The sequence below is a fragment of the Nuphar pumila genome, chromosome 1, assembly GCF_984573655.1.
Source record: "Nuphar pumila chromosome 1, dmNupPumi1.hap1.1, whole genome shotgun sequence".
Classification (NCBI taxonomy): domain Eukaryota; kingdom Viridiplantae; phylum Streptophyta; class Magnoliopsida; order Nymphaeales; family Nymphaeaceae; genus Nuphar; species Nuphar pumila.
In genome coordinates this window covers 21135183-21188036 of record NC_143249.1, presented here as the reverse complement: position 1 = coordinate 21188036, position 52854 = coordinate 21135183, and the positions used below count along the sequence as shown (strand labels likewise).

General features: G+C 37.7%; 1 protein-coding gene across 1 annotated transcript; it reads left to right on the top strand.

Moving 5' to 3' along the window:
- Positions 1-31993: 31993 nt before the first annotated feature.
- On the top strand, positions 31994-43067 carry LOC149848294 (aldehyde dehydrogenase family 3 member H1-like). The gene is made up of 10 exons (XM_089989175.1): positions 31994-32478; positions 34884-34952; positions 35049-35145; positions 37064-37270; positions 37959-38074; positions 38889-38993; positions 39100-39272; positions 39367-39457; positions 42381-42530; positions 42627-43067. Exons 1-10 carry the CDS (start codon positions 32236-32238, stop codon positions 42870-42872), a joined length of 1497 nt encoding a protein of 498 aa, XP_089845301.1. The 5' UTR covers positions 31994-32235; the 3' UTR covers positions 42873-43067.
- The last annotated feature ends 9787 nt before the right edge of the window (positions 43068-52854 follow it).

Below are 52854 nucleotides of genomic sequence, written 5' to 3'. Positions count from 1 at the left end.
AGCTCCACTGAAGGCATTGCCGCCAAAGAGGGGGCAGGTGAAGGTAGCCATTTGGAACAAGCTGAAGGGAGCCGTTTCCTGCAAAGAAGTGCCATGTTTTCATGACACCAAGGTGGCTGATGAGAATTCCAATCCATAACTTAAGACGTGTAAGATGACAAACAACGGAGTTGGGGAATGAAGATGAGAGTGATGATTTGTCAGGTAGTCTCCTTTGTTTTCTCATCTTTTTTTTGTCTCTCCTGTCACTTTAAGGTTTACAGTTGTGGCAGTAAATCAATCACAGTATGGAATAACTCCTTTCTCCTGAGTTTGTCATTGAGGTACTTGTATTTTGTATAGTGCAAAAAATTGAGTAGACCAATATAGATAATGGCTCAAGTGCTCAAGCAGCCTATGGCAAGTTTAATTTCTCATTGAAAATCACTACTTTTTTATGGGAAGTTAAAGAAAGTGTCTATTTCTATCTTTGATTTCAAAAGCGGCAAGATGGTGACAAAAAAAACAAAGCAAATCTTTCAAGAATATCCATCTGCTTCATGTAGTGCGAAAGTTGAAGCATGAGCTTATCAGGAGAGCATCAAAAGAATCTGCTGAACATATAACCGTCTCCTTTGCTATTCCCTCCTCTTGTTTAACTGTCGGTGTAAGATAATATTTGCTTGATTTGCTCAAGCGGTGAAATGAGTGAACGTATATGTTGAATAACTCACATCCCAACCCGTCCTTAAGAAATAGCTAATGGAATGACATTTTTTTAATGCAACAATCAGACAAAAAAAAAATCAAAACTCTAATCCTACAAGATTCATAAATTATGCATTTATTCTCACCGATAACAATTCTATTTTTCTAACAAAAAATCAAATTAAACAATATTCATGGATTCATGCCCAATGGTAACTTGAAAAAACACAAAAAAAAACTTAAACTACAACTAAATATTTATGTCATTCTTAAAAACCAAATCAAAATCTTAATTCCTACAAACATCATATATTATGCACTTATGTAAAATTGATAAAAAAGCTCTACTATTTTAATCAAAATCAAGTCAGGTAACATTCGTGGATTCATGCCTAATGGTAATTTTAAAAAATATAAAAAAAAACCTCTAAAACCATAATTAAACATTTATGCTATTATAGAAAGTTCAAATTAAAACCCTAATTCCTGCTGATATCATAATTATACATTTATGATAATTAATAAAAAAACTCTTAATATTCTAATCAAAATAAATTTGTGTACTATTCATGGATTCATGCCTAATGGCAATTAAAAAAACACAAAGAATCCTAAATCCATAAACTAAACATTTATATCATTCTAAAAAAACCAACACAAAACGCTAATTCCTACAAACATCATAAGTTATGCATTTATGCTAATTGATAGGAAACCAAAATCAAATCAAACTAAAATCAAATCAAACAATATTCGTGGTTTGTGCCTAATGGTAATTAAAAAATTATAGGAAAACATTAAAATTATAACCAAATATTATGTCATTAAAAAAATAAATTGAAACTTCAATTCCAACAAACATAAAAGTTATGATTTATGTTAATTAATAAACCTAATATTCTAACAAAAATAGATTCATGCTTAATGATAATTCAAAAACACACAAAAAACACCAAATCAAAACCCTGTCATAACAAACATCATTCATAAATATGCTAAATAAAAAAAAGAAAAACTTCAAATTATATATTTATGTTATTTGAAAAACCAAAATAAAAAATTTAAATTAAAAAAAAAATCAAAGATTTAGGGATTTGATAACCAAAATTAAGTATTCATTAATAGAATCATGTTTAATGCTAATTGAGAAGAAAATAACACAAAAATACCCTAAAACCCTATTCAAGTCATTTGAAAAAACCCTAATCAATACGCAAGGTCCTAAAAAATTATAGATTTAAGATAATTGAAAAAATCCCTAATATTCTAACCAAAATCAAGTGACCATTGCTCGTGCCTAATGCTAATTGAAAAAATAAAATACAACAAACCCGGAGGGAATAGAGAGAGAGAGAGTGGGGGCTTGGCTTGCCGTTGTGTCCTGCATGGGGTCACGGGCAGGGACGGAGCCACTGAGAGGGGGTCATAGCTGGGTCCCATCACGGTGAGGGCGGAGGCCAAGAGGGAAGAGAGAGAGAGAGAGAGGTCAGGCAGGGGCGGAGCCGCGGAGGGGGGGACACAGGCGGGATTGCGTTGTCTGAGAGAAAAAGAGTTAGGGATTTGCTTAGGGTATCGGGTAAAAATGGAGTGTTTGTAGCCACAATTCAACTAAAGAAAGGGAGAATCAATGCAAGTGACCCCAATCTTCAACATTCTTGTTTCTAGAATCAGTACGACAAAACCAGAATCGGCAATCTTCACCGAACAAACGACTGCTACTCTGAAAAATACCAAAAATACATAATAAACAGGGAAAAATAAACGACAGAGAGGGAAGATCATGTTTGCGTCGGGCGTCCCATGTGCTCAGCTAATCGATGAAATCTGGACTCCTACTTTCCAGACTAGAATTCGAGCTATGTTTCTCCATATATGCAGTTAATAGAGAGAGAGAGAGAGAGAGAGAGAGAGAGAGAGAGAGAGAGAGAGAGAGAGAGAGAGAGAGAGAGATTTGCTTAGAGTATCGGGAGGATGGATTTGGGAAAGGGGAGGGTCGGGCCAAGCCATCACCCATGATAATCCTTGTTTTTTCATCCTGTTTGAGGGAGATAATAACAACAATCAGTTGTGCCTTCTCTCTTTCTCTGCGGTGTGGGAGCCGAATAGAAGGCGGGCCCTCCGGCTTCACTTGAGGGGTGATTGTTCGACGTTTCTTCCCTTCCCTGCTGTAGCTAGTCTAGGGTTTCCTACGAGAAGAATAGCCCCATCGAAGGTCAGGACGGTGAAGAGTTTAGTTTTTTCGGCGTAATGTAAGTCGTCAGCTGCGGTGTGAGAGACTGATCGGTAAGTCCAACTTTGCTTCTCTCTCTCTCTTTCCGGTTGTGCTTCTCGAACGCCTTCAACCACAAAGTAGAAGAATCAAAATTAAGAAGATGAGATGATCGGTTTTGGGGGCGTTTTGCTCTCCCTGCTAAAAGAGAAGTGAATGCGGGCAACGAAGAAAGAAAAAGAGATCAGGAATAGTTGAAATTTGGTGAGAGAGAGAGATAGAAAGGGGGTTCGTACTGCTATGGCACGATCGACGGCCTCCTTCTGCTTCTCCTCCTTCATATCAGTGCTCTTGATGGTGATCTTGGCCTGCTGCCGCTGTTTCTCATCCTTCCCACCGTGGTGATCCAACGATGAGGATTTTGCCACAACGATTCCGCTGCCCCCCTCTCTCTCTCTCTCTCTCTCTGTCTATGTGTCTTGGTCATTATGTTTCTTGTGGGGTATTAGCTCTAACCATCCTTGCACGTCAACCAACAAGCCCTTCTATCCATTCAGGATGCTTTGAATGACGGGGGTATTGATTTTTTCCTACGGCGATGGGGTTTTGATGCTTCTATCCGTTCTGTCTATCATTCAAGCTATTCACATCCCTTTCAGTCGTGTTCTATTCTTGTCTTGCCTTCGGCTCGCTCCTTCCCCTGAACATCTGGTCCTTCATCTATACCGTCAGGAGGGAGCCTCTTCAGAGTTGCTCGGTGGGAGCTTTACTGCGTGAGCTATTTTTCTTTTGGGTTTCTCCTTGTTGGGGCAATGTCTGGGGTTGGCGGGATGTTAAGCCCTCCTGGCAACGCTCTTTCTCAGATGTTCTCTCTCATGTCGAGTTGCATCGCGCGAAGCCTAACGATTGGTGGTGTGCCAAGTGTTTCTCCCTTAACTTTCGGAAGTGTGTCGCCTGTCACCGTTGTGCCTCCTCTTTTTTCTCTCGGCAGCATCCTGTCTGAAAGTGTCATCGTGCCAATAGTCCTCCCTCTCTCCCATTGCGACAGAAACCGATATCCAGTCAGGGTCCTGGGCATTCTCAGAATCCCTGACACCGCGCCTCTTTTTTGCCTTGGGTGCAAGTGGGGAAGCTGCTTGAACCCAAGTCATCCTTTTTGGCTATCAAAATCGGTTATTTCTGGGTTTCGACCTGCCAGTCGCCTGCATTGCCAATGTCGTTCATCATAAAATCCTTTGTGCGGTCTTCGACGGGTCCTTCTCCATCAACAACTCTTTTCTATGGCAGCTCTCGCTTGCCTGGTAGTCTCCTCGGTTCCTGCTCCTCTCAGCCGCCATCTTTATCTCAGATTGATGCTCCCAAGTGCATTGAAACTCCTCTCGTCGATTATTGCTTTTCTGGGAAGCCGTCCTCTCTCCTTTCGTCTCCCAATGCTCATGGTTTGCAAGGGATCTCTTGGCATCCTCTTCGCATTTCTCTCTTGGCACCCCTTCCCGAGGTGCTTTGTCGGCTCATGATGTGGTTGGTGGTATTCTCGATTTTCATTTGCTTTGGTATCTATCCTCTCTCATTTTCCTGCTCTAGAGGTTTCTTGGTTATCGCTCCTCGCTACCAAGAGCCTTCGCGACTAGCATTCTCGAGGCTTCTGGGTTCCCTCCCTTTGATGATTGCTCTTCTGCTCAGCAATCTGCCAACTGCTCACTCCCTCAGGCTCAAGTCTCCTTATTCCCCCCCTCTCAGAGTCGCTGGGTCATCATTATCCCATGCTTTCCCCCAGGCCTCCATTTTGCAAGGTTTTTTGGTTGCTTCTGGAGTCGTGTGCAACCTTCGTAAGTCTCTGTGTGGGGATTCACTCCTGATCCTTTCCCTATGCAGGCATTTTGATGGTCTTTCGGTTCATGTGATGATTTTCAATACCATTTCCTGTCACGCCTCCAATAGCATGGTGATCCCCATGCAGGTTCTTCTTTGCCCCCCCCCCCCCCCACACACACACACCCCACCCTTGCGGTCTTCGTATTTCGTTACCCTTCTTCGTTTATGTCAGTCAACCAAGGTTCGCCTTGAGAGCCCGACATCGCTTTCTCTGGCGTTTCTTCCCCTGCAGGTGCTCACCCATCTGTAGGGCTCAGTCATCCTCCTCTCCTCTAGGCATCGACGCGGATGACGCTGCCCGGCTTCTCGAAGTCTCTCTTCCTCAGCTGCAGCTCATTCATATTTCTGACATCATGCTAGCTTATATTGTTGTAATCTCTGACCTTCTGCCTTCCTATGTGGCTCTCCAAGCGGAGACCATTCTTGATCGCCCGACTACCTCCTCGTCCCCTTTACCAGGTGTTGAAGTTGTTTCCTCCCCGAGGTGTTGCTGTTTTGCCCGCCGTGGGCGCCGTTTCTTCCCGCAATGCTCAGCCTCCCTTGCTGATTATTTGCCTAGGCATTCTGCGAGAGCTTGCACCCCTCAGAGTTTTGCTAGCTTCCAGCTATGAAGGTGTTGTGTTGGAATATCAGGGGACTGAACTGTCTCGACAAGCGTCTGTTCTTGGCAAGCTGGATTCGCCAAGAAAAACCATATCTCATTGTCCTATGCGAAACCAAAATGGTCGCAGTTTCTCGCTCTGTTGTTTCCAAAAGTTAGAGAGGGGTCGATTTCCTTTTTATGCCCGCGGTCCACTACGTTGGTGGTCTTCTTATCCTCGGTAAGCCTTCTCTGGGTATCTCCTAAGTTGACGAATGTCTGTTCTCTCTATCGTTTGCTCTCCCCTTGAAAGCGGGGATCTCTAATGTTGTGGTCACTTTTGTCTACGTTCCCAACCATCCCCACCTTCGCTTCACCTTTTGAACTGATTTGAGCAGGGTTCTTGGTTCTTTTGGGGAGTTGCACCTTCTTATAGGGGACTTTAACTGTTTGTTGTCCATCTATGATTCCAACCTTCTATTTTCTCCATTGGCATCTATACGGGGTTTTTAGGATTTTGTCCAACTGTACCAGCTCCACCCTGTTCCTCCCACCGGTGAGGCTTTCTCATGGTCTTATAGGCGATCACATATGTGCTGCAGACTGCTAGACCATGTGCTCGTCTCTTCAGATCTTTTGGTGATCCTTCCCGACATCACCTGCTTTCTTCTTCCTCCTTCTATCTCTGACCATAGTCAGGTCATTACTCGTTAGGGGAAAGGGTTTTCCTCTACTAGGTCTTTCATCTTTGAACAATGGTGGTTGAAGGAGTCATATTTCAAATTTGTGGTCTTTCGTTCGTGGAACGGGCCTTCCAATGCGGTTAGAGTTGCCGCCTGTTGCCTTGTGAAGCTCTTCCGCCTGTTCTGCGACATAAAAGCTTGGCTTCAGTCTAATAGCATCAACAAATTCTAGCAACTGGATGCCTAGGAACAAGAGTTGTCTGTCGTTTATCACTATTTATCATTCCCGGACTCCCTATCTGATTCCTCTATTCAAAGCTTAAAAATCAGATCTGCTGAGCATTCTTTGCTTTTGCAATCATGGTGGATCAAGGATGAAATTCGATGAAAGCAGTGGTCAAGAGTGTATTGGCTTGCCACTAGTGACGGCAATACCAGATTTTTCCACTCCTTCGCTTCGCACCAACATAGGAGGCACATTATCCCTTCTATCTCCATTGAGGGCATAACCTATTCTGGCGACAATGTCATTCTCGCGGTTTCTCTCTACTTTAAAGCCCTTTAGGTTGTCCAGCCCTCCGTCGGTGACTCTATTGGTCCTCTCCTCGTTCGGACTATTAACCTAGCCCAATCCAAATTCATGCAATCTTCGTTCGCTGGCGATGAGATCTTTTCAGCTATTAAGGACCTGTCAGGTTGGAAAGCTCTTGGCTTCGACAACTTTCCCATGGGTTTCTTCCGTATCTTTTGGTCCTGCATTAAGAATGACGTTATCAAAGTCTTCATTGAGTTTCATCGCAATTATCAGTTGCTGGTCCACATGCACTTAGCCATTGTCTCTCTCATCCCTAAGGACGTGGCGTCCTTTGATATCTCGAGATTCTATCCTATTTCGGTTTTGGGGGGGCTCTACCGTATTTTTGCTAAGGTTTTGGCTAACAGGATTAGAGTCGTCGCTTCTCGGATTTTCTCGGATTCTCAGTTTGCTTTTATCCCCCTTAGGCGAATTCATCACTCCTTCATCCTGGCCACGAAAGTCCTGCACTCTTTGAATATCAGCGGCCAACCTTTTTTCTCTCTCAAGCTCGACTTCCATAAAGCCTTTGACTCGGTTCATGGGCCTTTCTTATTCCATATGCTTGACAACTTCGGTATCGAGTGTCGTTTCTCTCGATGGGTGCGCGAGCTGGTTTCAAATGCTCATTATATGATTAAGATTAACAGAGTTAGAGGCTCGCAATTCAAGTTTATGCACGGTATTCGGCAAGGCTGCCCTCTTTTCCCTTTATTATTTAACGTCGTTGCTGAGGGCCTCATGGTTTTATTCAAGAGGGATGTGGATTCTGGCTTTATTGATCCCCTCGGCATCCAGGAATTCTCCATCATATTCTCACCTACGTTGACGATATGATCCTCTTCGGTCGCGCCTTTGTGCAACAAATGTTGAGATTCAAGCTCATCCTTCAGTTTTTCTCTCTCTGACAGGTTTATCTCTAAACAACAGTAAATGTTACCTATCCATGTTCAATGCCCCGCCCTTCCTGGTTGGCCATTGGGCAGCAGATTTTTGGCTGCACTACTTCAGATCCTCCTATTTCCTATCTAGGTCTCCCTTTGCAACTTACGTGCATCCCCTCAGTCGCTTGGAATGCCACTCTTTAAAAAGTCCAGACCAAAATTTTCTCCTGGCAGACTTCCTACCTTTCCATCGCAGGTAGGCTTACCCTCATCAAGCATGTCTTATCATCTATCCCGAAATTTTTTATGTCTATGTTCTTGATGCCTACGGGTTTGGAGAAGAAATTCTCTCATTTGATGGTGGATTTCCTCTGGTCTGGCTGTCATCCTCAGACTAAGCGCCACCTGATGGGTTGGAATTCTCTGTTGCTCTCTAGGTGTATGGCGGGTCTGAGGATTCTTGCTCTGAGACTTAAAAGTATTACTCTCATCGTGAAGCAACGCTGGATGACGCACCGTCCTGATAATCTGTGTGCTCCCTTACTATATGTTAAATATGACTCCCTTGAGTCATTCTTTTTTTATCGTTGTCATCACAAGCTTCCTACTTTGCACCTACGTCGCATGTGGCTTAAAGTCATGTCTTTCGTCCTCATGAATGAGGGTGATTCTGACCCTGCCACCCAACTTTTACATCGTGCACTTGCGCCTAGCGGTGCTTTCTGCACCAAATCTCTTTATCGGACTCTTCTTCCTCCTAGAGCTGACTGACTACTTGAGCATTTGTTATGGGCTAAAGGCCCAACTCTGCGTTCTCGATTTTTAGTTTGGTTGATTCTGCATGATCGGGTCCAGACAGACAGCTTCCTCAAAAGAGTGGGTTTTCATCTTCCGAGTCGATGCGTCCTGTGAAATGCGGCGAAAGAATCCACCTATCATCTATTTGGGTCTGCCCCATCTTTGTGGATCTCTTCAAGAGTACGCAGAACAAACATGATGTCAGCGTGCGATAGGACTCATTCGCGCTCGATCTTCTGTAGGGCCCGCCGCATGTGCGCAGTTGCAAGAGATGACAGCTGATCTGGAGAACTTGGCTCCTCACTACCTGGTGGGTTGTTTGGATGACCCGCAATAATGCGATATTTCATCAAACTCTGATTGTTTTCAATAAGCTCGTGCATTGCATCTTGGCTGATGTGTACGTAATTTTGCACCTCTGCTGCCCTGGTCTCCACTGCCTTCTCTTCCTCCTGACTCTGTCTGAATTTGTCAAAATTTCATTCTTTTTTGGGCCTTCAGTCCTTATGTTTTTTTGTTTTGCTTTCGTGTTTTCGGCCTTCGATTTGAGTTTGTTGTTTGTTTGCTCGTGGGCTCAACGTTTGTTGACCCTTTGTCTTAGTAATGTTGATCTCTCTTTCTCTCTCAAGTGGCATATTGTTTGGCTTTATCCTTCAACTTTTGATGTCCCTTAAAGTGACCTTAATGTGTTCTGTCCTTTAGCTGGTAACATGTGGGTGGGGTGGGGGGGGGGGACCCTAAGGTTTCTATAAAGCAAAACTTTATTCTAATTTAAAAATCAACACCTCAACATCATTTGAAAATTCACCAAATCAAGACCATTGGATTTTGATGATCTGACAGTTTGACACAAAAATCCAATGGACAGTTTGACATCAAAAGAAAAAAATCTGTTTTGCAAAAGTTAATAAATGGACCAAAACTTTGCTATGGTCAATAGGTAAAGTAAAACTCCATTGAACAGATTGACAATAAAATTACAACAAATCTCACGTATGATGTATTCAAATTTAATTAATCGTTTATTATGATCTCTCTTTTCTATAAGTTGGACCAATTTGTTGTTGCGTGGAGATATCCTGATTTAAACATGGAGATAGACCAACACCAATACAACTGAAAAAACATTAGAAGAATATACCAAATTGGTACCCACCTTATTCATCAGCCTTAGAAATTCAGGTTGACATAGAAGACAAAGCCTATATTTTTAATTGTTGGAGAAATTGTGACAAAGGATTAACCAGCTTGAAGTGAGCTAGTTCACTTTCCTTTATTATGAATGAATCAACTCATTTCAAAAAAAGTGATTACCACGTTAGACAACTACTTGTTTTGAGACTTTAACAGCAGTTGGATCATAAAAGATCCAACCGCTATAAGATTGGTACCATATAATTGTCCATGTATATATATATATATATATATATATATATATATATATATATATATATATATATATATATATGTGACTATTTGGCAATTACTGCTTGCATGTGCACACGTGTGGCGGCTATGAAGAACAGCACTTGATTATTAATTTTACATACCACCATTTTTGTGACATATATCACTCATTTTTTCCTTTACACTTTTAGTTGTTGGTTAAATATTGGTTGTTATGCTGCCACCAAGGTTGTTAAATGCGATGAGGCGAAGCCAGGCGTTGAGCCTGCGCTTCGCCTCTGAGGCGTAAGCCTCAGGTACCGAGGCGTACGCCTCTCACAACTGGTATGGAAGTGAAAGCCGTGGGAGGGGAGGCAGGGAGCGGCGGAGGAGCAGTTGGCCGGCACGTGGCGGTGGATCCACCAGCACTTGGGGTTAGCACAGCCGACGAATCGGGTGGAGGAGGAAGACTTGGGGATGGAGGGGGTTCTGGAGGTTGATGAGGGGCAATTTGTGCATCACAGCACGCCTCAGTACCTTGAGCGTGCGCCTCGCCTTTGAGGCGTACGCTTCAGGTACTGAGGCGTACGCCTCTCACAACACTGGCTGCCACACTCGCCCTCGGCAACAAGTGCGGCATCGCTCTCAAAACTCATGTCAAAATCTTTCAGTGGTTCTCCACCATCCTCACCGTTCAGACTAGAACTTGGTTATATTGAGCGTTGCCATGAGGTTCTACTGAGCTTCACCATCAAATTGATCCGACTTGCTAGGCTTTGTCTCAACCTATACCATCCAATGAATATTCCAACTTCCTGGATCGATTTGACTGAATCAGTTGCTTATAAACCAACGGGATTGAAGAGTACTTGCCCCCTTAATTTGTCCATGCATCGTCAAAGATTGTAATAGGGAAACCCAAAATAACGAAGCATGTATTGGCTAAAGAAAGCATGAAAAAGATACAATTAAGAAAAGTAAGTAACAATTTTTAAAAAGAAGGATTATCTGTTTCCTCTTTTACCATGTTTCCTTGAGTTTCGAAAATGTGTTATCATTTCGCTTTCTGGTCTGATATGTTGATCTATATATAGTTCATGAGGCCATCAAAACATTCATGGCATGTGCGGAGCCAGGAATCTAATCTAGGGAGGGCACAAATATAAAGTAAAAAAAAATTATTATTAATAAACTATACTATAGTATAATATGTTTAAAAAAATCAAATAGTTTTCTAAAGTGCACCTTTTTACAATTGACAACATTGATTTTCTATACTTAAAAAACAATTCACATTGCTAATTTATTTAAAAATTTAACAATTGTTAAAAATCATGGAAGTCTCATCTATGCTAATTGATAAAAAAAACAAAATCCTTAATATTTTAACCAAAATCAAGCATTTATTATTCGTAGATTCATGTTGAATGCTAATTGAAAAAGAACAATGCATAAAAACCCTAAAACCACAATTAAATGTTCATAGCAATTTATAAAAAACAAATCAAAACCCTAATTCCTATAAACATCATAAATTTTACATTTATGCTAATTGATAAAAAAAAAAAAAAACAAAGCCCCTAACATTCTACTAAAAATAAAGCATTCATTATTGATGAATTCATGCCTAATAGTAATTAAAAAAAACCTAAAATTATGACTAAACATTTATGACATTATTAAAAAAGCTAAATCAAAACTTTAAATCATAACAAATATCATCGATAGATATGCTAATGGAGACAAGCTTCCCTAATTTGAATTCTAAAAAACTAAATTAAATGCACCTCACTTTTACAAATATAATGAAAATGCCACTCCGGGTAGAAGGCCTACATTTCATGCTACCTACCTACCATTTAGCAATGGATAGAATTGTCATTATTGGTCACATATTTGGACCGGGTTAAGGTTGCTTTGGGACCTAGTGAATAGATTGAACCAGATCCAATAGGTTGGTCGCAGATCAAACATATGTTAGTAGAGTTATTGTCCAAATCCTTGATCCAACCCATTCATGTATGCTTCCAGTTGGATCTGCACCATTCTGGATCTAGTAGTAGTAAATTGTTCAAGCATATTTTGGTCAGATCTTGACAGTGAGACCTGATCAGCTCACTTTTAAGTTGGTTTGAACATATGAAATGAACAGGTAATTTGGCCTCTTTTCAACCTGCTCCAACCAAATGACATTCTCGGTTCAATTTTTTATACCCAGACTTGACCCTAGATCCAAAGTTCATGCTATTCATGTCAGGTATCCAGAATGAAGTTCTTTTAACAAGATGATCATGTCATGTCTTAGTCTAGACCTGAACATTGTGCAACAAACGAGTGTAGGGTATGACGTACAGCCATAGTGACCAGTGTTGTGAGAGGCGTACGCCTCAGTACCTGAAGCGTACGCCTCAGAGGCGAGGCGCACGCCCAAGGTACTGAGGCGTGCTGTGATGCGCAAATTGCCCCTCATCAACCTCCAGAACCCCCTCCTTCATCCCCAAGTCTTCCTCCTCCGCCCGATTCTTCGGTTGTGCTAACCCCAAGTGCCGGTGGATCCACCGCCACGTGTCGGCCAACTGCTCTTCCGCCGCTCCCTGCCTCCCCTCCCACCGCTTCACTTCCATACCAGTTGTGAGAGGTGTACGCCTCAGTACTTGAGGCGTACGCCTCAGAGGCGAAGCGCAGGCTCAATGCCTCGCTTCGCCTCATCGCATTTAACAACCTTGATAGTGACAAATATCGCGAGATTTATGCAAATAGAAAGAAATTGCCTGAAAGTTTAAAACGGCAATTTCTCGTGATATTTTCAAAATATCGCGAGATTTATGAAAAACACTACAAGAAAAATGCTAATTCGCGACGGATAGTAGCGACGGAATTTTTCCATCGCCAATTAGCGACGGCTTAGCGACCGTCACTAATCCGTCGCTACGTTTCGTGATATTCACAGATGTAGCGATGGAAACTGGTCCGTCGCTACGTAGCGACGACTTAGCGATGGACCAGTTTTGTCGCAACAACATGCTGCGGTTAGCGACGGTATTTTTCCGTCGCTATTTAGCGACGCCGTGAGCGACAAACATATTCCGTCGCTAAGGAGTTGTATATATTTACGTCGGCTTAGCGACAAAATTATTTCATCGCTAATTTTCGCGTAAATCTGATCAGAACCCTTTTCCCTCTTTTCCTGTTTCCTCTCTCCCGCCCTCCCTACGCAGCCCGACGCCTTCCTCCGCCGCCCGCCGCCCCGTCGCCTGTCGCCCCGCGTTCCGCCTGAGCCGTCGCCCCGCCGACCGACCGTCGCCTCGCCAGAGACAGGTTCGCCCGCCCTACGCGTTTCAAGAAGGGGATAAACCCCCTGCCTTTCCGGCATGGGGGGTCGACCCCCTGCCAGAAAGGCATGGGGGGTCGACCCCCTGCCAGAAAGGCATGGGGGGTCGACCCCCTGCTGGAAAGGCAGGGGGTTTAACCCCCTGCCGTGCTTTCCGGCATGGGGGGTTGACCCCCTGCCATAAAGGCAGGGGGTTAAACCCCCTGCCATGCCGAAAAGGCAGGGGGGTCGACCCCCTGCCGTGCCGTAAAGGGATGACGGCACAACAGGGGGTTTAAACCCCCCTGCCTTTCCGACAGGGGGTCGACCCCCCATGCCTTTACGGCAGGGGGGGTCGACAGGGGGTCGACCCCCTGCGTTTCCGGCAGGGGGGTCGACCCCCTACCGGAAACGCAGATGGGTTAACCCCTGCGTTTCCAGCAGGTCGACCCCGGCAGGGGGGGTTGACCCCCTGCCGGAAAGGCAGGGGGTTAAACCCCCTGTCGTGCCGGAAAGGCAGGGGGGTCGACCCCATGCCGTGCCGTAAAGGGATGACGGCATGACAGAGGGTTTAAACCCCCCTGCCATTCCGGCAGGGGGTCGACCCCCCATGCCTTTACAGCAGGGGGTTTAACCCCCTGTCTTTACGGCACGGCAGGGGGTTTAACCCCCTGCGTTTCCAGCAGGGGTTAAACCCCCTGCCGTAAAGGCAGGGGGTTTAACCCTCTGCCGTACCGGAAACGTAGGGGTTTAACCCTTGCGTTTCCGGCATGGGGGGTCGACCCCCTGCCTTTCCGGCAGGGGGTTAACCCCATGCTGGAACAGGCAGGGGGTTAACCCCATGACAGAACAGGCAGGGGGTTAACCCCTTGCGTTTCCGGCAGGGGGTCGACCCCCTGCCTTTCCGGCAGGTCGACCCCGGCAGGGGGTCGACTCACTGGCGGAAAGGTTGGGGGTCAGTTAACCCCCTATGTTCTGTGAGGGGGTCGACCCTCTACCGGAACAGCAGGGGAGTCGACCCCTTGCCGAAACAGCTTCCTTTTTTTGTGGCGACTTTTTTTTAAAACTGCATTTTTTTGTGCAGATTTTTCAACGGAACCAACTCGTGCTCAGCCACCTATGGTAAGTAAATGACAAAAACAATGCAAATCGGGTAAATACCCGTGGTGAGTAAGTGATGCAAGCGTATCACATGTTATTTAATTTATTAGATGTAACACTTTATTGTTCACACACTCACTTAGTTGTTGATATTTAGGGTTGCTTTGTTGGAGTTCGGAGATCATGCTGAGCATGATTTTAATGTATGAATATGGAAGTGTTCTTATTTTTGAAGTACGGAGTTCATGCTAAGCATGGTAGTAGTTAGTGAGATATTGAAGTGTGTTTGCTGCAGGTACATGTTTGCCATTTGTTTGATATGAATGATTACGATGTATTGCAATGTTTGATGTAATTGTATCCATGCTTGCATGTAGTTACTTTCAATTTGATTTTGACTTCCATGTGAAATTTTATAATAAAAGCATGCTTCAAATGATTGTATCGTGTCATTAATAGTTTGCACATGAAAATATTAAGTTATCAATGCATGCATATAATCACATATTCAGTTTTTTGTCTGCCTTAGAACACATATGAGCATAATCGAATCACATATATAACTTTTTGCCTGCCTAAGAACACATATGAGCATGTTATAATCACATATTCAGTTTTTTGACTGCCTTAGAGCACATATGAGCATGCTATAATAACATATAGAGTTTTTTTATTGCATTAGAGCACATATGAGCATGCTATAATCACATATAAAGTTTTTTTGCCTGCCTAAGAACAAATATGAGCATGATAGAATCATATATAAAGTTTTTTTGACTGCATTAAAACACATATGAGCATGCTATAATCACATATTCAGTTTTTTGACTGCCTAAGAACACATATGAGCATATTATAATCACATATTCAGTTTTTTGACTGCCTTAGCACACATATGAGCATGCTATAATAACATATAGAGTTTTTTTACTGCCTTAGAACACATATGAACATGCTATATATCATTTATGATAGAATCACATATAAATTTTTTTGCTTTGCCTGCCTTAGAGCACATATGAGCATGTTATAATCACATATTCAATTTTTTGACTGCCTTAGCACACATACGAGCATGATCGAATCACATATATAGTTTTTTGCCTGCCTTAAAGCACATCTGAGCATGGTAGAATCACATATAGAGTTTTTCTAGATGCCTTAGAACACATATGAACATGCTATAATCACATATTCAATTTTTTGACTGCCTTAGCACACATATGAGCATGATAGAATCATATATATATATATATATATATATATATATATATATATATATATATATATAAAAAACTTTTTGTCTGCCTTAGAGCACATATGAGCATGATAGAATCACATATAGAGTTTTTTTATTGCCTTAGATCACACATGAGCACATGATAGAATCACATATAGTGTGTAATTTATTTCATTATATTTTGTTTATCAATACTGACTGTTCTTTTCTTGTGTAGGCTGCTAGCAATAATCAGCGTAGTGGAGCTGAAGGGACAGATAAAGACAATGAACAAGAAGACGCACAAAATCTTGGCGATGATTAGAGGACTGTGTTGAAGAAGTTCTATTTTTTTATGTTTTCTAATTGTAATTGTTGAATTGTAATTAATTAAACTTCTTAATTTTAAGGTGAAACGATTAATTGTTGTAGATTCTTGTTATATGAAATTTTTTTTGTGGTTTGTTTTTTATTTACAGGAAATATAAATTGTACGGGAAATAGAAATTGTACAGTTCTCGGTATTTAATTTTCAAATAAATTTTTTTTAATTTTTTTTTGTGTTTGCGACGGATTAGCGACGGAACCATCTGTCGCTATTCATATTAATCTAGCGACGGCATAGCGACGGAAGTAAATCCGTCGCCAAGCCGTGGTCGCCGTTTAGTACCGGCGGATTGTCGACGGAATATAGCGCTCGTTATTCCGTCGCAATTAGCGACGGACCTGGCGACAGAATAATTATGTCGCGAGTTAGCGTCGAAATATTCGCGACGTAAGCATACTGTTGCCTCGTTGTCGCTAATCCGTCGCTAACCATGTTAGCGACGGATTAGCGACGGAATGTGGTCGTCGCTAATCTACTGCTTTGTTGTAGTGAAAACAGAAATACGGCTATTTAAACATGATATCTATGTTTTAAATGGCTATTTATCATGAAAAACCTGTGTATTTTTATTTTTAAATATTTTTTATTAATATTTTCTTATAAAAATATTTTTAAAATTTTTTAAGTTATTTTTTTATTTTCTGAGATTTTGCCAAAAAAATGCAAGATTTATGAAAAATTTTCAATTTCTTGCAAGTCTTTGAAAAATGAGATTTTCCCGAAAAAAAAGTTTGTCGCTATGCGTACAGCTTCCTAGCAAGGAAAGTGATGCCATCGATGCTATTTAATTGTGATGGGATTACGTGGTAATTATTTGGTACTGATGAAGGTAGTGAAAATCACCTTTGTTTTCATTTTTTTTTCTAAAATAAATTCTATGATTAGGATGTATTCTACATGTTTTATTTATTTGAAAACGAGTTTTGAATCATGTCATTGATGTGTGTGTAAGTTTCTCAAGGGCTTAAAAAATCAATGGTTTGCATTGTACCCAAACTTCATAACTCAAGCCCACAAGGGATAGGTTGCACAAATATTTGTGCATTAAGCACCTGATCACCCTCCACCTTAGGGACAGACCTGTCAGGTGTGAGACCCAAGACCTGATGGAGGGCGATCAAAGGTGCTTAATGCACATTTTTTGTGCAATCATATTGCACCCGATCCTGACTCTGGTACAACTATATCATGGGATTTATCGTTTGCAACGTTGAAATGGTATCTTAAGAGGAACTGGAGCAGTCGGGAGCTCCGTCCAAGTGGGAACCGGGGTGATAGTTGACAACTATCACCTCAGTGGCAAAATGCCACCCCAGTTCCCTTTTTTTCTATCCTCCCCGAACAGTCGGTGGCGCTGGGTATTCCCCAAATCCACTCTGGTGCCCCTTGGACATCGAGTTTCCAAATAGGGATTCTCTCTCTCTCTTTTTTCAGTTTCCAAGTTAGTGTGTGTTGTGTCAAGGTGCTGAAGAAACTACTTTTCATTTATTTTGGTCATGCCCAATCTTTGTGGCCCTATTTAATAGGACGTGGAGATCTTCGAACGTAATTGTCAAAGAGGAGTCTTTTGCGCTTGATCTGCTCTTGGGCTCTATTGAAATTAGACGATGCAAGCAGTGGAGACTGATCTGGAAGACATGGTTGTTTACTACTTGGTGGTTTGTTTGGATGGCACACAATGATGCTACTTTCCGTCAAATTTCGGTCGCCCTTAATCATCTTGTCCATAAAATCCTGGTTGACGTATATGCAATTTTACGTATGCATCTTAGAGACCTCTCCTTTCATCTGAACAACGTTCACTCAACGGTGGTTTCTTCTAATCCAGCGGATCCTGGTTGAGCTGGCTCTGTTGTTTGTTTCTTTTTCTTTAGCTTTTGTTTTTTCTATATTTTAGTTTTGTTTTCTATTTTGTTGGTTCATGGGTTCAACATTTTGTTGATCTTCATGAGTATTAATGTTGATCTCCTTTCGGGTCTCTCTCTCTCTCTCTCTCTCTCTCTCTCTCTCTCTCTCTCTCTCTCTCTCTCTGTGTGTTTGCTTAAGACGAAGACCAAGATGCAGAGTAGTGGCCCTTCCGGCTATCTGAAAGCTTCGATTCATGGCTAGTGGAGGCAAAGCTGCTGGACGACGTAGTGGTCACAGAACACATGCAGCGGCTCATCTTCTGCTTCACTTTTCGGTTCAGCCATGGCAGCAAGCAACTTCAGCTGCAGCATTTGATTCTTGTTTGACATCTGGTAGCACTCGATCGTTTGGGTTATTCAATCTTCTTCATTTTGGTAGTCACTACTTTTTACCAGTTAATGTTTGAAGTTTGAATTTTAAAGCAATTTTGGAATTGAAATATTTGATACAAAGGCTTAAAAGCCACCTATATGGGTAGGGGTGACAATTTCTGACCCGACCCGCCAACCCGCCTCTTAGGCGGGTTCGGGTTGGGCTTAAGCCAACCCATTTAATAAACGGGTCGACCCGCATAACCCGTTTATTAAACAGGTCGGGTTCGGGTTGGGGGTATGCCAACCCGCCAACCCGGCTGACCCGTTTAATAAACGGGTTAGGCGGGTGGGTCGACCCGCCAACCCGTCTGCCAACCCGCCAACTCAACCCGACCCGCCAACATGCCTACCTGACCCGCGAACCTGAAAACCCGTTTACCCGACCCAACCCATTTATTAAATGGGTTGGCGGGTCGTGTCAGGTTACCCGTTTATTAAACGGGTCGGGTTCGTGTTTGCCACAGCCGACCCGTTTAATAAACGGGTCGGGTTCGGGTTGAGGTATGCTGACACGCCAACCCGACCCGATTGCCACCCCTATATATGGGCAGAAGAAATAAATAGGTGACAGCAGAATCCCTTCTCTATTAAATGTTATATATTTTGAGGTTCACAAGATCTGCTGCACCGTCTTATAAAGAAGAGATCAGCTGCTCTCCAACAAATAGGAAGGCACTCAAGTACCAAGACTGCCTGATATGCCCTCAACCCATCTCTGAAAATTTATATTACCCCATGGCAGGCAGGCAGGCCCCACTGTACCCAGTGTACAATGTACATTGAGTCAGTGTTAAGCCATATATAGAATGGCATTTATACTCATTGTACCAAAGAAATCATTGCACTACCAGAGAAACAGCTCCACAGTAAGATGGCGACCTTGTTCTTATTTAAGTTGAATCATAACGATGAACCAATGTATTACCGATAAATCCTTTTTCACTCAACTCATGCTTCGGTTGGGCTCATGTCAGCTTCTTAAAATAAATATAATAGAGAAAATGCGTGGTAGTTATTAACCTTTATCCCATACCATATGACAGTGCATATATACTCTTGTTTGCATATGAATCTAGCCACAGAATGTTAGATCGGTCTAACCATATATAAATGTGTTTAACTCGGTTTATTTATTATTTTTGAGGTTATATAACTTAGGGGTGTCAACCGGTCGGGCTTACCCGGACCAAACCCTATAGGATCTGGGTATGGTGACAAATAAGAAGATCCAATTAATTAAGACTCGAGTCCAGACCCAAAGATCCGATTAATACATGGATCCGGGTATAGTTTGTGAAATTTTATACCAGATCCGGGCCCAGCAGTTTCAATTAACACCCATAATTTTTCAATGTAATATATATATATATATATATATATATATATATATATATATATAGAGAGAGAGAGAGAGAGAGAGAGACTTTTCAAAACGGTCGGAGTTTAGGCTTCCAAGTTGCCTTCCCTTTAGTGCTTCGTCAGAGCTTTGTTTTACAGAAGTTTTATTTTGAGATTGTGTTCTAGCTTGTTCAACTCAACACAGTGCACTCGCACATTCATTAAGGTGAGAGAAACCACAACTCTGAGGCATTCTACTGCTAAAATCTGCTTGTTTTATCCTTTGATTTTTCACTAAATTGACCATGTTGAACACATCTACGAGGTTGGATTGAGTCAAACAACTAGGCTCTAGGCAAAATCAATTATATATAAATATCGGCATTGTACAACAACATTAACTTACGGTGATACACTTAATTTTCATAAGTATCAAATGCAAAATCTAACTTTTGAATCATGTTTAGCATGTTCTTTTTATTAAATTCATGTATTAAACTTGACTGAAATATGATGTTTTATGTCATTTTTAAACCAGAGAAGGGGGATGGTCCTATCATTGTGTCTCGTTAGGACGTTTCAAAAATCATAGTTTCAAGTATTTTTTTGTATTTATCATTGTTTACTCAATATAGAACAAGTATTTGATTAAGATTTTTTTTATACTCAGATGTGTCTTTTAAAGAAGTAAAAAAGTCAATGGTTGATATTATATTTAAATTTTGATAATAATTTTTTTACATTTTTACAACAAATCAATTTGAAAAAATGTTTGTTTCTTAGTAAATAAGTAATGATAAACACATCTAATGGTCTAGATCCAGCAAAAAATACATGATATTATGATTTTCAGAAGATCCTAAGTAGACCTAATAAGAAAAGGGACAGGACAATCTCTCTCTCTCTCTCTCTCTCTCTCTCTCTCTCTATATATATATATATATATATATATATATATATATATATATATATATATGAGAACTTAGTAGTTGCCAACCACTTTTGAAGCTAATTGTCATGTTAATCAGGATTTTGAAGGGCTTTTCATGTTTTCCTTAAATATGACCATACAAATGCTTTCTACATGCTTGATTTTATAAGAATTAACTCCTGAGTCATCTGATTCAGATATGCAGGTAGGTTTTTATCATTCTTTTAAAATCCAATGACCTGTCACTCCATTATTGGCAAACTTGATGAGTCAACTCGTGACTCACCTGAGTTGTCTCAAATCAGGGAATAACCAATTTTAAAAATTTGTATAACTCTGTTAAGACCAAACTCGGTCAAGTCAGCTAAGACTCATATGTGTTCTAAGGTTGTCAAAAAAATAATATATTGATTCAGTCATGCATATATGTGTTCTAAGGCTGTCAAAAAAAATTATATTGATTCAATCATTTATATATTTGTTCTAAGGCTGACAAAAAAAATTTATAGTGATTCAATCATACAGATATGTGTTCTAAGGTTGTCAAAAAAATATTATAGTGATTAAATCATGCATATATGTGTTCTAAGGCTGTCATAAAAATTGTATAGTGATTTAATCATGCATATATGTGTTCTAAAGCTGTCAAAAAAATTTATAGTGATTCGATCATGCATATATGTGTTGTAAGGTTGTCAAAAAAAGTACATAGTGATTCAATCTATCATATATGTGTTCTAAGGTTGTCAAAAAAAATAATAGTGATTCAATCATGCATATATATGTTTTAAGGGTGTCATAAAAAATTTATAGTGATTCAATCATGCATATATGTGTTCAAAAGGTGTCAAAAAATTTTATAGTGATTCAATCATGCATATATGTGTTCTAAGGTTGTCAAAAAAAATTCATAGTGATTCAATCATGCATATATGTGTTGTAAGGTTGTCAATAAAAGTTCATAGTGATTCGATCATGCATGTATGTGTTGTAAGGTTGTAAAAAAAATTTATATAGTGATTTAATCATGCATATATGTGTTCTAAGGTTGTAAAAAAAAATTATAGTGATTCAATCATGCATATATATGTTCTAAGGGTGTCATAAAAAATTTATAGTGATTCAATCATGCATACATGTGTTCTAAGGGTGTCATAAAAATTTATAGTGATTCAATCATGCATATATGTGTTCTAAGGTTGTCAAAAAAAAATTATAGTAATTCAATCATGCATATATATGTTCTAAGGTTGTCAAATAAAATCCATAGTGATTCAATCATGGATATATGTGTTCTAAGCCTGTCATAAAAATTGTATAGTGATTCAATCTTGCATATATGTGTTTTAAAGGTGTCAAAAAAAATTATAGTGATTCAATCATACATATATCTGGTCTAAGGTTGTCAAAAAAAAATTCATAGTGATTCAATCATGCATATATGTATTCTAAGGTTGTCAAAAAAGAATCATAGTGATTCAATCATGCATATATGTATTCTAAGGCTGTCATAAAAATTGTATAATGATTTAATCATGCATATATGTATTCTAAAAGTGTCAAAAAATTTTATAGTGATTCAATCATGCATATATGCGTTATAAGGTTATCCAATAAAATTTATAGTAATTCAATCATACATATATGTGGTCTAAGGTTGTCAAAAAAAATTCATGGTGATTCAATCATGCATATATGTAATCTAAGGTTGTCATAAAAATTATATAGTGATTCAATCATGCATATATGTGTTCTAAATGTGTCAAAAAAATTTATAGTGATTCAATCATGCATATATGTGTTCTAAGGTTGTCAAATAAGATTTATAGTGATTCAATCATACATATATTCGGTCTAAGGTTGTCAAAAAAATTTTATGGTGATTCAATCATGCATATATGTATTCTAAGGTTATCAAAAAAAATTTATAATGATTCAATCATGTATATCTATGTTTTAATTTTGTCAAAAAATATTTGTAGTGATTCAATCATGCATATATGTGTTCTAAGCTTGTCAAAAAAAATTCATAGTGATAAAATCATGCTTATATGTATTCTAAAGTTGTCAAAAAACTTTCATAGTGATTCAATCATGCATATATGTGTTATAAGGCAGTCAAAAAATTTAATAGTGATTCACTCATGCATATATATGTTCTAAGGTTGTCAAAAAAAAATTATACTGATTCAATCATTTATATATGTGTTCTAAGTCTGTCAAAAAAATTTATATTGATTCAATCATGCATATATGTGTTCTAAGGCTGTCAAATTTTTTTTATAGGGATTTAATCATGCATACATATATTCTAATGCTATCAATAAAATTTTATAGTGATTCAATCATGTATATATGTATTCAATCATGCATATACTAGCTTGAAATCTAATGACGTGAAACAAATGACATGAAACTTTATACCCGATGGGCACCAGAGCTCATGTTGAATGCAGATGAAGTTCTCCTGTCCCAAAAAAAAGTTGCACAACTCATTATCGACAAAGTTGTGAATGACTTCATGTAAAAAGTCATGTATTGTGTCCTGAAGAAACTTGCGGACATCATCCCAAGAAATAGCAGGGTCAATCGAATAATGAGAGTTGATGTTGGTGGGAGAATTCTGAGAGCCCTGGCTGCAAGAGGCAACGACTAGTGTGGTGTTCATATTACTCCCAAACCCAAACACATGACCTTTTTTGGGTTCATCGATTGCAATCACCCATGTTGCAGGATCAAAATGTGGATGCTAAGTGGAGTCATTATTGTATCGCTCTATCATCTATTGTTCGTATGACTCCTACAAAGTAATGATTACAGTATAAATTAATAATTAAGAATTACAATATTTATGATAATGTAATTCATGGTAACATATATATTATAATGTTTATTAATATAATAAATACATATTATTGTCGCTCTCACCTTCTCTGATACAAACTCTTCTGTGATCTTACATTTATGTGTTTCAACAAACGCATCCTTTTAAGGCACAATGTTTCATTTTTCGGCTTCCTGCAATGTTAAATAGATAAAAAAATAATTAGAAAGTATGCAAAAATACTTATAAATTTGATAATATATATTGATAAGTTACCATTTTCTTCTGGTGGCTCCCAAAAGTCCTAGAACCACCTGTATGTAGATGGACATCGAGCATCTTCGTTCAGTTTTGTGCAGCCTTTGCTAAACAGTTTCAAAATTCATGACCCATCCACTTGTCGTACATTGCATCCCAATAATCTGACCTGATAGTAGAAGGGTCATGACCCTTCCACTACAATGGATCATCTATCCCACCAACTGTTTTTATTGTTGCAGTCTTCATATTGTGAAGCATGTCGGTAAATTGACTGGCAGCCACCTTCTGCCACACTAGCCTCGCATATTACTTCTCTTTCGCAGTCGCAAAACGATTCGAAGCCTACAAATAATTTCAGAAAGTTAGTACAATGAGTATAACAAAAAATTAAATATGAAACTCATTAGCTATGATAAATAATTATATACAATGAATGAGAACCATAATTCGTCTAACACTTCATTCGGGTACTTTTTTCATTAAGCGACCGGTCCTGGAAGATGTTGAACTAGTGACTTCTTAATTTCTCAAATTACTTCATGTGACTCGAACCTCATGCTGCATATGAATTGGCATACATTAACAATCGACTATTGATATGCATTATTTATAAGATAAGTATTTGACAAGTGACAATGAAATACTTGCGGTCGACTATCGATATGCACGATTTCAATGAGTCATCGTGTGTCAGACTGATAAGACCCATCATCCGGTGTTGTCTCGTGATGTGTATGAGTAGCTGGTGTAAATGGGTCATATGCAGGAGAAACATTATTTATAAAACAATGAGTTAAAAATTTACACAATGCATATTTAAACTAATCAAGTATATAATTATTTAAATGATATACCTATTGAATCATTACGTGAAGACAAAGACTGAGACTGACTATCACTGAGTTGGATCATATAAAGACGATTAACAAGTAATAATTTTTATATCAACATATAAGTAAAAATATAACAAATGCCTATATTTAAATATAACACAAAGACATCTACCTAATGTTGTTCCACGACATTCACTTGGTCCTCGACCACTGTGACCTCTATGAACCATATTCTAACAAATAAAAATGTTATTAGCATGGACATGATATATACATGAAATGTAAAGATTTAAAGGTCTTACATGAATCAGTTTTATAACTATGCATGAATTGTGCATGTACATGCTAAGTATGCATGGAATGTAACATGATATGCAAGATATAATGTTAAAATAGATGTGGTATGTATTACAAGATATATTTTATTAGCTCGAGTATGCTTCCTCATCACTTGTTTGACTTTTATATTCTTCTCCTTCCTCCTCCTCCTCTTCGTCCTCTTCGTCATCTCCTTCTTCGGGCAACCATCCACTTGGTATATCATTTAGATCGCATTCTTTCATATGTGTGTCATTCATATATTCAAGCAATACTTCATTATCAACTATCCTACGATACATTCATTCACGGTTTGCAATCATTTTATCATATGATGTTACAAATATTATCTTAACCAGTTAAAAGAGAATCATAATAATGCTATGATGAAGAAAATATCTAATTTATCATGCATTGATGGTGGATGTAATGATTTGATATATATATATATATATATATATATATATATATATATATATATATATATATATATATATATATATATATATATATATATATCACACATACGATACATTCATTTTAAGCATATTTTTATGATACAATTTTACATGGAATGCATAATCAAATCAAAAATAACTTCATGCAAACATGGATACTCATGTCAAACATTGCAATAGTTTCAATCATCCATATCACAATAATGTCAAACAAGTACCTACAGCAAACACACTCCAATATCCCGCTAACTACAATCATGACTAGCATGGAATCCGAACTACAAAAAGAAGAGCAATTTTATACTCATACATTCAAAGCATACTTAGCATGATCTCCAAACTCCAGCAAAATAGTCCTAGATATCCATAACTAAGTGAGTGTGTGAGCAAGACAGTATTGCATCCAAGAAAGTAAATAACATGTGATGTGCTTGCATCACTTACTCACTACGAGTATTTACCTGTTTTGCATGTTTTTGCATTTGTATTTTTCTTGTTTATTTTTACATGGCATTTTAAGCCGCATGTGATGCTTAGCATTAAGCATCACACATTTTGCTCTGCTACGCACCTGCATTGCACATTACTCTTGCTGGTCAAAGATAAATACAAGATATAGGGAGAAGCAGAGTAAAATAGGCTACCGGCCAAAGACATAGACACAGGCAGGGGGCCCTGCCGACTGAGCAAATACAAAGGCAGGGGGTGAATCCCCCTGCCGTTGTTGCTTAAATAAGGGTAGGGGGCGGAGCCCCTCGAAAAGTATCAGTGGCAGGGGGGCGGGGCCCTCTGCCGACCGAGCAAACACAATGACAGGGGGGCGGATCCCCCTGCCACTGTTACTTAAACAAGGGCAGGGGGCGAAGCCCCCTACCAGAAAGTACCAACGATAGGGGGGCAGATCCCCCTGCTGTTGTTGCTTAAACAAGGGCAGGGGGCTAAGTACTAGCGGAGGGGGGGCGAGGTCCTCTGTCGGCCGAGCAAACACAACGGCAGAAGGGCAGATCCCCTTGCCGTTGTTGCTTAAACAAGGATAGGGGGCAGAGCTCCCTGCAAAAAGTACCAGCGGCAAGGGGGTGGGGCCCCTGCCGACAGGTTGGAAAGAGAGACAGAGGAGGCATGAGGGTATGGGAGGTGAGCTCACTGGCGTGGTCGCTGGTGGACTTCAATCGAGTTGTCCGAGTTAGAGGAACAAGCGGTGGATCGTCGGCGGGGTCGCTGAGGGAAGAAGGGAAGATGGTGAAAATCAAAGAGGGGGTGGTCGGTGGTCATCGATGGCAGCAAGGAAGAAGGAGATGATGGTGGTGTTCGGAGGGATGGCCGGCGGCTTCGGTCACCGACGTCTGCTCGAAGGATGGGAGGCGACATATGGGGATCGAGTGAGGGAGGAAAAAGGTTGGTGGATTGACGGAAGAGGGGAGAGAGAGCAGAGAGACAATTTTGCACCCTAAATGAGCCATTTTACATCGAAAAGTAACGACGGCTTAGCGACAGATATATTTTGTCTCAAAATTCATTGCTACTTAGTGACAGAAAAATTATGTTGTCCATCCGTCGCTAAGTTGCGATGGAGTTTGAGACATAATTTTTTCATCACTAATTCGTCGTTAATTAGTGACGAAGTTTGAGGCCAAATTTATCTGTCGCTAATTCATCATTACTTAGCGGCGAATTTTGAGACAGACTTTATTCGTCGCTAATTCTGCAACTAATTCTGATTTTAGGGACGACTAGTTTTCTCTAGCTAATCCATCGCAAATTTGCGATGGATTATTTCATCATAAATTTCCATCGCTAATTAATGTTTTTCTTGTAGTGGTAAAAGCATTAAACATGTGCTAAAAAATCAAAACATTAATTAAAAGCTTTCAATTTTTTAAAACTATATTTAAAAATATTTCTACTTTCCAAAGTTGCATGTGGCGTTGGTACTCACTAAATTATGAGAATTTATTAGCATTCAAATTAAGGAGAAAGAGATGATGAGCTAAATGATAATATTTAATACTCAAATAATGATAATAAATAGGCATTTTATCAAAATGACATTATTTTAATTTATCTAATTAACTCTTATGCAATTATCTAGATTTTCTGAAAATTTTTTGCTTAGAATATAAAATATCGTGATTATAATGTGATATTTATGTTTTATCAAGTACATTATGATATTTTGCAAATAACGCATTATTTTTCAATTTTAAATAGTGAAAATGTTATTTTTATACTTATATATATATGATTGAATTTATGTTTATTCCTATATATAATAAATCACACCAAACATGTTATTTTTTTATTTTTTATCATAAATTATATAATTGTTATTTATTTTTAATAAATTAAATAAAAATTCTTGATTGTATGTGGTTGATCCGATATCGAGTCTCAAGAATGCTCAACCATATGTCACTCAGCTCATCCGTGATTGATTCATGACTTGGCCGGGTCATGCTAACTTCATATTTTATATAAAATATGTAATATATGTATATATTATATATACTATTAAAATATACATTATATGATATTATGATGATATATTTAATGTATACTTTTATTAATATATGTATAATATATATAATATATGTAATTGTATATATAACTTGGTTGAGTCATGAGCTCACTTATCCCAGTCATGCTAAAACACAACTGACTCAGCCGAGTCAGCCCACCTGACTCACTGGGGCCAGTTTTATTCATTTTCAGGTCATTCACTGGTTTGATCCAGTAAGTGACAGTCACTAGGTTGGCTGGACAAGTTTTAAACCTTGGTTTTTATAAGGTTTTTAAAATTGATAATTTAAGATATTTTTAAAAGTTCAAGGCTTAAAAAAATCATGCTTTTCATATAAATCAACAGCGTTGAATACATCTGTATAGTCATATTTAACTAATATATGGGGAAAATCCTTGGAAAGGCTGGTCAGCTACAAAACTAGTTAGCCGTCTCTCTCTCTCTCTCTTTTATATATATATATATATATATATTAGTAACTAGAACATGAGAACTAGAAATATGGGTATTTCCAACACTTTTTTTTGCAAATCCAACCATGCGGATGTGCTTGTCATGGTGAACCATTGGATCATGTATTTTTGATAAAAAAAATGTGATTTTGAATGCCTGAATATTTATGAAGATTATGAGCCATTGATTTTAAAAATCTTAAAAATTTATGTCTATGCATCAAAATTGGATTATTCAAGAAAAGGTTAGATCACATCCGTACGGTTAGGTTCAAGAGAAAAGGATAAAAAATCATAAAAATAGCAGTTCACAATTAATTCTCATATTCTAGTGATTTATATATATATATATATAGATACCTGTCAATAAAAAGCAAAACTTTGCAACCACAAAACGTGGGATACGTAAATCTTTTTATATTCAGATGAGCGGTTGTTAGCACAAAAAGTTCTCCACAAAACGTGGATCACATGGAGTGCGAAGTCCAAATCATACCGCCCATGTGAAAAAATTTACGTGCGCGCTCTATTTCATTTATAAGTCCTTTCTGGGAATCAAATTATACTTTCACCCTCAACTTTTGGTCTAATCACATATGACTCCCCCACATCTTTTCACGATTTCGTACGTGGACCGCTCTCTTTTAAGTCCCACAACGGCTTCCCGGCTCCGCCCACTCATGAAAGTCATCAAGTTGACTTGGGGCATCATGAGTTCGAAATCCAGCAGACTTGGGGTTTTATACCAATGCCTTCGGTGAGAGAGAGAGAGACTCAATCATTCAACGTTACCAAAATACATCCAACCTAATATTGGATGAGAGAGGGAGTAAGACAGCCACCATCTAGATGGTGACTCTGCACAGTTGAGAGAGAGAGAGACTCAATCATTCTGGCTAAATTCCAATATACTATCATTTGCCGATCATTTTAAAATTTATTGCTTTAAAGATCATTTCTTAGATTCTTGGCTTCAAAATCTCTATATTACATAAGAGGTTTTCTTTAAAAAAAAAAAAAAAATGGCCAAGTCAAATCTATCACATTCAACATTTAAATCTTGGAATGTGCCAATGAGTAGTTAATATACATCCATTTGTTGTGGTCATAGGCGGGCCACATCCTGGCCTCCCCAAAGTCCGTCGTCATTTAACCATGATTTGGATGGTGGTCTCAATTGTGTCTTCAAAAAGTAAACCATCAATTGGTTTAAACTTTCTATTTTTTATAGTCAATGTGGGGTTAGGCAGAACCCTGACCCTAAAATATTCCCCAATAAAGGGTCTGGGTTTGGATGCCGTGCCGCCCCCAAACTCTATGTCATTTGTGCCCACACTAATTTGGATTTCTGGCTCCGCCTATAAGCAGACCAGTACGGCATTACATCAAAGGTAATGTGTACATTTGACTCACTTACCAATCAAGTGGTTTATCCTTCCACACACGATCATATAATCAAGGATTCCTATCTTTGCAAGATTGTTGACCACATAATTATATTTTATTCCTTAAGAACCCAAATACATTGACCACTGGAGGGATAGCTTCTCATTTTGCTTAGTCCATTCAACAAAGAACACACACCCCAGGTATCAAAGTCTCGGCGTGTGAAACGAGTTTCAATTGTATATGGTATGAATTTCTCAAGTATTGGTGATGAGTTTGGATGTTTACTAAAAAAGAGTTTCTTTTGTTCTGCTTCTTCTGAAAGAATTTGATATCAAAACCTAGTACCAAGGACAAGACAGAGAGGGCGGGGGCGGTCCGCTTGTTTAGTAGGAGCTGTTAGTGCACGTCACCATGTGTTGGGATGTTGCAAGTTCAAAACCCAATGGTATCTTGTGTAACTGGTGTGGGTCTGCCTAACCCCAGCTTGCCTTTCAACAAAAAAAAAAAAGTACACGACATGCAAAGGTACTTTCAACAAAAAATTTTATTGTTTTTAGCAGGAGATGTGCAGCTCTGATGTGTCGTTGTCATTACCACATAAATCCTAAGGTATTATCCGGTCCAAACTGTGTAGACGGGCGTTTCTGTATCGGCCCAGAAATAATAAAAATTTATTATGTGTCAATATACGTGTTAAAGCTATTAAAATAATATTTAAAATTTATTTTTTAGTGTTTTTTACATTTATAAAAAAATAGAAGAATCAGGGGTGGAGCCTATTGAATTTCCGTTGATACCATGGATCACGGCCCATACACACCTATACTGATAACATTGATCCAAACTCATGGATATATTCTCATAGCATACTTAATTGAAATAATGAATTAGATTAAATGTATATTTAGAGTAACCAAAGATCAACAACTCATATTGCACTAGAACTTGGCAAAATAAAAAATCAAGGTTTCTCATATAATTGGATTCAAACCATAGTTTTAGTAAATAAGTAATAATGAATGCAGCTATGGATTAGGATTAAGCAAAAAAATGCATAGGACTATATATTTTAAAAAGTTTAGGACGGTTTAGGATATAAAGTATTCAGGAGCTACTCATTACTAATAGGTGAGGGAATTGAGCGTCTGTTGCCTGATAGCAAAATCCAAACCCGACAAGAAATCATAACCTTGTATATGTTGCACATTAAAAACTTTTGAAAATTTTAATTGGAAGGCATGTCAAACGTGGGTCTGGGTTAAAGATTTCTAAACCAAAACAGGGTTCATATAGTACTTGGATCTTGTGGATCTGACTCGATTAGCTAATCGGACACATTGCATGAAGCCCAAACCTGAGTCCTATCAAACTGGGTCCGGGTCGGTCTCAGATCACACCCAACTGATTGGCTGTCTTGAAAAAGTAGACCAAGTGGACCAGTGGAGCAAATGGTAACAGCAAACCCGTTTCTTGTTCTATTCATCATGTCATAGGAAAATTGCCTTGCACATTTGTTGGATCGAGTCTTCAATCTGGTCCTAGGATTCATTGAATGCATACATCGCTGTGAAGTGTGGAACGTGGACCACCATGATGCCGGCGGGGTGCAAATGGATTGGAGTTGGTCTGACCTTATCATCCAAATTCAATACATTACTTTCATTTATTTAATTTCCGGTATCCAATACATTATTTTCATTTACTTGCGATCTGGAACCCAATTTAGATTTCTTACTGAATATTTGTATTCAGATTATGATCAATCAGTATCCAACCCGTGCACCGCTACGAATAATTAATACACAGGTTGGTTGGTTAAATGGGCCGGATCCAGGATGGTGGTTTTGAAATTTTTGGCTGTTCCGGATCCGGCCCGAGTGGACTAGACCTTGTCCACAGAGTGATTCGGTTTCGGCTACGATTCCGTGCAAGTTTTGTTACTCAGATCAAGATTCAAACTCAACAAATCAAGGTGCAGTATAGACAGAGCCCACTTGTGGATCAAGCTGGTCACCTTTATATTCATAGCCATTGACTAGGGACTCCAGCCAACCTACTCAAGTCTGTTGGATGTTGGTTTAAGCTTTAGTCATCATATGGTTGACCTAAGCTCGTGACTGGACAGTTCGCCATGAGCTGCTCATTTAGCTTAAATGAGTTGAGTCCGAACACAGACTTGGGAGAGATCGTATATATATATATATATATATATATATGCAATGTTTTTACTCGAGCCAACTCGTGTTCGACTCGTCTCATTCGGGGACAAGCCAAGATCAAGCTGGACTTGGCTAGAAAGGAGTACAAGCCAAGCCCGAACATGCCCTGTTCAGTTTGTTTGGCTCGTTTACCAGCCCTAACTTCAATCAACCATACCCAACCATATATTTAGGATCCAATTGAGATTTTCCTTAGAAGGTATAACTAAGGAAAAAGACATGTCCTACTGAACTAGATCAAGTATCGAAGCTTGTAATTAAGTTTAAACTTGATACACTGTGACTTTAAACATAGAGACGAGCACTCAACCTCCCAAGTGAGCCAAGTCAAAGCCTTTACCAACCTTTGACCAAAGGTATACAACCAACAGTGGCATGCATTACTTTCTGCAACACAATTTGGTCATCTGCGCTGTAGAATTCAAATCTAAACCGAGTTTGGTAATTTTGGTCCTACAGTTAGGCGTCCTGGGACCTGGGTAACGTGATATGGAGGTCAGTTTAGCCAACTGACCAATAAAAAAAGAAACAAATAATCCAATAAAATATAAGAGAAGGATCTGGCGTGTCACCACCGAGATCCTGTAAAGTCTGTTTACCAGACTCACTTGCTCTCTGATCTACGTCTTCTCCCCCCAATCGATATATCTGTCTTGGTTTTTTTCTGTTTGTGTTGGCTGATTTTTGGTTGATTGGTCGTCTTCTCAAAAAAAAAAAAATGGCTCTGAATGTGGTGGCACAAGTGTCACCACCGGCAGCAGCATCTTTTGATAGGGAGAGGTGTGGGTGCTTGGTGAGGGAGTTGAGGCAGAGCTTCAACAGCGGCAGGACGAGGAGCTACGAATGGAGGACTCATCAGCTCAAGATGATCATTAAATTCGTCGTGGAGAAAGAGGATAAAATCATTGAGGCCCTGCACCATGACCTCCGCAAGCCCAATTTCGAGACTTACGTCGCTGAGGTCTCTCTCTCTCTCTCTCTCTAACTAACTAACTAACTATGGGTTTGCACCATATTGGTGGATTTTTGTTTTCAGGGATCTCTCTCTCTAAGGTGTTGACCTATGTTGGTGTCTTTTTATTGGTTTTTGTAATGGTTTTGGTATTAGTTAAACGATTCTGTTTCTGGCTTTTCATTGTTGGACTAGTGGTCTTGCTTGCTCTTGTGTTTTATCATGTGAAGGTTTCCTAAAGTGTAGTTTTTGTCATGTTGGTTTAGCTTATTTACCTTCTTTAGTATGTTGGTTCAGCTTATTTACGGATTGGTGAATAGAGAGCGACGTTTTTTTTCAAGTGTTTCTTGTGTCTTGGACCAAGGGTTTTTCTAGACTATGGTCTTTATCAGTTTGGTTCAGGTTTTCCATGAATGGTTGAATTGAGGACTCGGATTTTGATTGCCGTAATGTTTCTCAAACCAAGTGATTTTTCTATACAATGGCCTTCGTCAATTTTGTTGCAATACTTTTTTTTTCGCTTTTTTTTTGGTGAATTATGAGGTACTAAAGAAGAACTAACAATCGTTTTTTTTATTTAGTTACCGTGTTTTAATTTTTCACTCTACTTTAGTTGCGCTCAGTTTCTTTTTTGTGCTTCTAAGTTTGTGGTTTTTGTTATGCGTGATTGTATATGGGCTCAGTTGGGTTTTTAAAGTTGTTATTTTGTAAATATATATGTTTTAAATTTGTAAATGGTTTAATATGATACCTAAATGGAACAAAAAACTGTTGCGCTTCAATTATTTGTTCATTTAATTAATTCTAGGTGGTGTCTAATGTTTGTTAGATTCACTGTTCTTTGTTGATTCGAGCTTCTGACTTTTATCTTGGACTAAGTTTTGATACATACTGCTATGGCCCTCTAGTATACATTGGTTTATTAGATTTTGTTATTCTGATTTTAATTTTCTTTTTAGTGTTGATTTTTGGAAGAACAGAGATCCAATGACCTTTTTACTTTAGTGTGCTAATTCTTTTTCTTGGTATTTGTGTTTCTGTTTTTAAATTTAGATACCCTTGAATATGGTGTCTATAAGTCTTTGAAGCATGATTTTCAATTTACAGTTTTCCATCTTATAGTCTCTTGATTATTACCAGCAGCCAATAAATATTTTACTTGGAGTTGTGGGCATATTCTCAGACTAAGTTATGCAAGAAATTATCATAACATCAATTTTCTAATTTTTTTCTGACTGTTTGGATTTCTGTTCTTTCAATTTAAATTTAACTGGATCTTTAATTATGACCTTCTCTTTCTTTAATAATTAACAACTTTTTGAGGTCACTCCTGTTCACGAGTTTCTTTCAATTATTGAAATAGGTAGCAAAGATATCCAGCACCATTTATACTTCAATGACTTGTAGATTTCAGGATTTTCTGTTGGCATTTCAGAATAGATCACCGAGGACATGGCATTGGATAGAAATGATTGGAGGAGAAGGATTCATGTGGAAGACCCAGAATGATTTTCTTTGTTGGTTCATATCGCCGACCCCAATTGTTTTGGGATGAAGGCGTAGTATAGTAGTTGTTGTTGTTGTATTTCAGAATAGATCACATAAAATATTATATTTCCTATTTTCTATTTTTATTATTGCTGACTTTGACGTCTTTTTTCAGTTTTAAATTTAACTATTTCTTTGATTATCACCTTCGCTTTCTTTAAATATTAACATCTTTTTTAATTCAATTTTTTTCCAAAGTTTCTTTCAGTTATTGGACTAGGCAGCAAAGAGATCCAGCAGTAGTTATAACCCGTATTCAAGTTATTCATGGTACCTAGGAGTCTGTCTTACATGAATATGAGTTCTGCAGTAATGGCACTACATGGGTGTGCTGATCATATTGAAGTGCCCATGTTACATAATCAAGGTTACGTTCACCTTTTTTAACCCAATTTTATAATTAGAGTTCTGGAAAAAGTATCTGAGTCCTTGCTGTTTACTTGAAACATAGGGTTGGCTAATTCCGTACTTGGTGGAATCAATCTCTGTTCATATAACTAACAAGAGAAACCACACACATCCACATTACTCTTGTGAACAAAAAGGATCTAATCCAGTCAACAAACATAGTGATGATAAACATGATAAACTAGTTTCTCAAATGAGCAGTCATGAATGGCAATGAACATTGATGCTGTTTAAATTGTGTTATGTGTTCTTATGTCACTTTAAAAGCATGGTACGCTATCATAGGAGTGTGCAACTTGGTGCCTGTTCCATAATGATATATGTTGGCCACTTGGACTTCAGGACTATATGGTCATGTAAAACACTGAGCGGCTAAGAGTATGGGGAGATTTTGAGTGTAATCTATCAGACAGTTACACCATTATTTACTTACAAAACATGGTTGGTTCTGCATTCAGATATCTATGTTGCGATCATCATGTGAATTTATTCTCAAGCAATTGAAGAGTTGGATGAAACCACAAAAGGTATTCAAGTTAGAGTATGAAATATCTAAGCATTTAGTGTTTCCTGCTGATATTGTTTCTTTATGATTCTATCTTAGCATACTTTTATTTTTTCAGGCACCTGTGTCACTCACATCTATGCCTGGATCAGCAGAAATCATCTCAGAACCGCTAGGAGTTGTTCTGGTTATTTCTGCATGGAATTACCCCTTGCGTAAGTAGAATCTTATGGCCTGTATTTCATCTTTTAAGACCCTTATGTGATGGCTCTATTGTATCCAGTGATCTAAACTGGTTTTATTGTTCTGGATACAATAGTGATGACAAATATCTCGTTTATTTTCTCTTTTTCCTATTGATCGATCTAAATCCTATGGTGGACTTACAAGAATACAAGGACCTGTTCATGATGCACTTCAGTTTTATTTGAAGTCACCATCCACTTTGATATCACTATTAATGGATAATTTGTTTTTCATTTTAAGAATCAGACGTGTTTAGTCTAAGGCTCCAACTGTACAGTTTCGTGCTGAAATTTTATGGGCTACTGTGTTCGATGTTTGGGTTGGTTCCTTACGGTGTTATGGCAGCTGGTTTTACATGTTTTATGTTGATTTTTACTGCATGTTAAATGTTGTAGCTCTCTTTGTTTATTAAATAACAGTCTGGTTCAAAATAAAGTTTTGTAAGGATTATGATGAACTCTGGGTGAGGCTTCGTTGAGGGATAAGAATCAAAATCTCTCTCTCTCTTGTGTGTGTGTGCACTCGTGTATGCATGTGCTAACTGAAGCAGCACATATCTTCCATAGTTCCAATATGCCATGCTAAATTAAAATGTGAATTTTGAGGAATTAGCTGCTGTTTGATTGGAAAAAATTGACAGCCATCTTACTAGGAAAGTACAGCAATTCCAGGTCAAGCTTTCTCTGAAGGCAATTATGTAAAATAAAGCAATAAATATTATGATTATCTTTAGGCCCATTTGTGAAAAGTGCCAATCTTCTGAGTGAATATCAGTTTTGTTCCAAACTGATGGTTATTTAATGCTCTTGTTCCTCACTGTACTAAATATTTGCGTAAATTATTCAAGTGACGTCCTAATCATCATGGTTGAGTTCTGTCACAAGATCATCACTTATTAATAATATTAAAAAAGGAATCAGTCCTATAATTATCTATTCATGAGTCATACCTTCTACACTTTAGGTCCACAACTTACATCTGTTAACAAATTCCTTCTGTTTTTACTTGCACATGCCTTTTGTCTAGGATTTTATAGTATTCCTGTTGGTGATTATTCCACTGTTTCTTTCTCCAAGAAAAAAAGCTTCTTATCTAGTTCTCTTGCTGAGTGCTTCAATGCTGATGCGTTTGTGTCATACAACTACATGTTCTAGGATTTCAAGCCTGGCAATGTTCTTACCGTTAGTGTCCTGAAAGAGGAGGGTATGGATGTTCTTAAAGATCAACATAATATGTCCATGTCAACCTTTGGCCTAGAATTGACTTAAAGATGCAAAAGTAGAATTAGATGTCTTGGAGATTGGCTTTTTCTGTGAGGTATTCAATGTGACCTCAAGTAGATGGCCTAACATTATATAGGTAAATTTATCCAAATTCCTGTTGGCAGTTGATGTTTTGTGTGTCCACTCTGAGTCATGTTTCTATGGCCTATATTTAGTTTCATGCATTTTGTTTCAACTGCGGATGATCACCTTTCATTTGATGAGATCTTGTCATGTAGTTCCGTACTTTCAATGTACCATAGAATGGACCTGAAACAGTGCAGTGCTCTACTCTTTAATGGAGAGTATATCTTAAGAATGGAGTTGTGTCTCTCACATGAAGCATGCCACTAAATTCCTGCAGTCCTAAAACATTGTCACTGAGTTTTGGTTATGGGATTCTGTTTTCTTAACATTAGGAAACTCTCTGGGAACACGGAGTTTAATTTAACATTTCGCTGGTGGTTAATCTGCTTGGGTTTTATCCAAATGAATTTCATGCTCCAAGTATACATTCTGAGATTTTTTGTGTTATTCGCTTACCGCTTTATAAAGCCCATGTTGTGAATCTGGGTCTGCATGTGACAGAAATTAAACCTTCCTAATGGTTGAGGATGTTTTGCAGTGTTATCAATTGATCCAGTCATCGGAGCCATTGCAGCTGGAAATGCTGTAGTTTTAAAACCATCTGAGATTTCACCTGCCACTTCTTCATTGATTGCATCAATGGCATCAGAATATTTGGACAACTCTGCTGTAAGAATTGTTGAAGGGGCCGTGGAGGAAACTACTGCGCTGCTGGAGCAAAAGTGGGATAAAATATTCTATACAGGTAGAATTGTTTATTTATTTAATTTGCTTTGCAAGCTGGGTTGGGTGGATGTCCAGTGGACACCACCATAAAACTTATGAATGGATTCATGATACCACCTGAAATCTTAAAATTCTCTCCCACCCAAAATTTTCAAATAAGCCATCTTGTAGGATTCATCCTCAGGAGTAGTTTGGATGACACATACCAAATGCTGGGCTAGTGGGTTACAATAACCCATGTTTTTGTAAAGTCTAGGCTCAGGAGTAGTTTGGATGACACATACCAAATGCTGGGTTAGTGGGTTACAATAACCCATGTTTTTGTAAAGTCTAAGTTGTCATAGACCTGGGTTTACCAAAATCTAGAATTTTGAAGTGTTTAAAAATCTGGTTTTTTCAAAAGCCAGGATTTGGGAAGCCAGTCTTCTGTCACCCAATGGTGCCGAAACTGGGTTTTGCTCAGTTATGATGAAAGAAACTTAAAACATGGTTACACCCTGAGGGTTTTCTATGATATCCCAGGTTTTATGAAAGCTAAAGTTTCAACTGGAAACATTTGGGTACATTTATATAAACCCTAATGTTCAGAATTTATATAGTAAAGTATTACAGTATAAATCATCATGAGACCTAAAAGGCGTTGATTTTTTAGAATTTCTGAATCAACTTAAATTTTAATAATTGTTATGCTACTTGGTTTTGTGCAGGCAGTACCAAAGTTGGACGCATAGTAATGTCTGCAGCTGCGAAGCATCTTACACCTGTAGTCTTGGAGCTTGGAGGGAAATGCCCAGTAATCATTGATTCAAACACTGATCTAAAAGTAATAATTGGGTATTGAAGATCTACACTGTTAGTTAATTACTCATGTTAGCAGTAAATACTCTCCTTTAAAACCTAATTGTTGTGTTTCAAACTTTCAACCAAGGTTGCATTGAGAATATGTATGAAGAATATTATAAGTTTACACAAACTAACAAATTTCTTTACTAACATTGTGATTTCAGGTTACTTTTAAAAGTATTAAATATCATAAATAAAGTATGTAAATGCAACATATGTTTAGATAGAATAGATGAATAGGAAAAATAATGCAGTTACATTAAATTTTGAAATTTCATCTAATACATTATGTTCTTAATATTAAAAATATTTACAAAATTTAGTTTCTAAAATAAATAATTATAATTTTGAATAACACATGAATTTCAACTTTTTATTGAGAAAAGAAAATTCTTATTTAAGAGAAACATGCAAAAAAATTTGCAAAATATGTACCATAAATAAGGAAATCGAGTTTCCCATGTAAAATAAGTAGGTTTTCCATGTGATGTGCTCAATGGGAAACAGGTTTCTATACATTTTTAGAAGTTTCCCACAAGTTTCGGAAATACTAGGCTTCCAGTTTCAGAAACAGTTTCCCAGGAAATGAGTTTCCCACATGCAATAGAGTTTCCGGTGACCCCTGTTTTACCTAGTGAAATTGCTCGTTTCCAATTCTTGGGGCTTGAGGCCAGTTAAGTACCTAGTTAGGGAGAGCTTCAAATGCCTATTCAGCATGTACTTTTGATAGGTTCCTTAACAAAATTTTACAGTGTCATTTTATTAAGAAGCTGGTTTTTTTACACCTTCTGAAGGTTACCACAAAACGGGTTGCTGCGGGCAAGTGGGGATCCAATAATGGTCAAGCTTGTATAGCTGCTGATTATGTCATAACAACAAAGTCATTTGCTCCAAAACTGGTACTGTTGCATGTTACATTCTCTGTTGGAGCATGTTTACATTCTCTTTTGGGAAATGTACTTTGATGATATTATTATATGAAACTTGGTTTTGACTATTTTGCAGATAGAATCTTTTAAACGTACATTAACGTCATTTTATGGGAACAATCCTCTTGAGTCACGCGATTTGTCTCGCATAGTTAATCTCAACCATTTTGGACGCTTAACAAAGTTGTTAGATGATGAAAAGGCTTCTAGTAAGATTGTTCTTGGAGGCCAACGAGATGAAAAGAGCCTGTAAGTGTGAATTCTGTCCTATTAAATTTGTAAGTACAAAATGCAAATGGAAAATCATTTGCAATGTATTGAAGTTTGTTCTTTTTCACTGTAGAATGATTGCACCAACAATCTTGCTGGATGTTCCAGCAGATGCCTTGATGATGAATGAGGAGATATTTGGCCCCTTGCTTCCCATTATCACAGTGAGTAGCACTACTTTTATTTACAAAAGAAAGAATAGATACAACTTGTGGAAGATAAATAATCATCTATTTGAGCATATTCAAAAGCATGAAGTGATGTTTATTCATGCATAAAGCATACCCATCTCTTGTTTAGTGTGAGGTGGAGCCAAGAATCTAGACTAGTGTGGGCACAAATGCACCTAGATTTTACTTTTATATACAGGCATGTAGAGTAAAAACTCTAAATTATATAGAGGCACAAAAAATGCACCTAGAGTTAAAAAAACCAAATCAAAACCCTAACTCCTACAAACATCATAAATTATGTATTTATGCTAATTGATAAAAAAAACTTAACATTCTAACCAAAATCAAATCATTCAATATTCATGGATTCATGCCTAATGGTAATAAAAAAAACCAAAAACCAAAAAACCATAACTAAACATTTGTCATTCTAAAAAACCAAATCAAAACCCTAATTTCTACAAACATCATACATTATGCATTTATGCTAATTGATAAAAAACTATAATATTCTAACCAAAATCAAATCATGCAATATTCATGGACTCATGCCTAATGGTAATTAGAAAAAAAAATATACAGACAAACCCTAAAACCATAACTAAACATTTTTTCCATTCTAAGAAAACCAAAATCAATACCCTAATTACTACAAACATCATAAATTATGCATTTTTTCTAATTGATAGAAAAAACTTAATAATCTAACCAAAATCAAATCATGCAATATTCATGAATTTATGCCTAATGATAATTACAAAAACACAGAAAAAACCTAAAACCATAACTAAATCAAAACCATAACATTTATGTTATTCTGGAAAAACCAAATCAAAACCTTAGCTTCTACAAACATCATAAATTATGCAGTAATGTTAACTGATAAAAAAATGCCTAATATTCTAACCAAAATCAAATCACATAATATTCATGGATTAATGCTTAATGGTAAATGGTAATTGAAAAAAACATACAAAAAAACCCCTAAAACCATAAACTAAACATTTAGTCATTCTAAAAAAACCATATCAAAACCCTAAATCCTAACAAACACCATTCATAGATATGCTAATTGAAAAAAAAAAACTAATTAAATATTTATGTTATTTGAAAAACCAAAATAAAAAGTTTAAATCCTAACAAAAATCAAATTTAGGGGTTGATAATCAAAATCAAACATTCATTAATTGAATCATGCTTAATGATAATTGAAAAAAATAGCAAAAAAAAACCATGAAACCCTAATTACATATTCATGTCATTTGGAAAAATCCAAATCAACAACCTAAATCCTAGAAAGAAAATCATAGACTTATGCCAATTAGAAAAAGATTAAAACCCCTAATATTCTAACCAAAATCAAGCATTTATATTTATGCCAAATGCTAATTGAAAAAAAAACACAAAAGGCCTAAAACCCTAATGAAAATTCCATGCTATTTCAAAAATAAATAAATAATATCCTAAACCCCTATATTCATTATGCTAATTAAAAGTAAAAAAACAAACAAAACCTTAAAACCCTAATTAAAATTTCGTGTTATTTCTAAAAAACTAAATAAAAAACCTAAACCCCTAAATACATTATGCTAATTGAAATTAAAAACAAACAAACCCCCTAAAATCAAAAGCCTATCTGGCATTTCAGAAAAAAAAATGAAAACAAGAAGACCGAGCCACCAGGGCCAAGGACGTGTGTTAGAGAGGTCGTCGGACGGTGGATGGCCGGACGCAGTCCATCAAAGTTGAGAGAGAGAGAGAGCTCAAGTCAATGGCGTGCTCACCGCTGTTGGTGTCGTCGGATGATGGATGGCCCATCGGAGTACAAAGAGGTGTCCAACATCAGGGGAGTTGGGAGAGAAGTCAGGGTCGAGGGGTGGAGTGGGACAATGGGACTCCCGTAAAAGAGGCTTGGGTCGGAGTGTGCCCACCCTGACCCGACCTTACACAGGTTTAGCAGTTCCCACCCTGACCCGAACCCCTATTGGGGAAATTTTCGGGCCAGGGTGGGCACCCTAATGTGGCTCCGCCCCGGTATGTATGTATGTATGCATTATTGTTACTACTGCATTATCTAGTAGACCCCAACAGATTTGTCAACCCTTTTTCGGATATTTTCTGCATCAATAGTAAGAAACATGTTTGGATTGTGTGGTGTGATGCATAAGCATGTTTTTCAAGAGCTTCAAAAACCAATGGTCAATAATGCACCAAATTTCATGATCAAAAGATCTGATTTTTACATCAAGATAACTCAATGCAAAACATATTGTGTAATAAATGAATTGTGCTGGAGACTTCTACTATGTCGGTTTGAGCAGATGAAACTCACACTTATGATTTTATGCTAGGTAGTATTGTACAATTATTTTATACAGTTTGCAAAAACAAGTTACATGATCAGTTTGTGTATGAAAAAGTCATGCTAGGGTTTGATATGCTTCCAGGAAAAAAGCGGACAAAGTTTCTGTCATAGTGTCTGAGAGTAAACCATAGGCCTATATTTCAAGTAACAAATTCACATTATGTACAATATCTTTGCACCCTATTACAGTTAGAATGGATTGTCCTCCAAAGGATGACTGAAAATTTCTTGTTGTTGCTTCATCATAAGAGAGATGCATGCACACATGCACAAATAGATGCACATGCATAAAGTTGTTCAACTAGCAAGCACAACTAATGCTTATGTTTGCACTTAAGTAAATGAAATCTTTTGAACAAAAAACCTCCACTTTACTCATACATCCAAGGATTGATTCACTCTTTCAGTGTTACAACATGCTTTATACATTTATTTTCAGTAGTTTTAGGCTTTGAAAACCATCCAAGGGATCAAGTTAGCACTCTTGATACCATGCAGAAGCTGCCTTAACTATGTCATCCTGAAAATCTTTCTGCTATCCATGAGCAGGTAGACAAAATTGAAGATAGCTTTGATATAATAAACTCACAACCAAAACCACTTGCTGCTTACCTCTTCACAAAGGATAAACAGCTCGAGAAGATGTTTGTGCAGCAAATCTCTGCAGGAGGCATGATTGTCAATGACACCATCATACATGTAGGCTTGCTTGCTCATATGCTTATTTACTAACATTTTGCAATTGAATTATGTTTCTGACCAACTGGTTTGATTGTTGTTTTTGTTGTTAATCAGGTCACAAATCCCTCATTACCTTTTGGTGGAGTTGGGGACAGTGGGATTGGAGCTTATCATGGTAAGTACTCATTTGATGCCTTTAGTCACAAGAAGCCAGTGTTGCATCGGAGCTTCATCGGGGATTTTTCTGCAAGGTATCCTCCTTACAATGCCAAAAAACTGAAGTTTTTGAGGTCTGTTTTCATGGGTGACATGATTGGTTTGGTTCTATCGCTTATCCAATGGAACCGCAAGGGCAATTGAAATACCTCCTGATTGGATGATCTATATATTTATATATCATCTTGGTGCTCACCTCCATTCATATTTGTATGACTCAATAGAAGTTTAGTTCCTTTAGATTTGTTATTTTATTCTTAATTCTTATTCAATTTCTTGCCTGGACACTTTCATTTGTAAGAAACTTTCATGGCTATGTTAATGGTGTTACGTAGAGTAGTGATAGACTAACCAAGAATAGACCTAAAGATCAAGTCTGTCGTTCGATCTATTGTGCCAAAGCAAGGGCGTTTTGCAAAGAGATTTTTTGGGGAAGCTGCTGCAGAGTTGGATATGGCAATCAACATTTTCCTAGATATGGCAATAGCCATTTTTCTAGTTTACCTGAAAATTTTGCTGTATGAACTAAAAATTCGTACTTCATCAGACAAATTTATTCCATTAGCACCAAGCAACAAAACCAACACCTTTCCACTTTCATTTGGACTCAGCTGGTTCTTTATTAGGGTGCATTGACTTTGAACGTATAGGAAGTGGTCTATTTCTTCGTGTTATATTGGTGTGGTTGAATAAGGCTCTGCTTGAGACATGTCTGTAAATCAGCAATCTATAGATTGCCATGTATCAGCCATGTATTGTTACTTTATCAAAAAAATAACAGTTAAATTAAAAGAGAAACAAATGGGTCTGGAAGAAAATAAAGAAGAAAGCAAATTCTCAAAAGAAGACGAGAAAAAGATCACTTCAGTAGAAGAGAATCGACGAGAGTTCATCAGTGTCAGTATTCCCCTTATTTGCTTATAGTTAACGTCTCTCTCTCTCTCTCTCTCTCTCTCTCTCTCTCTCTCTCTCTCTCTCTCTCTCTCTCTCTCTCTCTCTCTCATAGATCATGGTAGATGACAAAATTTATAATTAAGAAGTATGGGAAACCATTTCCATTAATGTGTTCCTAATATAATATTTTAAATGCATCTAGCTGGCAATCAAGGTGCAAGCTGTATTGGCTCAATCTGACCCTATAGATGTGTTCAGTGTACTTTGTTTGTGAGAAATTGCACCTTAGAAAGTGTTTTTTTTTTCAAGATCATGAAATTCTGGTACATTGTGGGCGGTTGATTCTTAAAACTCTTCAAAGACCTGGATGTAATCTAATGACACGACGGCATGCACTGACATAATTTTATGTTTTAATAAAATTTAATTATATTCTAATAAAACTGTTTTTAAATATTAAAATATCAAAAAGCTATTTTTTGGTTAAAAATTATAAAACCCTTTAGGTTTATCAGTACTACCACAAGCATACTTCACTGGATCCTTGTCATCTGAACTGTTTTCCTTAGTAGTTTGTGAATCAATGTCTACCAGTGGAATGATGTCCAGGAAAATCAATGCAGCATCTCCCCTTCTATCAGGCTCTGGGCATTGACAAACAGGGCAAATTTCCAACAAGCCTTCCTTCTCTGCACCTTCATAAGAAGCAGATGTGATCTGATCCTTTTTCAACTTCAGAAACTGAAGGTGTTTTATTATCCTGAACCCCACAATCACTGGACTGCACATGTTCTTCTTGAACACCCATTATGATATGATTATATTAACTTCACCTCTGAATTTATCTTATTCCAATGTAAACGTTTCAGCATCAACAGCAAAACACTATCCAAAGAAGGTAATTCTTGAACAGGCTAGAGTTGCTGTAACGCCACAGCAAGATCAGATTCGATGGGTAAAGCACAAAGAAGCAACTCAAGTCCTAAACAGTAAGGACTAAGGAAAAGTAGCTCCACCAAACAGGCTTGATGCACAAGGCGTTTCATTATAGCTGAGAAATCGACTGCTTATCAAACTGTCACTGCAACTAAAACTTCCGGTAGTGATCCAAACTAGACCAACGTGGGATAGCAACCACTCTGATATACGGCAAACCAGTACCAAAACTAGAATGAGGAGACACATTTACAAGATCTAGAAAGATTGATAAGCTTAAGATTTTGACATCCACTCCACGTCACCCCAACACACACACACACACACACACACACAATTCTTTCTAATATGATTCAAAAAACTTGAGTCACATCGGCCTTAGAAATCCAATTGAATTTCGAGACAAAGTTCAAATTCTCGCACAAAATTCATACAACCCCATAAAATCCAACTCAAGTAGAAAAAACAGCAATGATTATGTCTATCCCCACATGAAAAATATGAACAAAGACAGCACATTCTACGGTCCATCGGCCACCAAGAAAACATTAGAAACCTCTATTTTCTCCCACTACTCTCAGAAACAACCAAGAAAAAAGAAAACCAACGATTCAAAACTCATTGTTTCACATGCCAGAACAACAAATATTGACCACCAATACCGTCAAAAAACAATTTGGGGAACTACCCACATCAACAAAACGTGAAAATGAACGTTTTCACTCCAATCTTGTAAAGAACACACAAGGAAAAGATGCCCACCAATTGAAGCTCATTCTTTCGCATCCCAGAGAACACACATAATGACTCCCAACTTTCCAACAAGGCCAGAAAATAGCATGAACCTAGAAAACTTGACATCCCACATAAATGCCCCAACTTTCCATCAATTCAAAGAAAGAACATAAACCAAGAAAGAAGGGGAGAGTAAACCAACCTGTCAGTCATCCATGGTGCCAAAATTCAAGTGGTAAATAAATAAGCACAGAATCTATAGAAATTCAATTGGGTACACACATTAAAGGAAAAGGAAATAAGGTGCTCCATTGTACTTCTGAACATGAACATTGTTGGCATTTTGGCACGCAGAATTTTGTGTAAAGTCACGTCAAGAAGGCGAATATGCGTCACCTGTGTGAATATCAAGACTGACACGTTAACGACATCACCTTTGTTTTTCTTTATAACTTATTAGCCAAAACTATTTACTTTGCGTTAAGAGCAGACAACTAAGGATGGCATCCGTCTGAAAATTCTGTCCTCAATCTTGCCTTCATTCTAGCACGGGTTTTGATTTTAACTTTCATTCTGTTTTATGTTCTTCATTTTCGGCTCAAACAATTTCCCCCCGTCCACTGCCATCTCTAGATAACCATCATGCTAAATAGTCTCCGTTTGGATTGGATATCAGATTTCACATTACCTTTTCTCCATCTGAATATGAATCTGAACCCAACTTTGGTTAACTAATATTCAATTAATCGAATATGGTATTGATCACATCTGATCCGAATCTAAAAACAGCCGTGACAGACGTGATTGTGCTTAAAAAATCTCTATTGATTGAAAGCAGTATATTATTTATGAAATCACCTTATTATCTCAATTTTAAAAGTGCCAAACCTTTAGTTAGGTATGCTTTTTTATGTCAAATTAAAGCAAACATGTAAAAAAAACAGCTTGGACAGTGGCCCAAGACTATGTAGCCACTATGCCAAGTATTTGAACCGTCGATCTAGGGAAGCAACCACTATATCAACGGTGGGACCCATATGCCATGCAAAAGCAAGACCGACATGTGAGCCCATGTTCCTTTCCTTGGTAAAAAGGCTGATAACTTAGATCGTGCTTTGGTGTCAAGAGCTCGGACCTTGTCCAGGCCTGGTGGCATGGGTTCGAACCTATGTCGGACTTTGATCGAGGCATAGAAAGAGATCTGGGCATGGGTCCAAATGAACCTACCAAAAGCAAAACCATACCCGTGTGTTATAACAATAGTTTTTATAACTTTTTACATTAGAAAAATGTGAATGTTGGAGCTTAGGTTGAACCCAGGCCTGGTGTGAAATCTCATATATCATACCCGGCTTCATGTGCTAATTGAACCGTGTGGGTCTGACCCGAACATCTAATCAGACTTATTTTTTAATTACCACGCCCAGATCCTACCAGATCTAGTATTGGTGATACCAAACTCATTGACACCTCTAAGAACCACACTTGGGCACCAAGTCTAATAAGACCAAACCTAGTCAGACAAGCTAGACCTACTCAAGTTGTAAAAGCAAGTGAAAGTTCAATCGATTCTGGGACTTGTCTGATGTCTGATCACCCATGAGCCCTACGGCTTGTCATTCTAAATTAGGCCAATAGATTTGTAACTTGATCAAGCCTTAGGAGTTGCTGCACCTTAAGGGTACGTTTGATGGTGCATCCCCCACATTGCGCATGACAAAAATTATAAAAAAATAACATTAATTTCAATAAATGTTGGACGCGGCGGACACACAGAATGTCGTCCACCGCATCCATAATAATGTGGACTTTTTGTTTCACCCCCTATTACAAAAAGACAGGGAGGGGGGGGGGGGGGGGGGAACAAATGAAAAATAAAAATAGACAGAGGAGGGCCGACCTTCTCTCTCTCTTTTTAATTAGGGATTTTTAAATTTAATTTGATTAGAGCTTTTATTGTATTTGACTAGGGTTGTTTTTCTTTGATCTTCTTTCATTAGAGTTTTTTATATATAATTTTATAATTTATTTATGGTTTCTTTTTCTTGTAGTTAAGTCTTTTGATTTATTTTCTTGCATTTTAGGTTTTTATGATTTATTAATGGTTTTTGCATTTGTATATAAAAAATATAAATTCTTATTTTTCTCAAATTATCTAAAATTTAAACATTTTTTCGTACTTCAATCCAGTTTGAGATCTATATTTGGAGCTGCAATCTATAAAATTTTTTTATAAACTTTCATAATTAGATCTAATATGACATTGATTAAAGCATTATCGATTCTTATTTTTTTAAATTACCTAAATTTTAAACAAATTTTTTTTTTTTAGATCCAATCTTATATCTATATTCAAAGTTAAAATCCATAATAAGCATGTTAAAACACTCGAATGGTTGGGTGAGTCGGGTTATATGATCCAAAACGAAGTAATCTGACCCATTATTCATAATTTTATAAGTTATCCACACATCGTCATCAAACAACAGACATTTAGAACACAGCATTTGAATACAGTCCAAACAAACGTTGGACTTAAACTTGGAACAATTGTTGCAGAACGAATAGAAACCGTATTTTGTTCCATCTTTTTTTGTTCATTTCGTCCAATCCTTGACCAAGCCATCCAACATACCTTAAGGAATTTGTGTGTAACTTGAATGGTACTTTGACCAAGTGTCTTTCAGCAATGCCAATGAAAAGAAACTAAGGCGTGTTTGAATCCCTTGGATCTTTAGAGTAAGATTTGATATAAATGAAATTGTTGTAGCAGATTTGTAATTTCCTTGAACCACTGCCATAATTTCAGGGATCTAAAACCCTTAAATATTTGAATATGCTCGGGTGCAGGGCCCCCTGCGAACCCCACACCAGCTGAAATCCTCAGTATCTGAATCTAAGCCGTTTAAATGCACCCTTAGGGTTTTCTATAAAAAAAAATGCACCCTTAGGGTTTTAGCAAGGACCTGCTAGACTTAGTCATAATGGTTTCTTCTTTCTTTCTTTCTTTCTTTCTTTCTTTCTTTCTTTTTTTTTTGCTTAAAACCTACAAATAAGAGTACTAACATTGAGTGCTGTCTACGAGTCCAAGATGAACAAGGCTTGAGAATTGTCTGTTTCAAAGATAGTGCCCAACTTTACTACCTCTCACATGACCTTTCTTATGGACCTTGTTTTATTAGAAACAAAAATTTTCCCAGTGGTATCTACTTCTTTACCACATACATTTCCACAGGGACATATTTGCAACGGTGGAGAGTTGGGCCTCAGAAAGTTGATCCTCACATCCAACTTTTACCCAAGGTGAGGTTGATGGCCTTGTATCTCAAATCCAAGGATCTAAAGTGGCAAGGGCTTTCTGATGTGACACGTTATTTTTGTCCCTATGTCTAATGGACAATTCAAGAGAGGGACATGACATGGGACATGCCCATAACACATGCAAACCAATATTTTATGTTTTTTTAATAAATTTGTAATGTTTCTATATATATTTTCTGTAACAAATATATTTGGTTGCAATTTCAAATAGTAAAAATGAATCATGCATCCATAAAAAGCATGAATTTACATCTAGTTAATAGAAGAAAATAATTCAGTGGCAGAAAAATTATCTTTAATCCATAAGTAGTGATAATGAATTTACATCTAACTAGAAACCAACAATTCATCGGCAGAAAATGGTTTTTGCAAACACCCCACATTCAAAAACCCCACAACCATCCTTAAATCATAACAAAAGAGAAACATAACAAACCATGCATCCATAAACAAAATCAACCAACATTATGAATACTAACAAAATTCAATTGTAGAACACATATTCAAAGATTCAAGCAAACAACAACTAATATCAAACTACCCAAAATCAAAGATGAAGGCAGGCCAATCTAAGAACCCGAACCACAAATTTCAGAAAAAAAAAGATGGGTACAAAGAGAAACCCATAATCAACATCAACGGAACTAATACAATGGATGCAAAAATAGTTCCAACAACAAAACCAATCAGAGATATGAAAAACGTAGGCACCTAAAGGAATCATTCATGCAAAAAAACCAAATGGGTTTTAAAATGAAAAAGGTCATACCTCAGCACCCAAATGGGCAGAAGTAAAGAAAAACAACCACCGGTAAATCACAAGAATTTGTGATCACGAGACTACCATTTTCTTTCCCAAGTCATCCAAACAAGAAAAAATAATCATGAAAATGATGGTTCCAGTCAAAATTGTGATGTGGGTATACTCTAAACTCAATCATCAGAAAGTTGGATTTTCATGAAGAAAAGGGTTAAAAGAAAACAAATGTGGATAAATTCAAGCAAGAAGGAAGAAAAATGGGATGATGATGGAGACAACAAGATGGAAAGAAACCAAAGAAGAGAGAAATAGACGAAAAAGAATGAGCCAAACCCCATGATATGGGGATCAATGGAGAGCATGGAGATCTCGCAGAGGGTGATAGGGGGGACGCCTTCCTCGTCGTTGCAGAGGCGTCTTCTTGAGGTCGATGATCTTTTCCGTTCGCCTGCCCCTCGCATGGTAGACCTTGTCGTTTGTCTCCTCCCCTTTCCTCTCCTCTGTCCTCTTGGTGGACAGCTCAACGGTAGGGGAAATCGGGAAGTGGGTGTTGATGGGTGAAGGCGAAAAGGAGGAAGACGATGATGGTGGTGGTGATGAAGAGGAAGATGATGGTGTGAGGGTGAGAGAGGGGGATAGAGTAGTCTTTGACAGGAAAGACTCCTCACCCCTTGGAGGAGTCTTTCCTATCAAAATATTTCTCAGAGAAACATTTTCGCTCGTTTGAAAAGGTCAAAAACATTATACGATTTTTGGACCTCGGTTCACAATTCCTAGACATTTCTCGCTTCCCCTAAATAAAGAGGTTTAGCTACAACCTGTTAAGGGTGTAAAACCAATTTGTTAAGTGTAACCTTGATTTGTTACACAGTTTCCAAAGGAGATGCAAGAACCAATTTGTGAAATAGATGAGAAGAAAGTATTCCATGATATGCACCAACGGGGATCCGCAGTGGTTGGTAGGAGCTATCAGTACAGTCTCCTTGTAGTGGAACGTTGCAGGTTCAAAACCCAGTGGTACATTGAATAATAACTGTTTGTGTGGTCTGAATAATAACTGTTTGTGTGGTCTGCCTAACTCCAGCTTGCCTTTCAAAAAAAAATGTCCAATAATATGCCTCAGTGTGTGAAGCATAAAAGGCTAGAGGAGGTCATATTTGCTTGGATATATATACCTTTTATACCGTTTTCCTATCCTAAAAGTACCCCTCACACATGGCAGGCTTTTTGGGAGAACCGAAACTTTTCTTTTCCATAAAGAAAAGGAACAATTTCCTTAGCAAGAGAAGCACATTTTCAGTATTAGAGAAGCTTGACTATCACATTGGATCAAATGAGCCATCCCATTTTTCGAAACTGTGATTCTCCTAATCCTTTGAAATTATGTAGCTTGCTTTGAAGGAATGCTTCTTACAAAACATGCTATTGAAGCCCTGCAAGGCTTATATAGATATGGTTCGATAATATATTAAGTCCTCGATTTAATTAGAGCTGTTTGGCAAAAAAACGTTTTAGGATGTATATTTCCTTTTGAAATAACTCTCAAGTATTATGCAGAACAAGCATTCCTAAGCCAGGGACAGAGCCAGGAATTTAAGTTAGGGTGAGCACAAATGCACAGTGAAAAGGAAAAATAAATCCTAATAAACTATACTAACAGCATTTCAAAAAAACAATGATTCAAAAGCATAACTTTTACAAAAAAAAAAACTAATTCCTACAAATATCACAATTATATATTTCAAAACCCTTAATATTTAAACTAAAATCAAGCATTTATTATTTATTATTCATGGATTCATGTCTAATTACCATTGAAAAAAAATGTGAAACCATGAAAACATTTATGCCATTTTATAAAAAACCAAATCTAAACCTTAAATCCTAGCAAGCAACACTCATTTATAGACCATTTGATATAAAAAACTTAAATTTATAACTAAAAACAAGCATGTGGAATCATGTTTAATGTTGATTTAAAAAAATATATACCTAATTAAATATTCATCTCAATAAAAGACAAAATCAAAAACTAAAATGCTAATTAAAAAAATACAAAAAACCCTAAAACCTAATTAAATATTTATGCTACTAAAAAAAATCAAAAAACTATTTCCTAACAAACATTATATGTGTGTGTGCTAATTGAGAAAAAAAATACAAAACCCCTAAAAGTCTAGCTAAAATGAAGCATGTAAAATGCCTAATTAAATATTTGTCTCATTTAAAAACTAAAATAAAATACCTAAATGGTAATTAAAAAATAAAAGACCCTAAAACCTATTCAAATATTCATGTTATTTAAACAAATAAATCAAAAACCTAATCACTAACAAAAATCAATCATATATACAGGCTATGAGAAAAAAATGAAACCCCAAAAATTATAACTAAAATCATTGATTGAAAAAAATATAGAAATACCTAATTAAACATTCATTTCATTCTCTGACAAAAAAAAAACATTCATCTCATTGGAAAAACCATAATAAAATAGCCAAATGCTAATTAGACAAAAAAAATACACAAAAAACTAAAACCTAGAAAAAGAAGAAGAAGAAGAAGACTGAATATTATGCTGGAGAGGCCACCTGGTGGCAGACAGCCGGATGTAGGTGGTATGCCTGCCTCCCTAACCCCTGAGGAATCAGCAGAGAGAGAGAGAGGTGGGGTCAGGGTTGGGCAAGGGACACATCGTTTTTACAATGTGGGCATGATCCGGCCTCTCAAGCATATGGGGGGTCCCGGTGGACACTGCCCACCTTGACCAGATACCCCCTAATGGGGGATTTTCAGTTCACACATGCACACACAAAACACAAAAGAGAGAGAGAGAGAGAGAGAGAGAGAGAGAGAGATTTGAACATTTTCTATAAAATGAGCAATGGGTAAAGAGTAGTGCGCAGCTCTTAGCCAAACTTGTCTACTAATGTCCTAAACAAACATGCACTAGTTGAGTGCCTAGAAAGATAAAAAAAAAATGAAGGCATTCATGGGTTCAAATTGGCTGAATGAATCTCGCATTTATGAGATTCAGTTAGAGTGTGTCATACCCTCGAGTGTAGCAAATCTGTCTCTCTCTCTCTCTCTCTCTCTCTCTCTCTCTCTCTCTCTCTCTCTCTCAGACACACACACAAATCTTCTCCTTTCACGTGAGCCTAAAACAATCTTGTTTCCCATTTTCGTTCTCAAGAATTTTTTTTTTTGCTTCATTTCCCCCCTTAGAAACCTTGATCAGAGGGTCAGTTGAAAAGTGGTGTGCCAGCCCAATTTTCAGGCACAACTTTGCTATGATTCAGCATGATTCAAACCTTAATAGCGTCAACCCAACAACACGCATATATGGCAAGTCTCCCATTGGGTCCAAGCCTAATCCCTACAAGCATAACCATTTAGGTTCAAGAAGTTGCAAACAGTCGGCTGTACGTACAATTTAGTTGGGGAATCATACTTGTAAGTCGTATCACTCAATAATCTAAT

What these genes read in the sequence shown, in the direction of transcription:
- LOC149848294 (XM_089989175.1), top strand. Translation starts at nt 32,236, where the DNA reads ATGGCTCTGAATGTGGTGGCACAAGTGTCACCACCGGCAGCAGCATCT. An exon ending in GTTGGATGAAACCACAAAAG is followed by an intron (nt 34,953 to 35,048) that starts GTATTCAAGTTA and finishes TTATTTTTTCAG; the next exon opens with GCACCTGTGTCACTCACATC. An exon ending in GGATAAAATATTCTATACAG is followed by an intron (nt 37,271 to 37,958) that starts GTAGAATTGTTT and finishes GGTTTTGTGCAG; the next exon opens with GCAGTACCAAAGTTGGACGC.